We start from the raw sequence: 72,089 nt of genomic DNA, 5'->3' as shown, positions 1-72,089 counted from the left end.
TCAGACTTGCCCCAGGTAATAATAATAATAATAACTTTATTTTTGTATACCGCAAATGCCACAAGCAGTTCAGAGCGGTTTACAGAGGAAGAGACTGTACACAGACAGCGATGTCACAGAAAATATTTTCAAATTACATTGGTAAGTCAGGAGGGTTAGGTATATCCGGAAGAATAACATGGATACAACAAGTATTTCGGAGATACAACAAGGCGGGAAGGAGTCATAGAAATTTATCGAAAAGATAGGTTTTAATTGCTTTCCTAAAGGAATGGTAAGAGGGTGTATTAGAGATGAGGGTGGTTAGGCATTTATTCCATTTGCCTGCTTGGAATGACAGTGTTCTATCAAGAAATCTCTTGTAGGTACAGCCCTTCAGGAAGGGGAAGGCAAATAGGTAGGCATTGCATGTGCGAGTGGTGCTTGGAAATACAAAGTGGTGTGACATGTAGATTGAGGATAAGCCCGTTATGGTTTTGAAGCAAAGGCAGGCAAACTTGAAGATGACCCTTGCCTCCATTGGCAACCAGTGAAGTTTTCTGTAGAACGGGCTTACATGATCTGTAGAACGGGCTTACATGAGGCCATAAATGAGGCGGACGGCAGTATTATCCCAGGACAAGCAGGCATCATATTCTTAACGCATGGGTAACGTCACCGACGGAGCCCCGGTACGGACACTTTTAACTAGAAAGTTCTAGTTGGCTGCACTGCGCAAGCGCGAGTGCCTTCCCGCCCGACGGAGGAGTGCATGGTCCCCAGTTTCTTCGTTTCCGCGGAGCGAAGAAAACGCATGTGTTTTCAACGGCTGTTGAAAAATCTGATTTTTGCCTTCCCACTCGCAAAATTTTCTTCTTTTTTGTTCTTTTCCCTTCGGGTTTCTTTTCCGTTCTAAAAAAAAAAAAAAAAAAACTTCGCTTTTTCTTTTTTCTTTATTTTTCAGGCCGGCCCTGGCGGGGCCTGTTGCCACCATACAGGCCTCCGGTTTTGATTTTGCGGAGGCCGTGTTTCACTTCATGCCCCCTCAGCCGGGCTTTAAGAAGTGCCAGCGGTGTGCACGCCCGATCTCTCTCACTGACCCGCACAATTGGTGCCTACAGTGCCTGGGTCCAGAGCATCGGGCTGACACCTGCACCCGCTGTGCTACTCTTAAAAAACGTACATTAAAGAATAGACAGATCCAACAGAATATCCTTTTCGGTACCGGATCTGCCATGGAATCGGCCACGCCGTCGACAGCACCGCAAAAGTCGGCACCGACTACTTCGACGACGCCTGATCCTTCCTCGGGGTCGCTGGCACCAGGTAAGCCGGCTAAGAAGCCTTCCACTTCCCTTGAGCGCCCTCCTGCCACAGCGGCAACGCCGGTCCTCCCGGCATCACGCCGACCCCGAAAACGCTCTGCCCCGATTTCGGTGAGTGCCTCGTCATCGGCCTCCTCATTGCTGGGGCATGAAGCGGCACCTATGGTACCGAAAAAGAAAAAAGCAGTACCGGTGCCTCCTCTGGACGACCGCATTGCGGCCATACTCCAAAGCCAATTGCAGGAACAACTACAGCAACAACTCCAACACTTGTTGCCAGCAATATTGGCCCCACTCCTTCCGGTACCGGTACCCGAGCCTCGCACCATACCACCGGTGTCGACACCATCGGTACCGTTGAACACGTCCATGCCGGTGCTTGCGGCTAAACCACTCAATCCCCCCGTGCAACCACGCTCTGACACCGACCCTCCCAGATGTCAAGACCGACACCGGTCCCCCCGAGACCAGGACCGGCACCGGTCTTCCTCCCCCGGCACCGTCTCGATGCGCTCTGGCAAATCTCACAGGAGGTGCTGGTGCCGGTGCCCGAAGAACCTGCCTCTTCCCGGACTGGGCCTTGAGCATCTGCGCATGCTAAAGGCCTTCTGGCTCTTGTTCTTTCCAAGAATCTCGGAGAGAGGCGGGAGCCAGAAGGCCTTGAGTTCAAGGCCCAGTCCAGGAAGAGGCAGGATCTTTGGGCACCGGCACCTCTTGTGGGTTGGTGCTGTGTGCCGGTGCCACATTGGGGGTAAGCCTTCAATTTGGGCGGGTGGAGGATACCGGTTCATGCGGGGATGGGTGGGGGGGAGTGTTCGTGAGGGGGGCGATGCCGGTTCGTGGGGGGCAGCATTTGTGGGCGGGGGGAGCGATGCTGGTTCACAGGCGGGGGGACTCAAATCGAGTCAATGCTCGGTTTGTGAGTCACGATTTGCGAAAATGTTTTGCTCGTCTTGCAAAACACTCGCAAACCACGGTACTTGTAAACTGAGGTTTGATTGTATTTCAGTTTTGAGAATTTATATCTGCTGTTTATATTTTGCCCCATATTTGATTATTTTTCTATAGTTGTTACTCATCTGCCTTGACTTCTTTGAAAAAAAAAAAGAATATCAATGATAATTAACATTTTATCTGTGTACAGTGTGCTTTGTGTCTTTTTAATTTTGTGGTTACCTTTATTACATTACATTAGAGATTTCTATTCCACCATTACCTTGCTGTTCAAGGCAGGTTACAAAAGAGATAAAAAAAACAGAGGGTTACAATAGAAGAACATTTATCCTTTCAAAAGAGGTAAAGAGTAGGTTATGTAGTTTCTGTGTGGCGGGAAGAGGGAGGGGGGAAGTACGGTAAGTTTGAAGTTAGGGCTGTTTCAGGAATTTCTTGAAGAGTATAGTTTTTATTTCTTTTCTGAACGTCTTGTAGTCTGGTGTTGTTATCAGTAGACTGGAGATTTGGTTATCTAGTTTAGCTGCTTGAGTGGCCAGGAGGCCATCATATAGTTTTTTCCATTTTACTTCTTTGATCGAGAGGTGTGTGAATGGGGTGTGTGTTTTTCTATGTGTGATTGAGGTGGTTTGGATGAGGCGGTTGTTCAGGTAGGTTGGGCTGTCTCCGTTTAAAGCTTTAAATAACATACAGTAGAATTTAAATAGTATTCTTTCTTGGATTAGTAGCCAATGTGAGTTGATGTATGCTTCTGTAATATGGTCGTGTTTTCTCAATGAGTAGATAAGTCTCAGAGCTGTATTTTGGATTGTTTGTAGTTGTTTAGTCATTGTAGCAGGGCAGGGGAGGTAGAGGATGTTGCAGTAATCTAGTAGATTTAGGATTAGGGATTGTACTAAAAGCTGGAATTGTGTTTTTTCGAAGATTTTCCTGACTTGTCTTAGGTTTCTCATCACTGTTTATGTATTAATAAGATTATATTGTGTGTATATGAAAAATGAATGGAAGAAATTGCATTACAATTAGTACTGTTATTATGGGGTGGGGTCTGGGGTGGAATTTGGGTGGGGGTACTCGGTTGATATTTGTTAGATTTAGGAGGTACTTGGCTTGAAGTTGAGAAACACTGTTCTACAGCACTCTATCAGAGACACAGACCACAGGCTGATTTTGCAAGAATCTCTCCGCTGCATTTTGGCCGATGTTACCTTGTTGGCAGGTCACACATCTGGATTCAGAAATAATAATTATTAATAATAATAATAATAATAATTTATTTCTTATATACCGCTATACCCTAAGTTCGAAGCGGTTTACAGTGAAATCGTGTCTAGAGGGAGTACAGGGTTAACAGAAGGATACAGGATATTACAAAGTGAGCAGGTACTGGGTGGTTACAATAAGGTATGAAATATTAACACGAAAAAACAGTTACAGTATGTTTACAATGAGGTACAGGGTACTGGAGTGTTTACAGAAAGGTTAACACGAAAAACAGTTACAGTGTGTTTACAATGAGGTACTGGGGTGTTTACAGAAAGGTACAAGATATTAACAAGAGACCGGTTACAGGATGTTTACAATAAGATACAGGAAAGTATAAGGTGAGCGGGTGCTGGGGTGATTACAGTAAGGTTCAAGATATTGACAAGAGAACAGTTATAGGATGTTTACAATCAGATACAGGATGTTATACTAAGTTATAGGATGATACAATATGAACTAAGGATCAGTGCTGTTTACAGCTAGATATATATGATAAGCGTAAGAGAGGTAAAGCATAAGACGTTGGGGGAGGGGAAAAGGACTTTCGATGTGGTTTATAATTGGTAGGGGGAGGGTTTAGGTGGTGTTGAAGAGGCGGGTCTTCAGAGATTTTCTGAAGTCCACGTATGATGTGGCTTCAAGTATTGGTTTTGCTAGCCATGTGTTCAGTTGCAACTGCACAGATTTTTCCTTTTGCGTTGTAAAGCCTGTATTTCTGAGTTTCCTTGTAATCATCCTCCTCTTCCAGAGGCTGCTTTCTGACTGACCGACTGAAGGATCTGCTGTGGTTTCTAAGTGTTTGGGCAAAGCTCAGATGACATTTTCAGTCGTTGTTTTTTTTTGTCTTCTCTTAGTGCTGACATACAGCATCAGCCATCAGCAGATGGGAAATGTGCTTTCTGTGAGCCCCTAGGGGTTCGGGTGTCTGAGTGCTCTCGCTGTACAGCTGAATGCTTGGCAGTAGTTGCGTCTATTCTCTCAGAAAGCTGAAGTGAGTTATAGAAATGACTGATTCAGTGAGAAACCTTATAAGAAAGTTCAACTGCCAGAAGCATTCACTGAGGGAACAAGAGCCGGCTGTCTCGAATGACTCCTCTTTTATCTAAAACCAAAAGTACATGTAATACCAACTCTTGCAAGATGCCAGTTCCAAAGCTAAGTCTAAGGATTCAACACTTCCCATGGTGCTTCCCCTATGCTACGATTGTGTGTGTGACTTGTGGATCACATCCTCCCTGTGGTGCCCCACAATACTTACAGAAGTGTAGCCAGGTTTTGACATCAGGGGGAGCAGACATTATGCAAAACAGGAACCAGTATATGGCTAAAGGGCTGAGCTATGGTTACCATATTTGTGAAGTCAAAAAAGAGAACACAAGATCCCGCCCCACCCCTGTCTCCCACCTGTCTTGATCCTGCCCCACCCCACCCTATCCCTGGCCCTGCCTCCCACCGGTCTCACCCCTGCCCCACCCCACCCCCCATCCTTCACCCGTTTCCTTCTCTGTACCCTTCAAACCTCCCTCCCCCACAGGTGCTTCTCTCTCCCTCTCCTTCCAACTCCCCTGTGGGTGCCTCTCTCTCTCTCTGCCCTCCCTCCACCCCCCATGGGTGTTTCTCTCTCTCCCCCCCTCCCTACAACTCTCCCCCATGGGTGCTTCTCTCTCCCTCCCCTCCATGGGTGTTTCTCTCTCCCTCCCTCCAACTTCCCCTCCCCCAGCAGGATCCGTGGCATAAGCTCTCTTTCTTTCCAGCCCCACCCCACTCTCGGAGTCAGGTATGGTTCTCTTCTTTCCTCCATTACCGCCTCCACCTAAAATTTTGGGCCAGCTGACAGCGTCAGTGAGCTGAACCTGCTGCTGTCGGCCTGCCCCAGAAGCTATCTATCTGCAGTGACTTCCTGTTCCTGCATAGGCGGGACACTTCAGAAAGAAGGCTTGCCCAAGACAGTTTAGAAAGCCATCCAGACACTCTGACAATCCTCTAAAAAGAGGACATGTCCAGCTACAGTAAATCCAGACATCTGGTAATCCTAGGCTGAGCCGCATAGGCACCATTCAATTAAAAATCCATTTGGGGGAGCGGCTGCTCCCCTTGCACCTCACTTAGCTACGTCTCTGCTTACAGTCATATGTGAGTGTCCTACGCAAACCACCCCCCCCTTCCCCGAGAAGCTCCCCAGTACATTCCAGTGGTATTTCCAGCAATCTATTTTTTTATTGATGGCACCTTGAATATTCTGCTGTAAAGCATGAGAGACCTCCAGAAAATTATGTAACTGGGAAACGACTAGAGAGACTTGAAGTGCACTGTGCAGTGGAGGAAGGTGATGTCGTGTGTTATGCTCAGTGATATATTCCACAACTGGACAGAGATTGAAATCAAAGAGGAACTTGCTCACAGAGAAGCCCTAACTTCCTGTATTATGAGAGGTCAAATGGAGGGAAAAGATGACGCTACAATATCTGACCAACACAAGGATTTCTTCTAAAATTTCACTAAAGGGAAAGAAGTGGGCTTTCAAAATAAAAGGAACCCGCAGCTTGACGCTTCTTTTCTGCAATAGATATGGATTTTGCATGCAATCTCAGGGCCAACCTTAAGAGTGGGAGCATTTCTTGCATAAAGCCCCGCTCTGACCAGGAGCTACACCCCCTTTGCCGCCATTGTCCTACTAACATGTAGTATTACACATAGTTCAAACATAGGAGAAAGCACCAGTGACGACCTGCAAGAAGAAGCAGAACATAAGAATAGCCTTATTGGGTCAGACCAAAGGTCCATCTAGCCCAGTATTCTGTCTTCACGGTAGCCAATCCATGTCACAAGTACCTGGCATAAACCCAAATAATAGCCACGTTCCAGGCTACCGATCCAGGGCAAGCAGTGGCTTCCCCTATGTCTGTCTCAATAGCAGTCTATGGACTGCTCCTCCAGGAAATTGTGGGAGTGTGTGGTGCAGACAGTGGTTAGAACTACAGCCTTGGCACCCTGAGGTTGTGGGTTCAAATCCTGCGCTGCTTTTTTGTGATCCTGGGCAAGTCACTTAATCCCTATTGCCCCAGGTACATTAGATAGAGTGGGAGCTTGCCAGGACAGCTAGGGAATAATGCTTGAATACCTGAATAATTTGTAATCCCCTTAGATTTGTAGGATTTTTTTTTTTTTAATCCTTTTTTTAAAACCAGCTAGATGTTAACCACTCTTACCACATCCTCTGGCAATGCGTTCCAGAGCTTAACTATTCTCTGAATGAAAAAATATTTCCTCCTATTGTTTTTAAAAGTATTTCCCTGTAACTTCATCAAGTGTTTCCTAGTCTTTGAAATTTTAGATGGAATACAAAATCGATCCACTTGTACCCGTTCTACTCCAGTCAGGATTTTGTAGACTTCAGTCATATCTCCCTTCAGCCGTCTCTTTTCCAAGCTGAAGAGCCCTAAGCTTTTAAGTCTTTCCTCATATGAGAGGAGTTCCATTCCCTTTATCATCTTGGTCAATCTTCTTTGAACCTTTTCTAGTTCCACTATATCTTTTATGAAATAAAGAGACCAGAATTGAACGCAATACTCAAGATGAGGATGCACCATTGAGTGATACAGAGGCATTATAACTTTCTTAGTCTTGTTTACCTTCCCTTTTTTAATAATTCTTAGCATCTTTTTTTATTTTTTTGGCCACTGCTACACATTGGGTGGAAGATTTCAGCATATTATCTACATTGACACCTAAGGTGGACCCTAGCATCTAATAACTATGATTTGGATTATTCTTCCCAATGTGCATCACTTTGCATTTGTCTTCATTAAATTTCTTCTGCTCTTTGCTCTTCTTTTGCTCTTCTGCTTTCTTCCATTTTCCCTAAGGTCTTCCTTCAATTTTTCACAGTTTGTATGCATTTTAACAACTTTGAACAGTTTTTATGCATTTTAACAACTTTGAACAGTTTAGCACCTGTCCCAGTACAGATCCCTGCAGATACTCCATTATTTACCCTCCTCCATTGACAAAAATGGCCTGTTTTCTGTCCAATAACCAATTCCTAATCTACAACTGAACATTGCCTCCTATCCCATGATTCTTTAATTTTCTCAGGAGCCTCTCATGTGAAACTTTGTCAAAAGCTTTCTGAAAACCTAGATATATTACATTAGCTGTCTCACCTTTATCCACATGTTTATTCACACTTTCAAAGAAGTCAAGCAAATTAGTGAGGCAAGATCTCCTTTGGCTGAACTCATGTTGACTCTGTCTCATTAAATCATGTTTGTCTACATGTTCCACAATTTTTTTTTTTATAATTGTTTCCACTATTTTGCCCAGCCACTGAGGTCAGGCTTACCAGTCTGTAATTTCCCAGATGTCCCCTGAAAACCTTTTAAAAAATCAGCATAACATTGACCACCCTCCAATCTTCAGGTACGATAGACGATTATAGCAACAGTGTACGGATCACTAACAGCAGATCAGCAATTTCATATTTGAGTTCTTTCAGTACCCTGAGATGTATACCATCCAGTCCAGGTGATTTATCACTCTTTAACTTTGACAATTTTGCTTAACAAAGTATATGAACGGTATATCCAGTTTCACCGAGATTTCTTTCAGTTCTTCCACATCATTACCCTTGAAATCCATTTCAGACAGGTTTCATACATCTTCTGGAAAGACCGAAGCAAAAAATTCATTCAGTCTCTTCATTATGACCTTATCCTCTCTGAGTGCCCCTTTTGCTCCTTGGTCATCCAATGGTCCCATGGTTTCCCTCACAGATTTTCTGCTTCTTATGTACCTAATGTAACCTAAGGAAAAAAAAAGTTTAGAATTATCTGAGCCTGTCTCTGTAGCTTTAAGAATTCAGAGCTGCATGTGTTACCTGTGGAATTCTGGACAACACAGCTCTCTCTCTCTGGGAGGATTCTACACTGTCAGGTAGTTCAGTTAGGAGTTAGTTAAGGGACAGGTAAGGTGTTGCTGTGAGCGCTGGCACCTGTGGTGTAATGCTTGATAGAAGCAGAGTAAAGAGTAGTGGTGTACGCTGAGTTAGAAGATAGCCTGAGTGGTTTAAAGACTCTGGCAGATTAGGTTTGTGAGGGCTTAGAGTAAGAGTGTAGTGTTAAATATATACCGGTATATATATATTTTATCCCAGGACAAGCAGGCAGCATATTCTTAACGTATGGGTGACGTCACCGACGGAGCCCCGGTACGGACCTTTTTAACTAGAAAGTTCTAGTTGGCCGCACCGCGCATGCGCGAGTGCCTTCCCGCCCGACGGAGGAGTGCGTGGTCTCCAGTTTCTTCGTTTCCGCGGAGCGAAGAAGACGCATGTGGTTTCAACGGCTGTTGAACACTCCTTTTTTGCCTTCCCGCTCGCGTTATTTCTGATTTTTTCTACTTTTTCCCTTCGGTTTTCTGTTTTCTTTCTAATTGGTAAAAAAAAAAAAAAAAAAACTTTCTTTTTTCCTTTATTTTTCAACCGGCCCCGGCGGGGCCTGTTGCCATCATACAAGCCTCCGGCTTTGATTTCGCGGAGGCCGTATTTCCCTTCATGCCCCCTCAGCCGGGTTTTAAGAAGTGCCAGCGGTGTGCACGCCCGATTTCCCTTTCGGACCCACACAACTGGTGCCTACAGTGCTTGGGTCCGGAACATCGGGCTGACACCTGCACCCGCTGCGCGACTCTCCAAAAACGCACACTTAAAAATAGACAAATCCAGCAGAATCTCCTCTTCTGCTATGGATCCGACCCCGACGTCGACGGCACCGCCGAAATCGGCACCGTCAACATCGACACCACCTGATCCTTCTGCGGGGTCGATAGCGCCAGGTAAGCCGGCTAAGAAGCCTTCCACTTCCCTCGAGCGCCCTCCAGCCACGGCGGTGACACCGGTCCTTCCGACGTCCCGCAAGTCCCGTAAGCGCTCCGCTCCGATAACGGTGAGTGCCTCTTCATCGGCCTCCTCATCACCGGAGCGTAGAGCGGCACCTATGGTACCGAAGAAAAGTAAAACGGTACCGGTGCCCCCATTGGAGGACCGTATCTCGGCCATCCTCCAGACCAAATTGCAGGAACAGCTACAGCACCAGCTTCAGGAACTGCTTCCAACCCTGCTGGCACCACTCCTTCCGGTACCGGTCCGGCCCGAGCCTCGCACCACTACGCCAGTGGCCACCCCCTCGGTACCGATGAACACTTCGATGCCGGTCTTATCTGCACAGCCTACACTCCAGACCTGCGCGGCGGAGGACCCCTCCCGGCCCCAGGATCGACATCGATCGTCTCGGGACCGGGATCGGCACCACTCCTCCCGGGACAGAGATCGGCACCGGTCTTCATCTCCCGGCACCGTATCCATGAGATCTGGCAAGTCCCTTTCTAAAACCCGCCATGCTGAGCCGGCCATCAGGGACCCTGACTTATGGGAGCAATCCCCACTCGGTACCGAGGAGGATGCCTCTTCCACTGATGAGGAACCCTCCATGGCTGAATCCACCTCCAAACCCGAGCAGTCCTCATTTACGAAATTCCTTCAGGAGATGTCTGGGGCTCTCTCCATCCCACTTGAGTCCGACTCCAAGAAGTCCCAGGCCTTTCTAGAAGCCTTGGACTTCGATCAACCCCCCAAGGAGTTTCTCAAACTACCCGTCCATGATATTCTACGGGAGACGTTTTATAAAAATTTGGAGAATCCCCTTACTGTTCCAGGTGCCCCTAAGAAACTGGACAGTTTATACCGGGTCATCCCTATCCCAGGATTTGATAAACCCCAGTTGCCACATGAGAGCCTCCTGGTAGAATCCACTCTCAAAAAATCTCATGGTTCCAGTGTCTATGCCTCCACCCCTCCTGGCAGAGAGGGTAAAACAATGGACAAATTTGGAAAGCGCCTGTACCAGAATGCCATGCTGGCTAGCAGAGCCAACAATTACTCATTTCATTTTTCTTTTTACATGAAATATCTGGTACAACAACTTTCTGCTCTGCAAAAGTATATCCCTGAACGCAAGGTTCCATTATTTCAGCAACAAATTTCCACCCTCCTTCAGCTTAGGAAATTCATGGTACGCTCAATCTATGACTCTTTCGAGCTCTCCTCCCGAGCCTCTGCTCTGGCAGTGGCCATGCGACGCCTTGCCTGGCTGAGGGTATCTGACCTTGATGTGAACCACCAAGACCGCCTTGCCAACGCGCCCTGTCTTGGTGATGAACTTTTTGGGGAGTCTCTGGATACCACGACACAAAAACTTTCGGCTCATGAGACGAGATGGGACACCCTCATTAAGCCTAAGAAGAAGACTCCGCCAACACGACCATACAGACCTCAGTCCTCCTACCAACGTCGTTTTTCTGCTAGGCCACTTAATCCTCCTCAGCAGCAATCTCGTCGGCCTCGCCAACAACAACAACAACACTCTCAGGCTCGCTCGCAATCTCACCAGACGGCCAAGCCTCTCCCTCAAACTAAGCCTCCTCAGCCCTTTTGACTCCTTTCTCCAGGGCATAGCCAGTCTACAACCCTCGCTGCCTCTGCCTCAACCTATCGGGGGCCGCCTCACCATCTTTCTACGACGCTGGGAGGCCATCACCTCAGACCTGTGGGTTCTAAACATCATCCGTCACGGATACTCACTAAGGTTCCAGACTCTTCCTGCAGACCATCCTCCCGTAGAGTCTGCTTCTCACTCCTCCCAAACTCTACTCCTCCTCAGGGAGGTCCAATCCCTCCTCCTTCTCAATGCCATCGAAGAAGTTCCACCAGACCAAAGAGGTCAGGGATTTTACTCCCGCTACTTCTTGGTACCCAAGAAAACAGGGGATCTTCGTCCTATCCTCGACCTCAGGAACCTCAACAAGTGTTTGGTCAAGGAAAAGTTCAGGATGCTCTCACTTGCCACACTTTATCCTCTTCTGTCTCAACACGACTGGCTATGTTCCCTGGACCTCAAGGAGGCCTACACTCACATCCCAATCCATCAGGCTTCACGTCGCTACCTCCGATTCCAGATACTGAATCACCACTATCAGTACAAAGTGCTACCCTTTGGTCTCGCATCATCTCCCAGGGTGTTCACCAAGTGCCTGATTGTGGTAGCGGCCTGTCTCAGGTCCCACAACCTACAAGTGTTCCCCTACTTGGACGATTGGTTGGTGAAAGCAACAACCGCTCCACTTGTGCTGCAATCCACTCACCACACCATCTCTTTCCTCCATCTCTTGGGGTTCGAGATCAATTATCCCAAGTCACATCTGCTTCCCACGCAGCGCCTTCAGTTCATCGGAGCACTTCTCGATACCAACTTCATGAGAGCGTTCCTTCCTGCCGACCGGCACCGGACACTGCTTCACCTCTGTCGACAGGTGCTCCTCCAACCATCCATCCCTGCTCGCCAGATGATGATTCTTCTGGGTCACATGGCCTCGACAGTCCATGTGGTTCCTCTGGCGCGACTCCATCTGAGGATACCGCAATGGACCCTTGCCAACCAATGGTCACAGACCAGGGATCCTCTTTCTCATCCCATCTCTGTGACATCGTCTCTTCAGCGATCTCTTCAATGGTGGTTGAACTCCTCAAATCTTTCCAGGGGCCTCCTTTTTCATCCACCCCCTCATTCCATGATCATCACCACAGATGCCTCCCCCTATGCATGGGGAGCTCACATAGGGGATCTACGCACCCAGGGACTCTGGACCCCTCAGGAGCGTCAACATCACATCAATTTCCTGGAACTCAGAGCCATGTTTTATGCTCTCAAGGCCTTCCAGCACCTTCTCTATCCTCAGGTTCTTCTCCTGTGCACGGACAACCAGGTCGCCATGTACTACATCAACAAGCAAGGCGGCACCGGATCTCGTCTCCTTTGTCAGGAGGCCCTCCGAATTTGGACCTGGGCCACAGCCCACAATCTTTATCTCAAAGCGGTCTATATCCAGGGCGAACAGAACTCCCTGGCCGACCAGCTCAGCCGCATCCTTCAACCTCACGAGTGGACCCTAGATCCTCCCACTCTCCACTCCATCTTTGCTCGCTGGGGCACTCCGCAGGTGGACCTCTTTGCAGCTCCTCACAACCATCAGCTGCCCCAGTTCTGCTCCAGACTCTTCTCTCCACATCGTCTGGCCCCGGATGCATTCCTACTCGACTGGACGGATCGGTTCCTCTATGCCTTCCCTCCACTTCCTCTGATGTTGCGGACCCTGTTCAAGCTCCGCAAGGACAGGGCCACCATGATTCTCATCGCCCCTCGGTGGCCCAGACAACACTGGTTCTCCCTCCTGCTTCAACTCAGCTCCAGGGAGCCCATTCCTCTTCCTGTATTTCCTTCTCTGCTTACGCAGCAACATCAGTCTCTGCTACATCCCAATCTGTCTTCCCTCCACCTGACAGCTTGGTTTCTCTCGGGCTGACCTCTCCAGAAAACCTGTCTCAGCCTGTCCGTCGCATTTTGGATGCCTCCAGGAAACCCTCCACACTCCAATGTTACCATCAGAAATGGACCCGGTTCTCCTCTTGGTGCCTCCTGCATCATCACAATCCCACCTCATTGGCGGTGGAAACCGTACTGGACTATTTGCTCTCTCTGTCTAACGCTGGTCTCAAGTCTACCTCGATCAGAGTCCACCTCAGTGCCATCACTGCTTTTCACGAGCCTATCCTCGGAAAACCCCTCACGGCTCATCCTCTGGTTTCCCGGTTCATGAGAGGCCTCTTCAATATCAAACCACCTCTTCAGCCTCCCCCGGTCGTCTGGGACCTCAATGTGGTTTTGTAAGCCCTCATGAAACCTCCTTTTGAGCCTCTTGCTACTACCTCGCTCAAACTTCTCACATGGAAGGTGCTTTTCCTCATTGCCATCACCTCTGCCAGGAGGGTTAGTGAGCTACATGCACTGGTCGCCGATCCACCGTTCACTGTTTTTCACCATGACAAGGTGGTTCTGCGTACCCATCCTAAATTCCTTCCTAAGGTGGTTTCAGCCTTTCACCTCAACCAGTCCATCGTGCTGCCTGTCTTCTTCCCAAAACCCCATTCTCATCCTGGGGAACAGGCTCTTCACACGCTGGATTGTAAGCGTGCCCTGGCGTACTACCTTGACCGTACCAGGGCTCACCGCTCCTCTCCTCAACTCTTTCTGACCTTCGATCCTAACCGTCTGGGTCACCCTGTATCTAAACGAACGCTGTCCAATTGGCTTGCTGCCTGTATTGCGTTCTGTTATGCTCGGGCCGGCCTGTCACTGGAAGGAGCTGTCACGGCCCATAAAGTCAGGGCTATGGCTGCTTCTGTGGCTTTCCTCCGTTCCACGCCTATTGAGGAAATCTGCAAGGCGGCCACTTGGTCTTCAGTTCACACATTCACTACTTACTACTGTCTGGATGCCTTCTCCAGACGGGATGGGCACTTTGGTCAATCTGTGTTACAAAATTTATTTTCCTAATGGCCAACCATCCCTCCTCCCTCTCTGTTAGCTTAGAGGTCACCCATACGTTAAGAATATGCTGCCTGCTTGTCCTGGGATAAAGCACAGTTACTTACCGTAACAGGTGTTATCCAAGGACAGCAGGCAGATATTCTTACGACCCACCCACCTCCCCGGGTTGGCTTCTTAGCTGGCTTATCCTAACTGGAGACCACGCACTCCTCCGTCGGGCGGGAAGGCACTCGCGCATGCGCGGTGCGGCCAACTAGAACTTTCTAGTTAAAAAGATCCGTACCGGGGCTCCGTCGGTGACGTCACCCATACGTTAAGAATATCTGCCTGCTGTCCCTGGATAACACCTGTTACGGTAAGTAACTGTGCTTTATGTGTGTGTATGTGTTAGTTCCTTAAAGGGTGTTTGATTTAGCTGAACAGCAACATTGGTGAAGGCTGAAGTGAGTGCAGCTAGGAACGGTAGGGCTGAGCCAAAGGATAAGGGAGGCCTAAGGTGTTCAGGGCTGCACATAGAAAAGCCTAGAACAGGGGTGCCCACACTTTTTTGGCTTGCGAGCTACTTTTAAAATGACCAAGTCAAAATGATCTACCAACAATAAAATTTTAAAAAACACAAAGCACACTGTACGCAGAGAAAATGTTCATTATCATTTATATTCCGGGGGTTTTTCAAAGAGGTCAATGCAGATGACTTTATGCAATGTCACCTCAGTAACAACTATACGGAAATAGACAAATATACCACGATAGCGGTTTTTAGCGCAGGGAGCTACGCTGAATGCCCCGCGCTGCTCTCGACGCTCATAGGCTCCCTGCACTAAAAAACGCTATTGCGGTTTAGTAAAAGGGGCCATAGTGCAAAATATAGACAGCAAAAATAAATTCTCAAAATAGACACATTTTGATCACTAAATTGAAAATAAAATCATTTTTCCTATCTTTGTTGTCTGGTGATTTCATGAGTCTCTTGTTGCACTTTCTTCTTCTGACTGTGAATCCAATATTTCTTCCCTTCTTTCAGCCTCCTGTATGCTTCCTCTCCTCCAGACCTCATTCCCTCCTACAACCTTTTCTTCCTCTCTCCCTGCACCACTCCCCTTTCTTTTCTCCCTGCCCCTTCTTTCTTTCTGTCTCTGTCTTTCTCTCTCCATGCCCCTTTCTTTCTTTCTGTTTCCCTTCTTTCTTTCTTTCTGTTTCCCTTCTTTCTGTCTCCCTGCCTGCCCCCTTTCTTTGTCTTTCTTTCTCCCTGTCTCCCCCAAACCACCGCTGACGCCATCGGGGAACAGGCTCCCAAGCCACCTGCCGCTGAGTTGTGAGCTGTCCCTGCTTCATGACTTGGTAAACAGAAGCACTGGGCCGACCAGCCTTCTATCCGACGTCAATTCTGACATCGGAGAGGAAGTTCCGGGCCAACCAGGCAACGATTGGCTGGGCCGGAACTTCCTCTCCGATGTCAGAATTGACGTCGGGGGGGGGGGGGGGGAACTGGTCAGCCAGGCGCTTCTGTTTACCGCGTCGGGAAAGCAAATGTCCATGGAGAAGCAGGTAGAATGCGGACAACGTGAGTCTATTATGGAGCCCGGGATGAGCTCCATGATCGACTCGTGTTGCCTTCATGATCTACTGGTAGATCGCGATCGACCTTTTGGGCACTCCTGGCCTAGAGAATTCTGAGTAAATTATTTTAAACAGGCTGAACAGTGAGAGTCTGGGTCACAGAGCTAAATCTAAAAGTTGGGCCAGTAGAGTGTGTAGGATTTTTCCTTACAGCCAAAATTCTAAGAGACTGGGAAGCCTACATTCCAGAGGACCTGAATAAGGAGGAAAGAAAGTCAGCCAACGTGAGAGAGAAGAGCTGGAAGATAAGTTTTTAAATTATTTTTGTGTGCAAACACATGTTCCTATTTGATTGAGTACTCAAGTCGTTGGCAAAACTGGACTTATTAAAAGGGGAGGATACAGTTCTAAATTGGGACACTGAAAGCATCAGTCTGAGTTTACTTACCTGTGGGTGGAGTGATGTCGCCTTCAAGGAGGGGGTGTCAATGGAGCTGAAAAAGAAATAAACAAAATTTACACACAAAGAACCATTTATGTTATGAAAATATTAGAGTAAATTTGTTTGTGGGTTAATGAGTTCAGGAAACGGGATCTAGAGGGAAAAGGTAGAAAAGCACTTTAACACTTTTGGGTGTAGTATGTTTTTAAACACTGAACAATTTTACCACCACTCCCTCCCCCTTTTACAACACTGTAGCATGGTTTTTAGTGCAGCCACAACAGTAACAGCTCTGTTTTAAAGAATTTTTAATTAGAAATTTTCAATTGTATTTATTCTAGTTTGTGAACTGGATCCAGTTAGGGTCTTTTTAAAGAAAAATATAACTAACCTATTAAAACAAATCCTGTTTCTGTGTCATTTATTGTTGATAATCTAATTATAAGAAATTGTCATCCTATTCTTATCTGTCCAGCAACTGTGAAAAAAGAGAGGAAGGAAAGATGCCATACCACGGGGAAAGCAGAAAGGAGGGAAAAATGTCATTCTAGGCTGGGGGAAGGAGGGAGGGTGGAAAGATGCTGGCTACAGGATGTGGGAAGAGAGGGGGTGATAAACTGAAAATGGAGACAAACAATGACAGAGAAGAGAAGGGGCAATAGGGATACAGAGTGGAAAGGCTGAAAGGGGAGGTAGGTAGTAACACAAATGAAGCAAAGCTGAAAGGGGGGCAGATAGATGGGTTTTTAGAGGGAGGCAATGCTGAAAGAGGCTAGATAGGCACACAAAGGGGAATAATACTGAAATTAAGGGTTGATGGAGATACAAATGGGACAGTGTTGAAAAGGAGAAGAGGCAATAGGGACACAGAGGGAGAATAATGCTGAAGGGGGTAGTGCTGAGAAAGGGGAGGTGAAATAGAGATACAGAGAAGCAATGCTGAAAAAGGGGGGGGGGGGAAGATAAGGACATCGAGAAGGTAGATGGTGAACCTGAAGGGAGGATAAGGACAGGGAAACAATGAAGATTCTGGAAAAGAGGTAGATAGGGACATACGTGATATGGGTATACAGAAGGGTGTTGCTGGAAAAGAGGTGAAATATTGACATGATGGACAAAAGGGAAATGCTGGATCAAGGAGATATGGGGGCTCAGGCTGGATGGAATGGGGGAAAAGAGGGCTAAGCCATTTGGAAGGGGCACAGAAAGAGGGCAAACATTGGAAGGAATGAGAGAGTGAAGAGAAGATGAGGAAAGCAGAAATCCAGAGACAACAAAGGTAGATCAAAGTTTTTTTGTGTTGGGGTTTTCTTTTTTTTTTTTTTTTAATTTGCTTGAGGATAAGGTAGTGTTATAGCTGTGTTAAGCATTTATAATTTGAAAGTGGAAATAAGGTGGTCTTTTTATTGGACTAATTTTAATACATTTTTGACTAGCTTTATGAGACCAAAACCCCCTTCCTCAGTTCAGGAATGGATACCATAACAACAGTGTACGGTACTGACCTGAGGAAGGAGATTTTGGCCTCTGAAAGCTAATAGAACAATGTATTAGTCCAATAACATGAGATCTTATTTTCCATTTTTGTTTTATTTCTATGTGGAGATTGGTACTTGTCAGTCTTTTCAAATTTACATCTGTTGTCTTTTTATTTTGCACAGTACTAGGGGACATGTGTCACTGTTTCTGTGGTGCTGCATTGTATGCAGAATCTGGCTTCTTGTTGTCTACATATTCTGTTTTTAGTTTCTGGTTACTTATTCTATACTGAGTGACAGTGTATCTGTGTTCTTTGTGTGTGAAAAAAGACATGCTTTTCTGTTGGTATTGACTGTCCATGATCGATCTGTACTAATCTGGCTTGTTTAGTTTTACAGTGGGGTTGGAGAGGGAAAGGGGAATAGGGTAGGTAAAGAGGCTGCAAAATAAACCCGCTAACTACTTTTAAAGCTATATCACAGAAAGCAAATCGAATTGTATCGAATCGAAAAATTGATTCAATTGGCAAATTCATCTTGCATCGAAATTATTTTTCCTGAATCAGACAGCTCTGCTGCCTGCTGCATGGGATTTCTGGCATCTGCCTATTTATCAAGTAAGAGGATTTTGTTTTCCCTTTCTATTGTCTGAACATAGTTCCCCTGATAAGAGACATTGTCCTCCCCTTTACTCTTTCCCCTACTCACTATATTACATCTGAGCCTTTTGGGGCATGACAATCTTGAGGTCAGCCATGATTCTCTTTTGGCTCAGGGTTGCAAACTTATCCTATTTTATTTATTTATTTAAAACACTTATAGCCCGCATATCAAACATCTATGTTGGTAACAGCAGCACATACACAATTAAAATAAAACTAAACTAAGCCTTAGGTTTATATACCGCATCTTCTCCACTGAAGTGGAGCTCGACACGGTTTACAGAGTTTAAAATATGGGAAGAGAGAAGAGAAGGAGTTTACAAAGCATAAAAAGAGGGAATGTAATCAGGAGAAGAGATTATTATATACTAGAGAAAAGCCAGGTTTTCAGTTGTTTTCGGAATAGTTGGAGGGAGTCCAGGTTCCGCAGCGGGATAGTGAGGTCGTTCCAGAGGCCGGTGATTTTGGAGAGGAGGGATCTACCCAGTTTACCTGCGTGGAGGATGCCGTATAGAGAGGGGAAGGATAGTTTAAGTCTGTGGGCAGATCTGGTGGTAGTTGGTGTCGGGGCGAGGAAGGATAGAGGGATTAGGGGCGGAAGGATGCCGTGAATGATCTTGAAAGCCAGGCAGGAGCATTTGAAATAAATTCTGGAAAGTACTGGGAGCCAGTGAAGATTGGTAAGTAGAGGGGAGACGTGGTCATATTTGCGTTTAGCAAAAATCAGCTTAGCTGCAGTGTTCTGGATAAGCTGGAGTCTGCGAAGACTTTTTTTCATTAGGCCTAAGTAGATGGCATTACAATAATCGAGTTTGGATAGGATGATGGATTGTACAAGGACGGTGAAATGCTTTTGGTGAAAATAGGATCTAACTTTCCTCAGCATGTGGAGGCTGAAAAAACAAGATTTTGCCAGGGAATTCAGGTGATCGTTGAAGGAAAGGGAGGAGTCGATAGTAATGCCAAGGACCTTGCTTGAGAACTCATTAGCATTAGAAAACATTAGCAATACATAATTATAAAAACCAACAGGCAGCCTGTAACCCAAAACCTATGCCTAAAGCAATGAGTACCAAATAGCTACCACTTTATACATTACTGGTATTTGGAAAAGCCAGTTGGAAAAAATATGCCTTCAGGCTTTTCCAAAATTAGACAAATGAAATTTGGGATTGAATTCCATAACTTTGGTCCAGCCACTTGGAACATTCTAGATCAATTAACAACTTTAGTAACCAAGCGTAGCTGAGGAACAACCAATAGGTCCCTAAATTGTGATCTTAAAGGCCGACATGGTACATAAGCCTGCAGCAAGGAGGAAATTACCCTTGGCAACAAGTCATGAACAGATTCAATGTGGATAAGTGTAAGGTAATGCATGTTGGTATCAAAAATCTCATACATGAATACAAGATGTCCGGGGCGGTACTTGGAGAGACCCCCCAGGAAAGAGACTTGGGAGTTCTGGTCGACAAGTCGATGAAGCCGTCTGCACAATGTGCGGCGGCAGTGAAAAGGGCGAACAGAATGCTAGGAATGAATAAGAAGGGAATCACGAACATATCGGAGAAGGGTATCATGCCACTGTACCGGGCCATTGTACGCCCTCACCTGGAATACTGCGTCCAGCACTGGTCGCCGTACATGAAGAAGGACACGGTATTACTCAAAAGGGTCCAGAGAAGAGTGACTAAAATGGTTAAGGGGTTGGAAGAGTTGCCGTACAGTGAGAGATTAGAGAAGCTGGGCCTATTCTCCCTTGAAAAGAGGAGACTGAGAGGGGACATGATCGAAACATTCAAGATAATGAAGGGAATAGACTTAGTAGATAAAGACAGGTTGTTCACCCTCTCCAAGGTAGAGAGAACAAGAGGGCACTCTCTAAAGTTAAAAGGGGGTAGATTCCGTACAAACGTAAGGAAATTCTTCTTCACCCAGAGTGTGGTAGAGAACTGGAATGCTTTTCCGGAGTCTGTTATAAGGGAAAACACCCTCCAGGGATTCAAGACAAGGATGGACAAATTCCTGCTGAACCAGAACGTACGCAGGTAGAGCTGGTCTCGGTTAGGGCACAAGTCTTTGACCTGGGGGCTGCCACATGAGCGGACTGCTGGGTGCGATGGACCACTGGTCTGACCCAGCAGCGGCAATTCTTATGTTCTTATTTTAAATTGTATTCTCCATATAACTGGCAACGAATGGAGTTCCACAAGCACCAGTGTGACATGTAAATTACGAGGCAATCTGGCTATTATCCTAGCAGCAGTATTCTGTGCCACTTGTAGAGCTCTTAATGAGTTTTTCGGCAAACCACAAGGAGAGTTACAGTAGTCTAAATGTGGCAGAACATAGCTAAGGTTCTCCTGGGGCTAATCCTGTAGTGAGAAGGCAATGGGACATAAGGACCTTGTCTTACTTATTACAATATATGTGAAGGCCGTACATGTGAATTATCTCATGCATATTCATTGTGAATATTCTGAAAACCCAATTGGCTAGCATTCCCCCAGGATATTGTGACAGGGAAGCTCCTGTCCCAGCTAAAAGGACTACTAAACCCAGAAAGCACACAGCCCTGGTCCCTGGAAAACCTGGCATGGAGCCCGGACAGCCGGCAAAGCCAGGAAGGGAAGAGAAAAGGCAGGTCATAGTACAGCCCAAGAGCCAGAGGGGGAGGACACTGAAAACCAATTATTCCCCCTATCAATCCTTTCCTCTAGACCAGAAAGTCAACCCAGGAAGGGGTGGAGTCAGACCCTGGGGTGTGTCAAACAAATTGCCTCAAGTAAGAAGCAAAGAGGTCAATCAAGGAAGCTCAGGTGGCTCTCAACCAGAGAGGCCAGCAACCAGCTGTGACTGCCGCTTCCAAGGAGTTCCTATTCCCCAGCCGAGAACTTTTCCCAGAGACCAGCCCAGCAGGAGGGAGAGTGTAATTCCGGGGAGGTATAGTGCCTTGCCCAACAAGCCTTGGGAGGGAGCCCCGGGGGTTTTGGCTCAGAGAGGAAACATTGCCAGAGAACTGACAAGCAGGCAAGGAGGGGGATGGGAGGAACAACCTCAGATAAGGAAATGGGGAAATAGCCTTGAGTCCCTACCGAATGAATGGGAGATGAGTAGTATCCCTGATGAGACTGAATATGAGGAAGACATGGAACTAGGGGGAACTGATGTGTGAAGTGTCTCCTCCAGCCCAAGGAGAATCCAGTTCAGGTTATTGTGGAATTCAGGATTAAGGCTGGAGGCAGGGCCAAAGGCAGTCCTGTTGCTAAAGAAACTATTTGGTTAAAGTTTATGTTGCATTGCCATGTAAAAGCTACACACAGAGGGGACTTGGAGGGCATGATTTTGGGGGGGCCTGAAGACCTAATGACGGGAGGCTTGCCCCTTGCACGGCTTATCAGGCAAAGCTGTGCTTACCCCTGTGGTGAAGGCAGGGAAATCATTACTTTTGGAAAGACCCAAAGTTACTAATTATGTGATGCTAAGATTAATAGAAGCATGTGAGAAAAAACTCAAAAGCTCCTGTGAGACCGGCCCCACGGGGTGGGAGCCAAATAGCAGTGGCTGCGAGTGGCCAGTGACCCTGGGGGAGGGAAAATAAAGGCCAGTAGAAGAAACCGAGACTTTGGGAAAGTTTGCTACTGGATTTTGATTTTTGGTTTTTTTCTTTGGGGGACAAGAACCAGTTTGTTCATGGTCCTCATAACTGGGTGCAAGAATATTGAGCTGAGTTGCTGGACATTGCACCAAAGTGACATTGGAAACCATTGCACAGTTTAACCATCTTTTTTTGTTTTTCTTTATTTTGAATGTGATAATAAACTTGGAGGACTTGGACCAGAAATCCAGAATCCGGGTTTTCCTTTTTGCCAGCCATATAAAAGGTGCTACAATAAATCTACCTATGGTCTGAGCCAGGCTTCCCATCTACTCAGGAACCGGCCCGGCCACAATATATTTAAGAAACACTGTTTAGCCAATATTTGTATTTTCCAATTTCAGACATGTTATCAATAAAAAGGAGGGAAGGTCTCTGATTCTTTCCATTGTCTAGAGCAATGTTCTTCATCCATCAGTCCGCGGACCGGTGCCAGTCTGCAGAAATTTTCTGCCGGTCCATGCAGGGCCGGCAAAATCAAAGAAGCTGCAATGTTTTGTTTCCCAGCTCTTAATAATTGCCTGCAACAGCGCCAATAGTCCTTTGATGGGTTGCGCCGCCACTGAGGAAAGAGGAAGTTGCATCAACAGAGGCGAGTTGCGACTCAGCAAAAGCCTCAAGGCTGCCTAAGTGAATCACTGCGCTGACGCTATTGGCACTGTTGCAGGCAAGTACTGAGGAGAGCGGAGGGAAGGGGAGGAAGCCACTGTTGGATGCTGGGAAGCTACTGGATAAAGGGAGAACTGCTACTGGAGGGAGGGAGAAGGAGAGATGCTGCTGGGAAGGGAGGAGAGAAAAGAAAGGGAAGAGAATTACTACTGGACAGGTGAGGAGGAAAAAAGGAAGGAGACAGCTGGCAGGGAGATTAGAGAAGGGGAAGGGGTCAGGGTGGAATAGAGAGATCAGATGAGGGAAAGGGGAGAGACAGAGGAATGAGAAAATAGAGAGAGATTGATGCTGGGAAGAGGGTCAGTAGAGAAATAAGGAGAGAAGGACAAAGATGCTAAATCTGGTGCAGAAGAGATAAAAATGGAGAGCAGTGAAGCTGGAAAGGAGAGAGGGGGCGCAGGCTGGATGGAAAGGGGAGAGAGGCATAGAAAGAAGGCAGATACCATATGGAAGGGGGAGAGGGCAGACAGTGGATGAAAGGGGTAGATGCTGGATTGAAGAGACAGAGAGGGCAGATGCTGAAAGGAAGAGAGTGAAAAGAAGATGAAAGCAGAATTTTGTGATTAAAATATATCAGATTTGAAATATGTATCCTGCTAGAACTGTGGACTGCAAAGCCCAGGCAGTGCTTCTTTAGCTTCTAGCTGGCTTAGGGCTCTCTCTGACCAGGGGGCAATTGCCCTAGTTGCACTCCCCTAACACTATTCCTGTCATGTGTGACTGCAGTATTCTGTTAGCATGATATTTCTGTGTAGCATTCTGTAATAATTTGGCTTATTCTGTTTTCTTGATAGTAGAGGAGATATATGTGAAGGGGAGGGGAGACAGGGGTTTTGTTGATCCTTGCTCTGTATTATTTGTATTTATAGAATGACAATTGTACAGAATATTGTTTCTTTTTATACTTTAATAAAATATGTTCAATATAAAATCATAACTATTTGAGGCTTGTGCGGATGGGACCAAGCTCTTGGGGATGGGGCAGAGATGGGATTTTTATATTTCAGCCTTAGTAGTTTGCCAGTCCACAAAATAATTCTTTTATTTCCGCCGGTCCATAGGTGTAAAAAGGTTGAAGAATACTGGTCTAGAGAGCGGGAACATCTAAATGGACAATAGGTTCAATTAAGAACAAGTGATTACAGGAAATGTTCGTGATTGGTTTCAGATAATGGAACTCATACTGGAAGACTACCTGGACCATCACCTGAGATTTTCCCAACTGCTAAGCGAGGTATGTAACAATGAGGAATAGTAAGCAACCTGCAAGAGGCACACTCTCAATAAATAAAGTTACTATGCCATACCCTTCTAATGGAAAAGCATCACAATGAAAGTGAATGAGCAGCTAAAGAGGGAATACTTCAGGATGCACCAGAAGTCCATCTCATTACCTCTGGAAAGAAAAGCACCTTGTCTTGCTCAGAATGAGAGACAATCCCAGAAAGTCAGAAAAGATTTGAGAAGAACCGCTGTCGACTGTGGAAAAGATAAATACTTGTCACTCATTTGTGACAGTGAAAGGGATGAGTGATTAGTGGGCTCAAAAGAAGCAGCAGCAGCTGGAAAACTCCATAGGGATTCAGTAGTGGAACATGCTGAGTTACTTGAGGACAAAAGTTTCACTCAAGAATGCTTTTGGCCAGCATTCTACAAGTCACTGCCAGAAGGGTTGATTGGATCAGCTGTTACTATTACTGTTGACATGGAACTGGTTTCCTGTACTGCTTTTTCAGAAAATTACAGAGAAAATGTCTTGTGTCCACTGTGAGTTTCACATGAACCACTTATCCCATCTAGAAATTCATTCACTGCAAAATCTGGCTTTAGTGCATTCAGCTGTTCTAAGATACAGTAGATACCGTATATAGGGCTTACCATCCCGTTCTCCAAAGATTTAGTAGGGTCACATCAAACGTATGATAGCTTCAATTTATCCAGAATCTCCAAACTGCAATGAAATACCTTTACTGACTGAGACCAACAGGAACATCTTTAAGTCATGTATGTGTCAGAGATGAATATGATAGAGACTTACAAGATCATAAAGGGCATAGAGAGAGTAGAGAGGGACAGATTCTTCAAACTTTCAAAAAATAAAAGAACAAGAGGGCATTCGGAAAAGTTGAAAGGGGACAGATTCAGAACAAATGCTAGGAAGTTCTTCTTTACCCAACGTGTGGTGGACACCTGGAATGCGCTTCCAGAGGAAGTAATAGGGCAGAGTACGGTACTGGGGTTTAAGAAAGGATTGGACAATTTCCTGCTGGAAAAGGGGATAGAAGGATATAGATAGAGGATTACTGCACAGGTCCCTGGACCTGTTGGGCCGCCGCGTGAGCGGGCTGCTGGGCACGATGGACCTCAGGTCTGACCCAGTGGAGGCATTGCTTATGTTCTTATGAATAAAAGTAGCAGAAATGCCTACCATCAAGAAGCAGGAATTGCTTAGGGTTAGTGAAACTTGGGTTCTCAGGTGTAGAATAAGCTGTGGGATAATCTTGTAGGAATGATGCTGCACATACAAGGCTCAGAGTGGGATGAGGCGACCTAAATGGATGGTCTCTCCCCCTTTTATTGAGAATCATAGTTTCATTAATTACTTAGCTAATGCTCTACAAGGTTGTAATGTCATAATGCATTTACAGTGAGGATTAGACCAAGGCAATACATTGTTCACATATTTCATGTGATTCACAAAGTTACTATCTCACGTGACATATGAATACATAATAACAGTTACAATAAAGTGATTCTCAATGTGTACATTTCTGATATGTCTCAAATCTTACTATTGTTATCTCTATACAAGCTGAATATCTTCAAAAATCATAAACCACACAAAATGATATTCATAAATTTCCAATACCAGAAAGCAAGTGCTAATACTCTTCAATATATGACTGCTAGATTTTTGCAAACTGCATTCTGCGGTGATTTCACATTACCAGAAGATACTACTAAGATAAGTGCTCCTTCTTCTTCTTTTTTATACAAGATAATACTTTGAAAATTAAAAGAATAAGAGTGAAAAAAGTAATTGAAAATAGTGAATTGACAGCGTAGGTAGATGAGACCAAGGATGTATTTCTCTATGACAATACGCATATTGCCATAGATAGTTTCACAGGTAATTCCTGAGAAACACTGAGGTCTTTTCCGCAGTCATATATTGAAGAGTATTAGCATTTGCTTTCTGGTATTGGAAATTTATGAATATCATTTTGTGTGGTTTATGATTTTCAAATCTTACTATAGCATGTGACAATCCAAAGATTATAATGCATACTCTTTAAGCTCTTAAGTCAATGCCTGCTCAGGCAAAGTCTGATTGTTGCCCATATAAGGGATGCTTAAACAAGATAAGGAATAAGATAAGGGTAAACCTGTGTCAGGTTAATAAGTGGCAAGAGCCAGGGAGGGGGGAATGCCTTGCTTAGAATGTATATGTGACAGGAGGGAGAGGGAATGAGAAACAGGGCCTCAGATCCAAACACAGGCCTAGATCCGCACACAGGGCCTAAGTCAGTGTGCCGATCTGGCCTGTGTTCAGAACCGCCTGTGTTCTGACCCTGCCTGTGTTCTGATGCCCTGGATCAGAACTTATCAGATCTCCATCCCTACATAACCTAAAGGAAAGAGAGTGAGAGTATCAAAAGTTACTCTGGTTTCACCTCCAGGAAGTGACACTAACCTTGTTGGGAAGGTTGCATGAGATAAGTAAGATGAAACCAAGACCACAGTTAGATAGAGACAACAGGTCCAATTGACTCATGATACTGTAGGGAATATTAAGTGTCCTTCAATGCTTCAACCACAATGTTATTGTGCAAGTGAGGAATGCAACTAGTCATCCCATTCATTAGGGCCTAGTGATGGCATGAGGCATGTAGGAAGGTTAGTCACTGCTACTAGACCACCAGCAGTCCAAATGAAATTCAGCCCAGAACTCCTTAACTTTAGAGATTCTCATATAACTTCATTGGAAAGAACATTTGAAGAAATGATTTCTCTTGGGAGCAATGTCACCAAATAGTTTAGTTATGTGCCTACTATGACAGTAATGAATGTCACTCCAAAGCTGAAGTATGTGGAACATAATGGCTAAGTGAGGGAACTAAATATATTCTCTACTGGAGAGTCTGGTTGCTGTGTTAGTAGTCTAATAAAAAAGGTATCATCTAATTTTTCTTTTTTTGTTGTTTTATTTCTATTTATTAACCTTTAAAGAGGTTTAACTTTTTGGACTACCTTTTTGAAGGCCATAACTTTCTTCCTCAGGTCAGAACAGAATGAGCAAAAGACGAAAATATCACAATATATATGTGAAATATAAAAAGTATTCCAGTGAAAATCTCAGGGGGAAAGGTAGGGTAGGAGGTAAGAAACAGGGAGAGATAGATGGGTGATCAGAAGGTCACTAGAAAGTAGAATTTTATGGCTTATAATGTGATAAGTTATTTCTTGTTACATTCAAGACTTTTATCATCTTAACTTCATCTTAAAATGTCCTCTTGGGATTCTGAATATAAGGTCATTGATGCAGTGCTCTGGACCTGAAAAATGCTCCCTATAGGGATATCAATTTGGTTTGTCTTGTGGACAATTTCTCCAAATTAATTTGTTTTGCGCATACCATAACAGTAATGAACATCATCTAAGCCAGGGTCTGTGTGACGGGGTATACATCCCATCATCTGGAATAATGGAGGAAAAGAGGTCATCACTTATGGAAATCCCCTATCAAAAGACATCCTGGGTCTAAAGATGGAGAATAGGTCCCATTGGAGAAAGTTAATTTGCATACTAATTTACATATAAAGAAAGTGATTAAAAAGAAACAGACCCTGAAAGAATGGAGGAAATTGGGGAAGAGAAGGATCCCCTACAATTAACTGAGAGGAGGTCTTCACCCTATCCTAAGGGGTGACTAATAAGACTCCCTCAGTAAGCCTTTAAACCAGTGTGGCCAAATACCAAAAGCAACCTGATGTAGCCAAAGGGCCAAAATAACCCAACCTGACCTGACCAGACCAGAAATAACTGGAGGTGGCTGGAAGTGACCATAGTGACCTTTAGGAGTGAGTCCTGCTTTACCTATTGGTACCCTGTGGGCCTAAAACCTAGGCCAAGAACCATCTTTTCTGTCCTAAAGCATTCTGGATGTGTTTACAAAATCTGTATGTGTACAGCCAAGGACATTTACCATCTCTGGATGTCCGTTGCCATGTGAAAGTAGAGAAGAGCTATTTTCTCATCATGGTTATGAACTGTGCCTTATGTTGCTATCTTTTTTTGAAATAATCTGTGCCCAGGAAGTTTACAAAAATGTAATTCAAGAGAGGATCAATAACATCAATCTCTAAAGGATAATGGTCTAGTAAAGGCCACCATCTGAAAATCTTCAGATGGTGGCCTTTACTAGACCATTATCCTTTAGAGATTGATGTTATCTTTTTTTGGGCATGTCTCGCTGTCTACTGAGGACTCTTCACAAGAACACTATTCATTATTCCTCTGCGTGACCAAAAAGCCCCCATTGGTCTGGATTTGATTGGTCCTCTACGCGTCACCTGACATGCGCTATGACTCAGTATGCTATCCTGAGTTAGACAATTTTAGGTGCTGAGGAAGCTCGGACTTAAAATCGTGTAGCTCCTTCACACTGCACAGTTTTACAATAAGTACTGATAAGAAGCATTTCTCTTGGGCGGAGAGCTAAAAGAAGTAGAACTGTTCTTTTTGGGAATTACTGAACTTTCTCGTGTTTGTATCTCACAAGAAGGACTGCCAATCATTGGCTGTACCAGAGGAAAATGACCTTGTGCTGACAAAACAAAGAATCTCCAACACCAGGACTTTTGCCAGGCTTGCTCGCTGCTCACTGGTAGCCTGAACAAGATTATTCCCTTTTCTGGATCCACGGACTATGGCTACATCCAAAGGTGAGGCAGGAATTATCTTTCAGTTTTGTTGGGTTAGTTTAGACTCTTGTTTTGTATGGATCAGGTACGTTTTGGATCCCTGGTTAGTGCTTAGCTACCATAAGATTTGCTACTATACCTATGAGAAATCATTATTGAAAGGAATTATATATTGTATGATAATTAGTCATATATTTTTTAATTACTTAGGGCTCCTTTTACAAAGGTGCGTTAGGGCCTTAACGCGCGGAACAGCGCGAGCTAAATTGCCCCACGCGCTAGCCGCTACTGCCTCCTCCGGTGTGTGTGCTAAAAGGAGCCCTTAGTGATTACTTATATACTAATTGTATGAGAGAGAGAGAGATTGTGAATAATTATTACTTTGTTATTTACTGCGGGCTATACGAAAATATATATTTTTCTATTTTTATAATAAAATCTGTTTCAGATATTCTGGCCTCCTGTTTATTCTAATAAGAGTGCCGAAAAAGTGAACCTGGTTAGCAGCTGATGGTGTAATTCCCCTAGGCATGATTTACAGATATTTATTTCATTGTTTTATTACACCTAATTACCTGCTACAGACCAGAAGTGACTAAGGAGGACAAGCAGTGACCAAAGAGACCAGGAGAATCAGGGGAACCCAAGCCATCCATTAATTCAGCACAACTGAAAAGATGTTCAACATCTGCACTGGCAGAAAGTGGATGGTTCAATCTGATAAAAAGTTCCTTCAAATCAGGCCAGGTTGCAATATTATTGATGTCTTCTGACTGGGCCTGTAGTCAAGGGAATCTCTGAAACACTTGACTTCTGTATATCAAAGAATACTTTGTCATTATTTTTGTCATCATCTGCCTTATAAGTAGCAATGTCTAACTCATCACTTGCATCTTCACCTTAAGAACATAAGAATAGCCTTACAGGGTCAGACCAATGGTCTATCAAGCCCAGTAGCCCGTTCTCATGGTGGCCAATCCAGGTCACAAGTACCTGGCCAAACCCAAAGAATGGCAATATTCCATGCTACCGTTCCAGGGCAAGCAGTGATCTTCCCTATGTCTAAACCTTCGTAACTATCATTATGCCGTCTAATTACAAAGGCTTTCACAAAGCTGGAATCTTTGTTGTAGTTCTAATAATTTTTCATCTGAGGGCAAATTCTGTTTGAATATCTAAGAGAACTAATGCAAAGACATCTGTTTATCTTAATATTTTTTATGTTATTGTGCTCCTGGAAGTCTGTATAATAGCTTTTCTACTCTGATAACAAAACCCTGATTATGGGTGAATTTAATTTTTATGCTGATAAAAATGGGTAATGTGATACAGCCTCGGATTTTTTTTGCATATACTAGACTGGATTGGAAACAGTTAGTTGATACTGCAACACATAAAGATGGGCAAATTTTAGACCTAGTATTTACAGGTAAGTGTGTGGCCCTGTAACACTGGGTTTGGGTTCTGGGCTTGTACACACATACAAAAAGAAACACATGGAGTCTCAATTGTATTTCAAATGAGGTAGTCAAGAGTACTAAAAGTCTATATTAAATGGCTTGAAGAGACATAAGACTTGCCTTACTGGGACAGACCAAAGGTCCATCAAGCCCAGTATCCTGTTTCTAACAGTGGTCAAACCCGGTCCCAATTACCTAAACTAAACTAAACAAAAACTTAACTTTATATACTGGGTCTTCAGCCAGAAAGGAGCTCGACTTGGTTAACAGTAACTAAAAAAATACTGTATATACTCGAATATAAACCGGGATTTTTGGGCCAAAAAATTGGCCTAAAAATGGGGGTCCTGGTGTATATTCGGGTCATCCTCCAGTGACCACCTGAAACCCTCCCCAGACTTCCTGCAGACCTGCCTTAGGCCGGATCAGGAGGGATCCCTCCCGTCTCCTGGCGCGGCCGACACTAATAATTACTACCCTCCATCCTTCCCTCTCTCGCATGCATGTTCCCTGGTGGTCCAGCATGTATCCTTCGCTGAAATCCTCCCGAAGATTGGAAAGGTAGTAGCCAGCGGCACACCCGGACCGTAGGAGCGAGCTTTTCGTGTTGCCGGCCAGCCCTGCATCGCTCTTTGATAGGCTGCTGCAAATTCTCATGGGATTTGCGGTTCTTGCAGCAGCCTATCAAGGAGCGGTGCAGGGCCGGCAGCACGAAAAGCTCACTCCTGCGTGCTGGCCCATGTGTGCAGCTGGCTACTACCTTTAAAAAGGAGGATTTCAGCATGGGATACACGCTGGACTACCAGGGAACAGGTAAGCGAGGGAGGGAAGGAGGGAGGGTGGTAATTATTAGTGTCGGCCGGGGCAGGAGACGGGAAGGATCCCTCCTGTCCTGGCCTACCACTAGGTGGTTTAAAATAAGGGGAAGGGTTAATCTGCTGACTGGGTTAGAGGGGAGTACGGGACAATCAAGCCATTGTGACATCACTGATGAGGTTGACTATTTTTAGGGTGAAGAGGGTACAAGGAAGGAAGGTGGGACAGTGTTCAGAGCCTGGCAGGGAGGGGGGCTTGGTTCACAGCCTGGTAGGGAATGGGACTGAATGCAGGGAGGGAAGGGGGCTGGGTGCAGAACTTGGCAGGAAGGGGAGGGGCTGAGTGCAGAACCTGGCAGGGCAGGACACTTGAATATTAAGCCGCCCGACTTATATTCAAGTCAACCATTTTTCCTCCTTTTGGGGGGAAAGGGGGGGTCTCAGCTTATATTCGGATCAACTTATATTCAGATCAACTTATATTCGAGTAATAAATATATATATGAGAAGAATATATATATGAGAAATATATATATGAGAAAAATATTAATATGACTAGTTTCCAAAGTGGCAAATAAAATAGTTTTTAAAGATTTATGAAAAAGTTGAAAAGGACCAGGACCCTTAAAATAAGAGGAAGTTCGTTGCATAGTTGAGAAAATTTGAAAACCAAGGATTAACTGAAATTTTTGACTCCTTTGATTCCTTTCACTGAATGAAGGGAGAGTTTGAATTTTTGGGTGCCTCTTGCATAGCTAGATCCCAAATAGTAAAACAGATTTTATGCTGCTTATCCTAGGAATAAGCAGTGAATTTCCCATCTCGATAATGGCCTATGGACTTCTCTTTTAGGAAATTATCTAAGCCTTTTTTAAATCCCACTAAGGGAACTTGATTTCACCACATTCTCTAGCAATAAATTCCAGAGTTTAATTACACGTTGTGTGAAAAAATATTTTCTGTGATTTGTTTTAAATCTACTACTTAGTAGCTTCATGGCATATTTTGGAAAGAGTGAACAAGCGATTCACATCTATCCTTTCCATTCCACTCAGTATTATATAGACCTCTATCATATCACCCCTGAGCCGTCTCTTCTCCAAGCTGAAGAGCCCTAGCTGCATTAGCCTCTCTTCATAGGGAAGTCGTCCCATCCCTTTTATAATATTTGGCACCCTTCTCTTTACCTTTTCTATTTCCGCTATATCTTTTTTGAGATACAGCTAACAGAACTGCAAACAGTATTCACGTTATGACTATACCATAGAGAAATACAAGAGTATTACAGTATAACATTTTCATCTTTTTTTCCATTCCTTTCCTGATAATTCCTAAAATTTTATTTGCTTTCTTAACTGCCTCTACACATTGAGCTGAGGGTTTCAACGTATCCTCAACAATGACACCTAGATCCTTTTCCTAGGCAGTGACTCCTAACATAGAACCCAGGATCACGTAGCTATAGTTCAGGTTCCTCTTTCCCACATGCATCACTTTGCACTTGCTCACATTAAATATCATCTGCTATTTTGATGCCCAGTCTCACAAAGTCCTCTTGCAACTTTTCACAATCTTTTTGCGATTTAACAACAATGAACAACTTTGTATCATCAGCAAATTTAATTATCTCACTATTTACTCTTCTCCATTGAGAATATTAACCATTTAAACCTACCATACTCTCTGTTTTCTGTCTTTCAACCAATTCTTAATCCATAATAGGACATTACCTCCTATCCCATGACTTTCTAATTTCTCCAGAAGTCTTTCCTGAGGTACTTTGTCAAATGCCTTTTGAAAATCCAAATACACAATATCAACCAGTTCACCTTTATCCACATGTTCATTCACCCCTTCAAAGAAATACAATAGATTGGTGAGGCAAGATTTCCCATGACTAAATCCATGTTGGCTATCTCTCTTTAATGCATGTTTACATATAAGTTTGTAGATAGGAAAAGGATATATCCTCTACATCCCTTTCTATAGACTCACACTTGTCAACGAGTCTCAATTCTAACCAACTCTCAGAGGTATCATTTTGAGTATCACGGTGGTACCTCTGAGGGTCGGTTAGAATTGAGATACAAGTGTGAGTCTATAGAAAGGGATGTAGAGGATATATCCTTTTCCTTTCTACATATGTATAACCTTGCTTGCACAAAACTTTTCACTACAAATCTATAGTGAAGTTCTTCAATTACATATATGTTTGGTCATTTGGTTCTTTATAATAGTCTCTACCATTTTGCCTGGCCAACGTCAGGCTCATTGGTCTATAATTTCCTGGACTATCATTCAATGGCTCAAAGTCTTTATTTTCATGATGCAATGCTTTAATGGTTTCACCCAACAGAGTCCATGTTTCGGTTGCGCAGAGCCTTCTTCAGGGGGTCATATGGTCAAAAAACCTCAATAGGTTTTTTCAAATAGCTGAATTAAGAGGGTACATTACTTAATCTTGACGTATTAAAAAGCCGCTGAATACAAAACAACTGAACGCCTTCGTGCTATTTAGCTTACAACTACTTAACTTAACCTCTCAAACTCAAATATGAATACAATTCTATCATCTAATGCTAAACAAGAACTTTTTATTTTATTTAGGTCACTATGCTGAAGATAACAAAATGTTAGCCAAATATTTTAAAGGTATGTAGGGGTGTTTCCCTATTTGCACCTGAAGGTTAGGCCTCTCTGACATCACCAAGCCTGAACCATTATTTGCAAGAATTCTTTCAAGCCTGCACCTAGCAAGAAGAGAAAGAAGAAAACATCTTTGCTGTTTCTGCCTGATGCATTCTGGGTATGTACCAGAATGGTATTCTAGTCAAGGACATCCATCTATGCCTTCATGCTAAGACTGTGTGAATCTTGGGGAAGTTATACTCCTATGCTGTGCTTATCTCTCGAAAGGCGCCTGTGTCTCCCAGCCTGTATGAGACTTTATACAGAAAGGCTATTCATCTAAGTTCTGTTTCTGGATTGGCCTGAGGAAGTCATCTGACGTAATCCTAGTGAAAAGGTGCTAATTAGAATTCGTCTGTTTTTGGGTGTGGGGAAGCTCACATCTCATCACAGATGTTATGCACGCATCTCTTTCATAATAATTAAGACCTGAACAGTTACCTCGTGTGACTCTCTGCCTGAGAGAGAGTGAATCGGACTTGAAACAGATCTGAATTCCATCACCTCAAGGAAACTTTTGCTGCCGATAAATTACAGCTTTACCAGTGGTTGAAGAACACTTGTTCCTGTAACCAAAGGATTTCTATATCTGCTAAGCTGAGGAGACGTCTTCCATTTCACCTAATTTTGTGCTGAGGCCTAATTGAATGGTGAGGATATGGAATTCTATTATCTTTAAGTTGGGGTTAGATAAGTGCATCCAATTGTGATATAGGATAAGGCTTGTAAAGTTACTCTCGGTGATAATCTGTAATAAATTGCTGCTAATCAGGAATAATTATTATTTACTAGTGTTTAAGCCCCTTACATTAACGGGTGCTAGAATATATGCCTGTCTGTCTTTCTTTATTTATGTCTCTCTCCCTGCTCCTGTCTCTTTCTTCTTTTCTTTCTGTCTCTCTCCCTCCTGCTATTTTTCTCTCTCTCTCCCTGGCACCCTTTGTCTGTCTGTCTTTTTTTCTGTCTGTCTCTCTGGTCCCCTGTCTGTCTTTATTTCTGTCTGTCTCTCTCCCTGGCCTCCTTTGTCTGTCTGTATTTCTTTCTGTCTCTCTCCCCCCCCCCCCCCCACTTTCCTTCCCAGAAGCAGCAGTGATATTTCCCTTCCCCTCCAGGTCCCTGTGAAGTAGTAGCAGCATTCCCCCACCCCATTCCATTCTCTCCCCCCCCCACTTTCCTTTGCAGAAGCAGCAGTGATATTTCCCTTCCCCTCCAGGTCCCTGCTGAAGCAGTAGCAGCATTTTCCCCCACCCCCCATTCCCTTCTCTCCCCCCCACTTTCCTTTGCAGAAGCAGCAGTGATATTTCCCTTCCCCTCCAGGTCCCTGTGAAGTAGTAGCAGCATTTTCCCCACCCCCCATTCCCTTCTCTCCCCCCCACTTTCCTTTGCAGAAGCAGCAGTGATATTTCAAGTTTCAAGTTTCAAGTTTTTTATTTATTCTTGATTAATCGCTTTCTCTAATTCAAAGCGATGTACAAATCCAAATTTAGTTAAAAGAGAGCAAACAAACAGACAAACCAAACATAGGGATTTACAATTCTTACAGGGGTTAAAACTTATTAAACTACATTGGGTAAAAATAGGGTTGTGAAATACAATCGTTATATAAAAGATTAAACATAGGAAAACACATTAGGAAAAATAATAACTAAAAAGTCAGGAATTAAAAGCATCATTAAATCAGGAATCAAAAGCATCATTAAATCAGGAATTAAAAGCATCATTAAAAAGAAATGTTTTTAATAATGATTTAAATTTTACTAAATCTTGTTCGTTCCGTATAAAAATTGGAAGAGCATTCCAGGTTTGAGGGGCTGTTATGGAAAATATAAATTGTCGCCTTGTGTTGATCAATTTCAATGAAGGTATTGTTAATAAATTTTGATCAGTAGATCTTAATGTTCTAGTAGGATGGTAAGGTATTAAAAGTTTATGAATAAAAGCAGGAGTCTTATATAATAGTGTTTTAAATGTAAGTAAACAGATTTTATAAGTTATTCTATGGATGACAGGTAGCCAATGTGCTTTTTCAAGTAGGGGAGTAACAGATCCCTGTGAAGTAGTAGCAGCATTTCCCCCCCATTCCCTTCTCTCCCCCCCCCCACTTTCCTTTGCAGAAGCAGCAGTGATATTTCCCTTCCCCTCCAGGTCCCTGCTGAAGCAGTAGCAGCATTTCCCCCCCCCCCATTCCCTTCTCTCCCCCCCACTTTCCTTTGCAGAAGCAGCAATGATATTTCCCTTCCCCTCCAGATCCTGTGAAGTAGTAGCAGCATTTCCCCCCCATTCCCTTCTCTTCCCCCCCCCCCCCACTTTCCTTTTCAGAAGCAGCAGTGATATTTCCCTTCCCCTCCAGGTCCCTGTGAAGCAATTCATTCAACATCTTTATAAGAGACTTGGCAGAAGGGCTTCGAGGTAAAATAACATTATTCGCCGATGACGCCAAACTGAGTAATGTAGTGGGCAATGCCCGACAACATGATGCACGACCTACTCCTACTGGAGCGATGGTCTAGGACATGGCAACTCAACTTCAATGCCAAAAAATGCAAAGTTATGCACCTGGGCAGCCAAAATCCATGCAAGTCTTATACCCTTAATGGCGAGATCCTAGCAAAAACGGTAGCAGAACGAGACTTGGGGGTAATCGTCAGTGAGGACATGAAGTCTGCCAATCAAGTGGAGCAGACTTCGTCCAAGGCAAGACAAATCATGGGCTGCATACAAAGGGATTTCGTCAGTCATAAGGCAGAAGTCATTATGCCATTGTATAGATCCATGGTGAGGCCCCACCTGGAATACTGTGTGCAATTCTGGAGGCCGCATTATCGCAAGGGTGTGCTGAGACTGGAGTCGGTGCAAAGAATGGCCACCCGGATGGTCTCAGGACTCAAGGATCTTCCATACGAAGAACGGCTTGACAAATTACAGCTATACTCGCTCGAGGAGCGCAGAGAGAGGGGAGACATGATCGAGACGTTCAAGTATCTTACGGGCCGCATTGAGGCGGAGGAAGATATCTTCTTTTTCAAGGGTCCCACGACAACAAGAGGGCATCCGTCGAAAATCAGGGGCGGGAAACTACGAGGTGACACCAGGAAATTCTTTTTCACTGAAAGAGTGGTTGATCACTGGAATAGTCTTCCACTACAGGTGATTGAGGCCAGCAGCGTGCCTGATTTTAAGGCCAAATGGGATCGGCACATGGGATCTATTCACAGGGCAAAGGTAGGGGAGGGACATTAGGGTGGGCAGACTAGATGGGCCGTGGGCCCTTATCTGCCGTCTATTTCTATGTTTCTATGTTTCCCTTCTCTTACCTGAGCTGTCCTGCTCCGTTCGGCCCCTCCCTGCGATCTGGCCTGCTCTGTTCGGCCCCTCCCCCTTCCCTTCCCGCGGGCTGGCCTGCTGCGGCTGAAGGTTTTTATTTTAAGCTTTAAAAGTGCTGGCGGTGGCTCCTCTCACGCTGCTGATCCAAAAAGCAGCCTGCGATGGTGGCCGGCTTTAGCGAACCTCGCAGGCCGCTCTCCAGCCTCGGTAGCACGTTCCCTCTGACGCACGGAATCGCGTCAGAGGGAACGTGCTACCAAGTTGGAGAGCGGCCTGCGAGGTTCGCTAAAGCTGGCCACCATCGCAGGCTGCTCTTTACAGGAGGATCAGCAGCAGCAGCGGCGGCGGCGAGTAAGAGCCGAGTTGTGTTCCCTGCCGAGGACGCGGGCAGGGAGAGAGCTTGCCTGGCTTCCAGGGTGAGTGAGGGCGGAGGAGGGGAGTGGCCAGAATGTTCCCTGCCGCCGGACTGGCTGCCATGGATCAGAAATCATGGCGGCAGGGATCACGAAATTTCAAGAGCGTATGAGCGCTCTAGGGTTTTATTATATAGGATAAAGAATTGTTTAGTGGTTGTAAGAAGTAATTTTACTTAGTTATCTAGCAAGTGTGTTGTGATAATTATGTACTGAGTTTCATATATGTAATCGGATATTTTGTGAATAATATTTAGATATTGCTGCTGGCTTGTGAATTATATTTTTCTATTTTCATAATAAAAGTATTTCTCATTAGCCTGGGTCTTGTGTCGTATAAATAGACAAAGAAATTTGGACCTGGCAGAGATATTATGGTATTCCCTAGAAAAACTAACAGGCACTTAACTTGTTTATGTAACTGATTAGTCTACCGTAAATCTTTCTACAGGTAAAAAAAAAAGATTTAACATTTCTTCCCTATGATGATTGAGACTGAATTACAACTTATTCTGGTCATATTACATCTCGTGCCTACTACCTATAGGGAATTCAGGAAACGCCTAAAAACACATCTGTTCCTGAAATACTTAGGAAACCAACCTATACAATCTTAGTCCTCAACAAACGATCCCTAGATCTATCAATCACTAAGTCTGTATTTTGTTTATTCCATTCAATCAATAACATTTCTAATCATTCTAAACCGCTTAGAACTTCACGGTCCTACGGTATATAAATTGTTATTATTATTATTATTATCTCTGTTTGAAAAAATTAACTCTAAATTGTTTCAATTCAAATTTAACTGCTCCAATGAAGAAATTTCAAAATTTCTGGATAACATGTCATTTCCCATCCTGCTCTCTCACAAGATAAAAAAGATCTTGATTCACCCAGCTCCATAAAAGAAATTCTTATCGCCATTACCTCACTAGAAAATAATAAAGCTCCAGGACCTGATGGCTTTACACATAATTTTTTAAAGAAATTCAGTCTTCATTTACTTAATTACTTCAATTATATATATATATTCCCAGATCAGTAACATAGATTTACTGGGACCACCATCATTGTATTTACAAAAATGGGTAGAGACCCTAATGCTATCAAAAAATCAGTCGTGTTCTCCACAAACAGTATTTCATAACATGTTCATTTATAATTTTTACTTATTCATTCGTCTTCAGAAGTGCCAATATTAGCCAGTTGGTTTGAGTGGCCAAATACTATGTGGCACTAACCTCCTCATCAGACCATTATGTTTTATATAATCTCTCACCTTCTATCCTGCACATTTCTTTTGGATTTTTGCACCCTAAGGGCTCCTTTTACAAAGGTGCGCTAGCAGGGTTAACGCGTGCGACTTTTCATCACGTGCTAACCCCCACGCCGGTCTCAAACTACCGCCTGCTCAAGAGGAGGCGGTAGCGGCTAGCGCATCCGGCGGTTTAGTGTGCGCTATTGCGCACGTTAAACCACTAGCGCGCCTTTGTAAAAGGAGCCCTAAGTACATTACGCTTCTAATTTTTGTGGATTACTTCTCCTGTTGTCTACTCTTTCCAGGGGTGTCCACTGTGCTGCAAATCTTCATTTTATCTAAAAAAAGGGAAAACTTTTCCTTCTAACAAATTAAAGTAAAATTGCCAATAGAATTGGCCACAGTAGCAACCCCTGAGGCACTCCACTGTTCATCTTTCTTTCATCTGAGTGAATTCCATTTATCACCACCCTCTGTCTGTCTGTCAAGACATTTCCAAGCTGACGGTTTCAGGGTATACTGATAGATAGGACCCTGAAACCGTCTGCGCAATGTGCGGCGGTGGCAAAGAAAGCAATTAGAATGCTAGGCATGATAAAGAAGGGAATTACGAGTAGATCAGAGAAAGTTATAATACCTCTCTACAGAGCCATGGTCAGACTGCACCTGGAATACTGCATCCAGCATTGGTCTCCATACCTAAAGAAGGATATAAAACTGCTAGAGAGGGTGCAGAGATGAGCAACGAAGCTAGTGAAAGGTATGGAGAACCTGGACTATGAGGAATGACTTAGGAGACTGGGGTTGTTCTCCCTTGAGAAGAGGAGACTGCGAAGGGATCTGATCGAGACTTTCAAAATACTGAAAGGATTCGACAAAATGGAGCAGGGAAAACAGTTATTTGCAATGTCCAATGTGACATAGACTGAAGCTGAGGGGGGACAGGTCCAGGACGAGTATCAGGAAGTTCTGTTTCACGCAGCGAGTGATGGACACCTGGAATGCTCTCCCAGAGGAAGTAATTGCAGAATCCACCGTTCTAGGATTTAAGGATAGATGCACATCTCCTTAAGAGTGGCATAGAGTGATACGGGTAAGGGTAAATTAGATGCACATCTCCCTTGAGAAGCATACAGTGATATGGGGACCAAAACTATGCCAGGGTACACCTAGCGGGGCCTCCATATGTGCGGATCACCGTACTCGATGGACCCAGGGTCTGATCCGGAGATGGCAATTCTTATGTTCTTATGTAGTTCACTACTTTGGGTCCTAACTGCAGTCAACTTATCCATGAATCTCTTGTGAGGAACCGAATCAAAAGCTTTGCTGAAACCCAAGCAGAGTACATTACGAGCATGTCCTCTTCAAGTCTCCAGTCAGCCAGTCAAAAAAACCAGATTCATTTGGCACAATTTTCCTTTCTGAGGATCCCACAGTCTCCATAGTTTTCCCCATATTACATGCTATACATGAAGATCCCATGCTCTCAGCAGAGTTCCCCAATGCCACAGACCTCTTTGATATTAAATGCCACAACTTACCCGATTCAAACCACCATTAAGATTCTGAGGGTAATCATAGATCAGAATCTAACCATGAGAAATTAAGTTGATGCCTTAGTGCGGAAGGGTTTCCATACATTATGGAAGTTGCATAGTATAAGAGCATATTTTGATGTTTCATCCTTCAAATTGTTAGTACAATCTCTAGTGCTAAATCAGCTGGATTATTGTAATATTGTACATTTTGCAGGCATTCAAAAGAATATTTCTAGAGTGCGTATCATTCAAAATTTTTGATTGATTGATTTTTGGTCTGAAAAAGTATGATCATGTTGCCCCTTTTCTTCGTGAACTGCACTGGTTGCCTGCCGAGGCCCACGTTAAGTATTTGTACAAAATCTTTACTGGTCAAGCACCCAATTATTTAACAGATTTGTTTTCTTTTGCCAAGCTAATGTGTTCTCGAAGTTCCCATGCTCTTTTTACTTTTCTATCAGCTAAAGGTTGCTAGTTCAAAAAATATCACCAACGCCTTTTTCCCTTTCAAGCAGCTTCTTGTTGAGACAAGGATTTAAAGTCTGTGTTATTGAGATCTATGTCCTGCCAACATTTTAGGAAGCAACTGAAAACATATTTGTTTTCTAAATTTTAGGGTACTGAAATATTTTATTCAATTGTTTTATTTCTTAATTTTTGTAAACCACATTGAACTTACCGGCTATGCAGTATAGAAATTGATTTGTTTGCTTTTCCCTCATTAAAATTATGTCATTATAAAAGGTTCTTTGAAAGAACCTTTTCTTTCCAGGCGGCCAAACTAAATTCATGGCTCGCCCAAATTGTGCTTCATGACTCTTCTTATCTTGATTTTAGAAAGCAGTTAAAAACTCAATTATTTAACAGGCTGAGTTCTTAATATATTTTATTATTATAATATTTTATTCTTTTAAGATTGTTGTACCCTCTTTATATGGCATGTATGTATTTTTCTTATATTATATGCATATAATCTTGTTGATTTCAATGATTTGCATTGTTTGTATTTTAATTATTATTGTGAACCGCCTATAACTTTTTGGGTATGGCTTTATATAAAATAAAATTATTATTATTATTTTTATGTTATGTTATATGGAGGTTTCACACTCCCTGCACCCCCAAGGCTAGTGTTAGGGAAAGACAACCAGAGCTGTTGGGGGGAAGAAGGAGTGATGGTGCTGCATGTGGTTATCAACATGTGTCATGTCACAGACCCAGCTGAGAGATTGCCTGTAGCTTTTTCCCAGTCCCGGACCAGTGATGTGAGATGAGGCTAATGATGGAGAGAGAAAAGCTAAGAAAGGGAGGGAGAATTGCAGGGAGGGGAAGAAATGCTTAAGGAGAGGAGGCAGGTCAAGAACTTGAGATAATAGGAGGGGAAACAGCTCATTGAATAGAGTCCAGGAGAAGTGGAGGAAGCTTAATCAACCATTATTAAGATGGATTTGGGGAACTCCACTGCATATTCCTAGGATAAGCAACATAAAATTTTACTCCTTAGGATCTTGCCAGGTACCTGGGACCTGGGTTGGCCACTGTTGGAAACAGGATACTGGGCTTGATGAACCACTGGATTGTCCCAGTAGGGCAACTCTTATGTTCTTATGTAGGTTGGATGACCAGAGATCAGGGAAGAATGAGTAGACTCAACAACTTCAAGTTTTTTTAGTTTTTGGTATACCACTTATCTTCTAAGTGGCATACAATATTTTAATTAAATATAGGAGAGAGAGAGCAGAGAGTGGAGAAAGAGAAAGAAAAAGAGTAAGATGAGAGAAAAATTACAATAAAAAAGGATGGAGTTAAGGAGGAGTACTAAATCAATTTAGTCTTGTCTCTGTTACCTGGTATTGGAAAGGAATTCATGTTATTATTGAAATGGTGTTTGTTTGTTTTTTTGTTTTAATAATTTTTAAGACCTGTTGTAAACTTTAGGAATGAGGACCCCAGTCAAAGATATAATGGTAGATTATTCCAGAATGATAGTGCTATAATGTTAAAGAGGCTGTTTAGTCAAATCGTATTTGGTGAAAAGTGGGGACCACAGGGCAATGTTGGTCTAGAGAGCATAGGGTTTTCGAGATCACAGGGAGGAAAGGATTGGAGATTGAGGGGAGAGAAGGTTAAAGGACTTAGGAAGTGGTTTTGATGAGGAAAGAAGGCCATGAAGACTGGCTCATGTTGTAAAAATGCGAGTTTGATGTTTTTAGCTGATAAATAATGTCATGTATATGTTTCTATTAGATACTTGGCATGAATATCTTTGCATGTTGGCTCAAATCTCATGCAATTATTAGACTAACATTTCAGCAAAAAGGAATTCAATAAAGAACAGGAAAACATCAATTATTCACTTCATTTGCAGGTGCCGGTTGGGATGATCATGCACAAGAAGGGATTAAAATATTGCTTGTTCCGATACTGTATCTGTAATGGTTATCGATTCCGTAGAACTATAGAAGTAAGGAGAAAAAGAAAAAAGAGAATGAGAATGAGAAAAAAATAATTAGAAGAAAGCAAAAGTGGATTCTAGACTTCCCTGCAGGAAGTGGGATGAAATGTGGGAGTTTTGAGACAGAACAGCACATAATACACTGCCGATCTCACTCCAGATGTGCATGAATCAAAATGCTTCCTTAATGTTTTCCTCCCCTATCATTCTGAGGTTTGCATTTTCTGGAGTCTCAGCAAAAGGCATGCTATCTATCTCCCAGCACAGAGCCTGGCCCCAAAGATAAAATTTCTCCACCTACAACAGCCAACTCAGGGAACAAAGACACTGCACTGTAGCAATACATTCACACAGAGCTCTGCAAATGCACCTCAAACCAGCCCTGCAATACCCCTTGATAACTCCAATATTGAGACACCCCTATGCCTTACACACACAGATCTCTTAATGTACTTCACTCCTGCCCTGTGATACCTCCTGCTGTTCCATTATTGAGACCCACATAGAAACATAGAAACATAGAATATGACGGCAGAAAAGGGCTATAGCCCATCAAGTCTGCCCACTCTAATGACCCACCCCCCATGACTTTACTCCCTTAGAGATCCCACGTGAATGTCCCATTTTCTCTTAAAATCTGACACGCTGCTGGCCTCAATTACCTGCAGAGGTAGACTGTTCCAATGATCGACCACCCTCTCTGTGAAGAAGTATTTCCTGGAATCACCACAAAATTTCCCTCCCCTGATTTTCAGCGGATGCCCTCTGGTGGTCGAAGGACCTATAGGACAGAAGATATCATCTTCCACCTCGATACGGCCCGTAACATATTTGAACGTCTCAATCATGTCCCCCCTCTCTCTTCGTTCCTCTAGTGAGTACAGCTGCAATTTATTTAGCCTTTCTTCATACGTGAGATCCCTGAGCCCCGAGACCATCCTGGTGGCCATTCCCTGAACCGACTCAATTCGCCGCACATCTTTCCGGTAGTGTGGTCTCCAGAATTGAACACAATACTCCAAATGAGGTCTCACCATGGATCTGTACAGTGGCATTATCACTTCAGGTCTCCTGCTGACAAAACCCCTATGGATACAACCCATCATTTGCCTTGCCTTGGAGGAAGCCTTCTCCACTTGATTGGCAGCCTTCATGTCATCACTAATGATCACCCCTAAATCACGTTCCGCCGTGGTCCTAGCCAAGGTCTCACCATTTAGTGTGTAGGTTCTGCATGGATTTCTCTTACCCAGGTGCATTACTTTACACTTTTTGGCATTAAAGCATAGCTGCCAAGTCGATGACCACTGTTCCAGTAGTAGTAGGTCCTGCGTCATACTATCAGGCAAAATGCTTTTGCCTACTATGTTGCATAGTTTGGCGTCGTCGGCAAAGATACTTTTCTTCTAAGCCCTTCGGTCATATCATCTATGAATAAGTTGAATAGAATCGGGCCCAAGACCGAGCCCTGTGGTACTCCACTGGTCACGTCTGATGTTTTGGAGGGGGTACCGTTAACCACTACCTTTTGAAGTCTATCGTGTAGCCAGTCCCTAACCCATGCAGTTAGTGTGTCCCTTAATCCCAGCGATTTCAGCTTGTTCAATAACCTGCGGTGTGAGACGCTATCAAAAGCTTTGCTGAAGTCCAAATATATCACGTCCAGAGACTCCCCGGCATCTAGTTGTCTAGTTACCCAGTCAAAGAAGCCAATCAGATTAGATTGGCAGGACCTGCCCTTGGTAAATCCGTGTTGGTGGGGATAAGAACATAAGAACATAAGCAGTGCCTCCGCCGGGTCAGACCATAGGTCCATCCTGCCCGGCAGTCCGCTCCCGCGGCGGCCCAAACAGGTCACGACCTGTCTGAATCACCAGAAGGGGCTCCCTTGCCACCTTGGTTTCTCATTGAAGTCCTATCTTCCCATCGTAGTCCTAACCCTCCGGTCTTGCACATGCACGACCTGTTGGGTTTCTATACTTATTACCTGGTTAGCTTTCTATACTTGTGTTACATCCCAGCTCCTCCCTCAGTATCCCATGATCCCTTTATCCCTCAGGAATCCGTCCAATCCCTGTTTGAATCCCTGTACCGTACTCTGCCTGATCACTTCCTCCGGTAGCGCATTCCAAGTGTCCAAAGTGTCCTTTGGGTGAAAAAAAACTTCCTTGCATTTGTTTTGAACCTATCTCCCTTCAGTTTCTCCGAATGCCCCCTCGTACTTGTTGTCCCCTTCAGTCTGAAGAATCTGTCCCTATCCACCCTCTCTATGCCCCTCATGATCTTGAAGGTCTCTATCATATCTCCCCTGAGCCTCCTTTTTTTCAGAGAGAAGAGCCCCAGCCTATCCAACCTCTCAGCGTATGGGCAGTGTTCCAGCCCTTTTACCAGTTTCATTGCTCTCCTTTGGACTCTCTCAAGTACCGCCATGTCCTTCTTGAGGTGTGGCTACCAATACTGAACGCAGTATTCCAGATGTGGACGCACCATCGCTCGATACAATGGCATGATGACTTCCTGCGTCCTGGTTGTTATGCCCCTCTTTATGATGCCCAGCATCCTGTTGGCTTTTTTCGAGGCTGCTGCGCACTGTGCAGATGGCTTCAGTGATGCATCCACCAGCACACCCAAGTCTCTCTCAAGTCTGCTGTCTCCCAACAATGCCCCCCCCAATTTGTAGTTGAACAACGGGTTCTTTTTCCCTATATGCATGACCTTGCATTTTTCTACGTTAAAGCGCATTTGCCATTTGTTTGCCCAGTCTTCCAGCTTGTCCAGGTCCCTTTGCAGGTCCTCACACTCCTCCCTGGACCTAACTCTACCGCACAGTTTGGTATCGTCTGCAAATTTTATAACTTCGCACTTTGCCTCCTTTTCCAGGTCATTGATAAATATGTTGAAGAGTAACGGCCCCAGCACCGATCCCTGTGGCACACCGCTCGTGACTCCCCGCCAGTCAGAATATTGGCCCTTCACTCCGACCCTCTGCAGTCTACCCGACAACCAGTGCTTGATCCATCTGTGCACATCCCCTCCCACCCCGTGGTTCCACAGCTTCCTAATCAGCCTTTCATGTGGCACCTTGTCGAAAGCCTTTTGAAAATCGAGGTAAATGATGTCTATGGGTTCCCCATTGTCCACCCGACTGCTTATTCCCTCAAAGAAGTACAGAAGGTTCGTTAGGCACGACCTTCCCTTACAGAATCCGTGCTGGCTTGTTCTCAGTAGGCCATTCCTCTCGATGTACTCGCAAATGCAGTCCTTGATCATAGCTTCCACCATCTTCCCTATAATTGAAGTCAGGCTCACCGGCCTGTAGTTCCCGGGGTCACCCCTCGATCCCTTCTTGAAGATAGGTGTGACATTCGCCAATTTCCAGTCCTCTGGTACCTCACCAGTTTTCAAGGATAGGTTGCAAACATGCTGGATTGTGCCCGCTATTTCTTGTCTTAGTTCCTTCAGAACCCTTGGGATCACGTAGGTTTTCTTCGTCCAGGATTGTGTCAAGTTTCTGCTTGATCAGTGTTTCCATAAGCTTGCCCACTATGGATGTGAGACTCACTGGTCTGTAATTTGCCGTCTCTGTCCTGCATCCTTTTTTGTGAAGTGGAATAACGTTGGCTGTTTTCCAGTCCAAGGGAACTCTTCCGGTACGTAGGGAAAGATTGAAGAGTACGGCTAACGGTTCTGCCAGGACTTGGCTCAACTCTCTGAGTACCCTGGGGTGTATGTTGTCTGGTCCCATGGCTTTGTTTACTTGGAGTCTTGAAAGTTCGTAGTAGACGCTGCTGGGCGTAAACTCGAAATCTTGAAATGGGTCTTTCTGGTTGTCTCTTGTCCGTAACTGCGGACCGGCTCCCGGCGCTTCACAGGTGAATACTGAGCAGAAGTATTCGTTTAGTAGTTCTGCCTTGGCAGAATTCGATTCTGCATAGTTTCTGTCCGATTTCCTAAGGCGTTCTATCCCATCTTTGTTTCTTTTCCTGTCACTAATATACCTGAAGAAGGATTTATCCCCTTTCTTAATGTTCCGTGCTAGATCTTCTTCTGTTCGGAGTTTGGCCTCTCTGACTGCCTTTTTGACTGCTCTAGATCTGTCCAGATAATCTTCTTTTGCCCGCTTTCCGAAATGTTTGTATGCAATAAATGCTTCTTTTTTCTCTTTAATGAGATTTGAAATTTCGGAGCTGAACCACTGGGGTCTTTTGTTTCTCCGGCGCTTGCTAACTGTTTTTATGTAGCGGTTTGTAGCTTCGTGTAAGGTGACTTTCAGAGCTGACCACATAGTCTCCACATTGTCAGTTTCTGCTTGGTTATACAGCTCCCGATGGACAAAATCTCCCATGAGGTCGAAGTCTGTGCCTCTAAAGTTGAGGACCCTCGTCGCTGTGTTTGATCTAGAGAAGCCTTTCTTGAGGTTGAGCCATACCATGTTATGGTCGCTGGAGGCCAGCTTATCTCCTACTGAAACCTCCGAAACGCTGTCTCCGTTGGTGAGTACCAGGTCCAGTATTGCGTGGTCCCTGGTGGGCTCCAATACCATTTGTTTGTGTTGTGCACCCTTTATGGGGGTTAGTATTCTTCTGCTGCCACAGGTAGTCGCGGAGAGTGTGTTCCAATCTGCATCGGGCATGTTGAAGTCCCCTAGCAGAACTGTGTCCCCACGTAAAGTGATGTTCTCTATATCTTCGATCAGTTCTATATCTTTGTCTTCCTGTTGTCTTGGAGGTCTATATATCACACCAAGGTATAGGCATTTTTCATTTCCTCTGGCCAGGTTCACCCAGAGGGATTCCCCGGTGTATCTAACATCTGTGATTCTGGTAGTTTTGATGTTTTCCTTAGTATATAGTGCAACCCCTCCTCCTAACTTGCCATCTCTGTCACGACGATGTAGGTTATAGCCTGGTAAAACCATATCCCACCCATGCGAATTTGTGAACCAGGTCTCGGATATCGCTACCACGTCTAGGTCGGCGTTCATTATCTCAGTCTCCAAATCCAGAATTTTGTTGCCCAAGCTGTGTGCATTGACATATATTGCCCTCCATACCTGTGAAGAGATTTCCTTCCGAGATAGTGTGGCTCCTAAATTATTGTATGTAGTATGGGTACTTACCTTAGACTCAGAAGTGTGGGTGTGATTCACCTCCTCAGGGTGGTTCCTTACTGCTTTGGAAAGTGAGTATGTACCCTCCCCCAACTTACTTAGTTTAAAGCCCTACGAAGTAGGCGGGCTAGTCGATGTCCGAAAACGTTTTTACCTCTCCTGGTCAGGTGGAGTCCATCAGGTCCCTGTAGTCCTTGTAGTGCCTCACCATGGTCTAGGAATCCAAAGTTCATCTCTATGCACCATTCGCGAAGCCACAAACCTAGCTCTATCAATGTAACCCTCTAGATCCTCTAGATCCTCTAGATCCTCCCAAAAACTGAAACTATCTTTCCCATCTACAAAAGGTATATCCCGCGCAGGAAAACTTGGAACATCCCTCCCTTTTAGAACCACAGAACTCTGGAACAACCTCTCATCCCCGCTCAGAAATGTTAGCTCCTTCCAATCCTTCCGTAAACACCTGAAAACTTGGCTCTTTTCAAAAATCTAATCACCCCCCGTTCTCTAGTACCCTGTTCCCTCCATATCTTCTTATTCCCTCTCCTATATCCATCTTTGTAGTTCCTTTCCTCTCAACCTCTGTAAACCGTGCCGAGCTCTGCGCTTGCGGAGATGATGCGGTATACAAACCTAAGGTTTAGTTTAGTTTAGTTTAGTTTAACCCATTCTTGCCCTGCAGGACTTCCCGCTATTCCAGTTCTGAGACCTACACACAGAGCTCTGCAAATGCACCTCAATCCAGTCCTTCAACATCCCTTGCATTTCCAATATTGACACATCCTATGCTCTACACCAGTGTCTCTCAAATTGTGTGCCCCGGCACAGTGGTGTGCCCCGAAGAGATTCCAGAATTTTATTTTATTTTTAAAAATTCCCTTCATAAGTATACACTAGAATAGATGACATGTGTCATGTATGCAAGAGTCTTTCAGTGTTACGAGCATCTTTGTATAAGGATACAACCATCCAGACAAGCATCATTCCTTGACGTGATTGGTCTTTGAAAACTAATGGTAAGTCATTTTATTTTTATTTTTTATGTTGTAGTTATCCTAATGAGCAACAAAGCAATCAAGACTTTGTTACCATTTGGATCTTCTTCTCTTTGTGAACTTGGATTTTCAGCTCTGACAGAAATTAAATCGAAAGCAAAAAGAGAACGACTGCAGATGGTGGAAGATGCAATACATGTTTGTCGACTATCGAGCCCTGTTTTGAATTAATTTGCACTCAAAAACAAGTACATCCAATACATTGATTAGCAATTCTTTTTTTTTTTTATAAATCTTTATTAATTTTCAGTTCAAGAACAGTGCATTAAATATATACATACAATTAACTTACAATTGATCAATGAATACAACAAAATATGTTATCCACCCTCCCTGGATGTGGAAATCAAATATGAAATAAAGGCATAATCCAACTAATCAGAATTAACAAAATTCGTCAATGGACCCCATGTTAATTTAAATAGTTTATTATGACACAATATTTCTGAATTCATTTTTTTCATATTTATAGCATAAACATAAAGTTTCCCACCAAAAGGAAAAATTAAGTCTGTCCCAATTTTTCCAGTTCTTGGTAATCATTTGCATGGCTATCCCAGTCATAATGTTAAAGAGTCTGCTTTTATATCTTTCTAACACAGGTTTAGTTGACAACAATGTCCCACAGATTACCACCTCATAGGACAACGGAATCGAAGATTCCAGTATCAAATTAATTTGTCCCCATATTGATTTCCAAAAATTGAGTATCAAGGGACAATAGAACAACAGATGATCCAGTGTCCCTATTTCAAGATGACAGTGCCAGCATCTATTAGACTTTGAACTATCTAACTTTTGCAAATGAACAGGGGTCCAAAAAATTCTATGTAACAAAAAGAACCAGGTTTGTCTCATAAATGCTGATCTCATCCACTTTAGCTTCACAGTTGTTACAATTACTCATACATAGCTTAAAGAACGTTAAATAAATAATTCTCAAATTTAATTTTTTTGTTGGTTTGCAATTTTATAACATTTGCTCTGTTCAGTATGCCAGAGCTAAAAAATGTTTGAGAGACACTGCTCTACACACACAAATCTGTTAATGTACCTCATTCCGGCCCTGTGACTCCTTCTGCTATTCCAGTGCTGAAATCCACACAGGAAACTCTGCCAATATACATCGTTTCTTCCCTTCCGTGCCCCTTACTATCATAGTGCTGAGTGGATACTGAAGATTTATGACATAAACCAGTGTCCAGCAAACTTTCTCGAGCTGTGGCACACTAAAGGTAGTGGCCGTAGCTCGAGGCACCTGGAAGTGCGCAGATATCGCCAAGAGGACATCATGTGCATGTCCGACATCATCATGTCGATGTCCGCATGTGTGTGAAGGCCCTCCAGGCGGGCCCTGAGACGCCAGTGGGGGAGGGGGGGCAGAAGGGAAGAGGACCATAGAGAAAGATAGGTGCAGGCGCCCACTGATTGCCTACAGGATGTGCCTCTCGCCACGAGAGGTGCATCCTGTAGGCAATCAGCTGGTGCCGGCGCCTCTCCTCCTCCCTCGTGTACTGCGGCACACCTGAAATCGCAGGAGGCACACTAGTGTGCCTTGGCACACAGTTTGAGATACACTGACATAAACACTTGATCATTTTTAGATGTTCTTTTGGTGTTCGCTGTGATCTTTTGCAGTGAAACAGACAACTTCCTCCCAATTACACATCTGAACGCTGAGCTCTTTTTTTACGAAGAAATCTCTCGAAATGAAGCTGGACTGGGCCTGAGTCAGCCTATGAATCTTGTCTCTTTTGTTTGAATGACAACATGTAGCGTAAACATACCAGCACTGACTCATTAATGAGGGGAGCATGATGGAGCTAAAGGAATCCCAGTTACACAAAAAGAAAAAATGCCTTTGCAGATATTTTTTTTTAAGCGTCCAATTATCATTCCCCCAAAAGTGGCTTAAAGACATTGTAAGGGATGAGCTGAGGTCACATTGACTTTGGGGATGTTTGGAAACTATTTTGACATGAAAGCCGTGGATACCAGGAAGAAGAGAGAGCTAGTGACGAGACTAAACAGAAAGGCAGATGAAGAGGGGATGCCCTTCTATCAGGAGAGCAGACTTAAGTTGTCTTTTAATCCCTAATCCTTTTACAAATAACTGCAGGAGACTATGTTTGATGGGGGGGGGGGGGGGTGGTATGGAAAAGTAGATTATTAGAAGTAGAACACCCCTTTCTTTCCAAACCATTTTCAGAGCTGTCAAGTTACCCAGTTGCACGGGAAGATTTTAAGATGGCTCTGAATTTCTAATGATCCCATCCTGATCAACAGCATTGAATGAAATGCCTATAATTGGGGACTACAAATCCCATACTGCTTTGGGATGTCAGTTCAGATATAGAACTGGCCAAAACATCTCCCTCTTGGAAATGGGTTACTCTGCGTTTTCTAAAGCAAGGTCAAGATGTTTTTGGGCACAACAGGGTTAAGTCAGTTTTGTTTGCCTGTCTCTGGGATAGGAGGGGGCTCTGAGCTGGGATGATGTGGGAGTTTGATACAAGGCTGCATGACTCATGTCAGCTGCTGGGGCTTCATATGTTTAAAAAGAGAAGGAAGCAGGCGGAGAGCGCCAGAGAGCCAGAAAGTGCCGTCTTGTCTTTTATTCTTCATGGGTTCCAGATGAAGTGCTGGGATATCTTGTGACATTGTAGGAAGCTAGCTCTTTGTCTGCAGAGCTTTTGTTTGGATTTTTTTTTTTCCTGTGCAATTGGACCCTGAAGTCAGTTGGAAGGATGAATTGGTCACAACTGCTGCTCTTCCTGCTCCTGGCCCCAGCTGTACCTTCCACTGCTGCTCCCACCACCATACAATCAACACCCCAGCAAGAAGCTCTGGTGAGTTCCTGGTCAGTGGCCACACATTCTTTCTCCAACCCACTGGCTGCTCAGAAATCCAGCAACTAAAAGCAAGTACCAAGCCATGAGGGGCACCCCTGAGACAGTCTTGCTTTCCTATGATCCTCCTTTTCCTATGCTGGTTTACCTCAATCTTTTCTACCCTGTGAACAAGCAGAACTACAAATCCCAGAATGCTTAGAAAGGGAAGCTGTACAATCAAGACTAGATAACTGACTTTAGCGGTAAAATGGTAGGTTTTTCTGGAAAAAAAAAACATTTTTTGTATGACATGGAGTGTTTAAGACAATGGGGGCTTTTTAATGGGAACAGTCTGGATTCTAGTGGATTAAAGTAAGGTTATCAGATGACTCCAGGTCACCAGAAAATAAACAGAGAACATAAGAATTACCGCTGCTGGGTCAGACCAGTGGTCCATTGTGCCCAGCAGTCCGCTCCCTCAGTGGCCCTTAGGTCAAAGACCAGTGCCCTAACTGATCTAGCCTTACCTGCTTTTATCCCTATTGCATCTAGAAATTTGAAGTCTTGTAGTTCTTAAAGAACTTGAACTTATGAGGCCCTGGCTGCAAATTGCAATGACTTAGAAGGAGATCTTGCTCAACCTGTGTCAGATGCCATGCAGCTGTTTAGTTGCCTTATACTAGAGCACAAACATACAATTTATTAGCTGCTGGAGGTTTAATTTCTTATGAATACGTAAAGTAGCCATGTCAGAGAGCATGTGCACTGCTGTATGGCTCCTGATTGGTCACTGCTTCCAGGTTCTAGATGTCACGAACAAGCCCTGACTCGGGATACTGGTTAGACAGGCTGCCGCTACCTACTGGAAGGTTCAGATGCTACAGCCATATAGCACTATTGACAATAAAAAGTACAGAATTAAAAGGAGGTTATACGGATCTGAAGTCACTTTGTGACTCCCTGTGTTCATCTTCCCCCTCAGAGCTACCTGCTGCAGTTCGGGTACCTGCAGAAGCCGCTGGAGAAGTTGACAGATGAATTCCAGGATCACGAAGTGCAGGAGGCACTGCGGTAAGCTGTGGTGTCTACTAGCAGAAAGGGTTGGGGGGGAAGCCAGAGGTAAAGGCGCCTTATCTTATATTCATAAATGAAGAATCCCTCTCGTGTCTTTTCCTATGCTAGGGTTTTCCAGGCTGCTTCTGAACTACCTGTCACAGGAGTCCTAGATGAAGTCACCCTGGAACGTATGAGGATGCCTCGTTGTGGCATTGAGGACCCATTCAACCCAAAGACCTTGAGATACCTCCTGCTAGGTAGGGAGAAGAGATAGGTGGATGCTGACACCTCTGCTCTGAGGCCACTTTCAGTAAATAACCAGTTTCAAGAGCTGAGATGAGATCGTCTTTGAGCTGCAGAGCTGAGTTTTCATTGTTTTAAGTTTGGCGGTTGCTGGTTTTTGTCCTGACTGGGGACACATTTTCTCAACCAGGCGCCTGAATGGGGACTGCAGTCTCTCCCGACTAAATAGTCTATTATAGAGTCTGTGGGAGAGTAGTGAAATATGTCTGGAATGATCTGTGTACTATGCTTGGGGTTAAGCAGTTGTTAACCACAGCTGAATATGGAATGACTTTCAGTGGCTGGATCCAGAGACAACAGTAAAAAGCAGAACAGGCCACAAGTCTGTTCTATACTCGGAGATAAAGTGGCCTCTAATGGAGCTGGCTGCGGCTTCTAATCTCAGAGGAAATATACTTCCAGATGTCACGTGTTTTACTCCCAAAATAGAAACTCACACATGTATATGTGTGTGTGTGTATATATATATATATATATATCACACATATTATAATGTAATTAAATAATAATCTCTAATATTAAATATGTATATGTGTGAAAAGCTCAGACCCAACAACCCACCTCTAGTGATACAGTGGGGGGGGGGGTCGAGGGAAATGAGAGACAGCATTCATCAAAGCGTTTTATTATTGACCTGGAGCAGTTGTTGAGAAGTCTTAGCCGAATCACCGCAAAAGATAAGTAATCAGTGGAAGTTATAGAGTTTAAGATTCAACATTATGCGGTGGTATGAAACGAGAAGATCACTTGAGTTCATTGATTTATTTTTCAAATGAGATTGAGTTGTCTACATAGTTTCAAATTTCTTGAAATTTTGATTTGAATGCAATATCAAGTATTTTCAATGCGAATAACAATAATAATTTGGGGGGACAAATAAAACCATGTAAAGCAATAAACATACAATCATATCCATAGTGAATTGGCAATATATAAGGAAGGCAGGGATAAATTACAATTGTTAAAAAAAAAAACAAAAAAAAAACCATTGAGGGAAGAACAGCATCAGGAAGGGTATTAAAAAATGTTTTTAGATAAGATTTGATTTAAAAGTATTTGTTTAACTAGGACTTGGTCTAAAAGTGAATAGGAAGATCAATGACCTATTTACATTGATACAGATGTAGATAGATAATATATTGATACAGATGTAGATAGATAATATATTTACATGTATGTATTTTGATAGGTCGTTGGCGCAAGAAGAATTTAACATATAGGATCTACAGTTATACTACAGACATGAGAGCCAGTGAAGTGCGAACTGCCATGCAAACAGCTTTCAAATATTGGAGCGATGTATCACCGCTCACCTTTCATGAGATTTCCTATGGACGAGCTGATATCCGCATCTCTTTCCATCGGCGGAGCATTGGCTGCTCCCGACCTTTTGATGGGCCTGGTAAGGTCAAAGCACAAAATCTTACATGTATTAATAGAAACAGTCATTTTTTGAGAGTTTGAGATCTCCCAGAACTCATCACGCCCAAACATGACCACCTCTGGAAAAAGGTGACTAAAGTAGCAGATCCAAAATGTTGAGAATTACCAGTTTTTTGTGTAATGGGTCTGTTTTGTTTTTTTCACACAAAAGGATGGGGTTTGGACTGTTCCATTACAAATTGTATGCTCTACAGAATTCTAGTAACTTTAGTTACCTTTTCCCAGAGATGGCCACAAATATGGGGCAGAAGAGGAGGAATCCTGGGTATAATTTCATTTTTTAGAAAAGGAACTGAAACCCAACTGGGAATATTAATAATAAGGAGGTAGATAAGAACATAAGAGTTGCCATACTGGGACAGACCATAGGTCCATCAAGCCCTGTATCCTGTTTCCAACAGTGGCCAACCCAGTTCACAAGTACCTGGCTAGATCCCAAAGAGTAAAACATATTTTATGCTACTTATCCCAAATCCCTCTTAATCTTAATCATGGCTTATAGACTTCTCTTTTAGGAAGTTATCAAACCTTAGGAAGTTAGCCAAACCCTTTTTTTTTTAAACCCTACTATGCTAACTGTTTTCACCACACTCTCTGGCAACAAATTCCAGAGTTTAATTACACGTTGAGTGAAGAAATATTTTCTCCTGTTTGTTTTAAATCTACTACTTAGTAGTTTCAATACATGTCCCCTAGTCCTAGTATTTTTGGAAAGAGTATGCTAATGTAACCCGTTCTGGGCTCTTTTGGTAGGATGGGCTAAATAAATAAATGAATAAATAAATAAGCAAGTGATTCACTCAGTGGAAAAACTCATTACAGACGAGGGGTGGCAGGGCCATTATGAAGGCTGTGTGAGCAGTGCAGCTATACAGGGTGTAAGGAAGATAGGTGTGCAAAAATTGCTCCCCATCCATCCATTGTCTCCCCTGCAGTCACTGCAGCCCAGTGGGCAGGGTGGGATAATGAGGGCATGTTGTACAGGGCACGATTCTGGTCCAGCAAAAAAGATATATACTCTGTGCTCTCAGGCATTTTATAAACCACTCATGTATATTTCAAATCGGTCTCCTCTCTGTCCAGACTCCTCCCTCCCCTCCCCCCCCCCGGAATGCTTAATTGTAAATCACATGCAAGGAGGCATACTCTGTGTGTATCTGTTTTTTGTGTGCAATATGTGGCCACACAGTTTTTTAAATCCCTTTTCTGTAGCTAAAATAGGCCGTATGCATGGAAAAAGCTTTTAGAAATTACCGTAAACAAGAGAGATAGTAGGCTCCAATCTTCATAAAGAGCTAATGTATAGAATAGTGGTTGGATTTTTGTCGTTTGGAAATACAGTGGATTTTTTTTTTCTTATCAATGTTTACAGTGAGCCAATAAAGAGACCACTTAGACTGCATATATAAGGACTTCTTTTTGACTGAGGTCTTTTTCTCTACTGTTCATTTTTTGTCATTTAAATATCAAATTCAGGCTTCATAACGTCACTACAGTAAGCTTTTTAGTTACCCCCATTGCACTGTGAACTCCTACAGTGCAGAATTGTTGGAGATGAGTGAATGAAAGTCATGGAAAACAGTTTCTCTTCCTGTCATCCTCTCTCTCTTCCCTGTTACTTCTTTTGAAAGGTCACTTGGACACACAAAGTCAGAGGCGTGAAGAAAGTACAAGAAATTTATTACGGTATACCGGACTCTAGTGCAGTTAATAGCCTGCCTACTAGAGTGTCAGAAACAGGAAATACACGAACTTTTATGCCCTTTTCGCAAACTAATATATGCAAAAACTACAATTTTCATTTGTTACTTCTATAACTTTCTACAATTATTATTGGTCCTAAGCTCACACTAGCAGGTCACTTATCTAACTCTTACAGTTCTAAATGTTAAATGTACAGAAGGGCAGGGTACACCATGGCTCAAACTCTTATCTATTTAGCTTACAATGTGGTAAGGCAGGGACATACATTTTAGGCAGATGAAGTCAATAGATTGTAAACTTTCTTCAGCTATGTAGGCCAGAGCAATATTTTAAACAACAGTTAACCATTTCATGACCCTACACTCTCATATTGATCTTCCATTGTCTTGGTCTCCTTATCATTGCATCTTTTTCTCTATCTCTGGGCTTTGCGGCTTGCAGGCAAAGTCTTGGCACATGCAGATATCCCTGAGGAGGGGGCAGTACACTTTGATGAAGATGAGCTGTGGACAGAGGGATCCTACCGCGGGGTAAACCTACGTATCATTGCTGCACATGAGATAGGCCATGCCTTGGGGCTGGGGCACTCCCATTTTGCCAGCGCCCTAATGGCACCCTTCTACGCTGGCTATAAGCCCAACTTCCGGCTGCATTTTGACGATATTGCTGGGATTCAAAAATTGTATGGTGAGTACCTTCTACCTCAGATTTATTGCAGGATGAACTAGTCTCTTTTTCACTGATTACTCTTGCTGTAGGGTTTGAGAAATAGCTGGAAAACGTACTACCCCAAACCATGAATCAGGGAAAAAACTAGAGGCTTGGTGTGCACTGTGCAGTGGAGAGAGCTGATGTCGGACCAGTTCATTATGCTCAGTGATGTACCAGTATTCCATAATCGTAATAAATGGAAATGTACTGGTATTTCTGATTACTACCTTTAAAATGGAATAACACAGTAATCACACTGCTTATTCCATATATGATTGGAAACTGAAATTAAAGAGGAAGAGGGGATGTCTCTCCGCAATGAGATCAGACCCATGTGTGTCTTTTAACCCCTAATCAGTGCAGGAGGTTACGCCTGGTGGGGCGGGGTTAACGGAGAAAGGGAGTTATTAGAAGTAAATCATCCCTTTATTGCCAAATCATTTTCGGAGCTGCCAAGTTATCTAGTTCCAGGAAGAGATTTTAAGCTGGTCCTGGATTTCTAATAATCCCATCCTGCTGTATTATAGGATCTACAGCACCGAATTAAATGCCTAGAATCAGGAACTGCAAATCCTATACTACTTTGGGATGTCAGTTCAGATAAAGGACTGGCCACGAAGTCTCCCTTCTGGAAATGGGTAACTTTGCATTTTGTAAAACAAGGATAAGGCCTTAAGGCCTTTTTGGGCACAGCAGGGTTAAGTCTGCTCTGTTTGTCTGCCTGCAGGATAGGAAAAGACCTGACTTCCTGTATTATGAGAGGTCAAATGCAGGGCAAAGTTGATGATAAAATGTCTCTACTATTGAAAAGCCAACTAACTTGTAACCGTTATGAGTTGGTTGGGGAGAATAGGATAAATAAATAAGCAATGGAGTCTTCTGAAATTTCATCAGAGTGTGGTATCAGGTTTATGCTGCAAACCATGTTGAGAGCTGTACTGTTACTTTGAAATGGGATAATTCATCACAGCCGTTTCATTGCGGGACATTTCAGCACAGCTGTGATGAAACGGCCGCGAAGAATCATCCCATTATGGGGACGCTGGGCTTCAGGCAAGCAGCAAGCCGTAAGTCATGTGATAAGAAAACTCCGGTGGCAGCTTCTCCCCCCCCAGGGCTCAGGCTCACTGCCAGCCACTGCAGCCTGCTTCCAGGCCTCACTCTGGGGCCGACACGAGAGGGGTGTGGGAGGCATTGCCCCCCCCCCCCAAACACTGAATCAGATTTATTACGACCAGTTCACGCTGAAACAGCCACGATGAAATTATCGCATTCAGTCGTCCTAGATTCCTATTACTTTGCCTGTTGGAAAGTGGAGCTACAGTTTCCAAAATACTAACCCATTTCTGCCAAAGGTCATTTCTAACTTAGTGAAAATAGCTTACAGTAAACCTGCTTTTCACTTAAAGGGAAAAGGTTTCGCCCTATGGAAGCTGATGAGATTCCCACTGAGCCCCTGACAACCCAGCCAGTACCAGCCCGACCCACCAGCAAGGTTCCGAACCCCTGCTTGGATGACCTGGATGCTATCATATTGGGTAAGAGCTCTACTGATGGCCTTTCTACTTCATACCATATTCTGTAGGGTGTCCTAATTTATTCCTCAGTTAGAATACACATTTTTGTGGATATCTTTTGTTTCATGAGTAAATCAAGGAAAATCTTTGTTGTTTACCTGCAATTACTTCCAGAGATAAATTTTTTTTTTTTAAATTGACATCGATATGTGAACATTTCTTAAGAAAGAACTGAATATTTCATAGGATGTCCTAATTTTTTCACATGACCGTATATTAGATTTCCATTGTTGGAGCATTTTTGAGAGAGAAAAAAATAGTTGCCATGACTTATGAATTAACCCTTGGAACAAGAAGTAAAGTTATCGGACGAATGAAATTCTATAACACAATATCATGATATAAGATTCAAAAAGGGGTAGACAAAAGAATGGCAGAAAGAAATATTTCATCACAGAAAAAGAATGCATGGAGGGCCCTCCCAGCAGAGGTGACAGAGGCCAAAATTCAGATGAGCACAGAGAGTGCCCGGATATGATGGTAATGCCTGAGATCTGGCAGGTTCTATGATATTGCATCAAGAATAGACAGATATAATGGGCCTTGTGTTCCTTATCCGCCATTATTTTCTCTGTGTCTATAGCAAAAATCTGGGTAGGCTGAGTAGATGAACTTCATCAAAACTAAAAGAACAATGTTCCTGTGAGATGTGACCTCTAACCTCCAACAGGCAGGGTAGGCTGTGATTATGGAACATGGCATCTGTCATGCATGCCTTACTCAGGGTTAGTTTTGTATGCAATATATACATAGTAAACCTCACTCCTAAACCAGGGTACATGGAGAGATGATATAAATCTCTCATATTCACTGTGCTTTGATTGGTGTCTCCTCAATCCAGGTCCCTATGAAAAGACCTATGCTTTTAAAGGCGATTACGTCTGGACCATCACTGACTTTGGAATCAATCCCCTGATGAAGATCAAGACCCTATGGAAGGGGGTCCCGGGTAACCTTGATGCTGCAGTCTATTCCCCACGCACTAAGAGAACATATTTCTTCAAAGGTGAGGATGCTGCCTAGATTTAGCTCACATCTTTCTTAGTAGTTCAAGGTGCATTACCTTGGAGTCGGTCCAGAGGAAGGCTACTAAAATGGTGTGTGGTCTTTGTGATAAGGCGTATCGGGACAGACTAAGATCTCAATCTGTATACTTTGGAGGAAAGGCGGGAGAGGGGAGATATGATAGAGACGTTTAAATACCTATGTAATATAAATGTACATGAGTCGAGTCTCTTTCATTTGAAAGGAAACTCTGCAATGAGAGGGCATAGGATGAAGTTAAGAGGTGATAGGCCTAGGAGTAATCTGAGGAAATACTTTTTTACGGAAAGGGTGGTAGATGCGTGGAACAGTCTCCCGGAAGAGGTGGTGGAAACAGAGACTGTGTCTGAATTCAAGAGGGCCTGGGATAGGCACGTGGGATCTCTCAGAGAGAGAAAGAAATAATGGTTACTGTGGATGGGCAGACTAGATGGGCCATTTGGCCTTTATCTGCCGTCATGTATCTTTTTTTTCTGTTTCCATTACATTCAAATGCAGCAGGGATTTATCTTCTATTCTATCATATTTATAGGGGTCCCAGGTTTATAGTTTGGGAAGAAGGAGACATGAGTCTAATGCTTCTCCTGTATTTTTCCACAATAATATATTTGGACTGAAAGGTCATGAAACCCAGTTCAAAGAGACTTTTAACCCATACATTGAAGGAATTGGTCCTATGGCCCAAGAAAATAAATCCTAACCCCCCCCCCCAAATAGTCTTAACATATTGAGATCCATATACACTCCCATCCTTCCAAAATAGATACAAACATTCACACAATACCTCTCACCCACTCACCTCATATAATCCTACAACCCCTGCCACCCTAAAAAGATAGACATTACCAAGCCTCTTCCCACTTACTCCATCACACAGATACATAGGATATGCACTACATATTGTGTCAGATGGTAAGAACTTATTCACAGAGACAGTATAGATAGAACAGGTTGCAAGGGTGATCAGCTAGGTCCACAGTGAAATGTATCCAGGGCATGGTTGCCAATGGAGACTCATCTCCATTCTCTAAATTCCCTTTCTCAAGCAGCTGCATGTTATCCTGCCACATAAGAAACTTTATTGGCATGATAATTTGATTATATGTTACCACTACTATTTAGTGTCAAGAAGACAACAAAAGCAACACTGCTGGCAAGGGGCACTGTGGGAAGCAAAGAACAGAAGAGGGAGACCACTTCCTGCGCTGGAGGAGGAGGCATTTGGGGAAGATCCCTGATTTGTTTTTGCTCTTTCCCACCATAGGTGACAAAGTCTGGCGTTACACAGATTTCAAACTCAACTATGGCTACCCTAAGCTATTGGCTCGTGTACCTCCTAATCTCAATGCTGCCCTCTATTGGCCAGGGAACCAGAAGATTTTCCTATTTAAGGTAAGAGAGCAAGAGGTATTTACCAAGACTGCCGTCACTAACTTTCTGCGGTAAATATAAATTTGCATTGCTGAAGTAGAACCTCACTCTTAAATGGGCTAATCCAGAGGTGGGCAACCTCAGTCCTCAAGGGCTGCAACCCAGTCGTGTTTTCAGGTCTTTTCCAATAAATTTGCATGAAATCTATTTGCATACAGTGGAGGCAGTACACACAAATAGATCTCATGCATATTCATTGGGGAAATCCTGACAACCTGACTGGGTTGCGGCCCTCGACTGGGTTGCTCACCCCTGGTCTAGTCTAAGGTGAAATCCACACTCCCCCATACCAGCCCACCACAAATCAGACCCCTACCTCTTCAATTTGGTCCCCTACACTCCTTGATAGAGACCCCCCTGAACCCCTCATATCTACCAGGGCTAGGGGGCAGGAGGGATCCATAATCTTTCCTCTCTCACAGGCTGCCATTAAAATGGCAATGGATGACCCCTAGTGGTAGTGTCATGCTACTATTGCATAGGTTCAAGTTGCCAAATAAGGAACATGCATCCTTATTTGGCAGCTTGACCTTTTGCAATAGTAATGCTAGACATGAGGAATCACCCTCATAAATACAGGGCATTTGTTTCAGGGAGGTCTGGCATCTGGGCTGAATGCAGTCCATTTTAAAATGGCACAAGGAGTATCAGGCTGCATGTTATTTATTTGTTTTATTGAAAATATTTTTAGCCCGCATATCAAATATTTATGCGGGTGACAGCAGCACATACATAGTTAAAACAAACATGACAGTACGTAATAAAACAGCACATAACCTACTATCCAAAACCTGTGCTTAAAACAGTTAAGGCAGTAAACTACCAATTTAAACATTATTCATGTTTGGTAAAATCAAGCAGAAAAAAATATGCTTTCAGGCTTTTCCAAAGTTAGATGAATGGAGTCTGGAATTGAATTCCATAACATCGGTCCGGCCACTTGAAACATGCGGGATCGATTAACAACTTTAGTGACCAAGCTTGTGAAGTGCTTTGCATCTCATGAGGGGTGGTTAGAGCTGCTGCCTCAGCACCATGAGGTTGTGGGTTCAATAAGACTGCAAAATCACTTCCTTGCACACATATATCAAAATATTGTTTTTATGCCATGCCTCAGAGACCGAAGAATCAGGCAACAATTGCCGAAAACTTATATCGGTCGGAACTCTCAATCATTGGCAAAAAATGGCATACTTAAGTACTTTTTTAGTTTTTTAAGACTTTTTATAGAAAAGATTTTACACTTTTAATAAATTATTTAAATTAACTTTTAAATATAGATGTCATAACATCTTTTTTCGCCACAAATATCATGAGGGTGATAACCAAAGTGCCTCTATTTAAACTTGAACACTTATCTTTGGAAGATGTATGCACTGCTTTTAATCCCTACGGGGCCACTGTTTCACCTGGAGTGGCTTCATCAGGGGAACGTGGACAGTGCGGAAACAAAAATTCCCTCAGCATACAGACTCATGAAAATGGCACTGTCCACGTTCCCCTGATGAAGCCACTCCAGGTGAAACGGTGGCCCCGTAGGGATTAAAAGCAGTGCATACATCTTCCAAAGATAAGTGTTCAAGTTTAAATAGAGGCACTTTGGTTATCACCCTCATGATATTTGTGGCGAAAAAAGATGTTATGACATCTATATTTAAAAGTTAATTTAAATAATTTATTAAAAGTGTAAAATCTTTTCTATAAAAAGTCTTAAAAAACTAAAAAAGTACTTAAGTATGCCATTTTTTGCCAATGATTGAGAGTTCCGACCGATATAAGTTTTCGGCAATTGTTGCCTGATTCTTCGGTCTCTGAGGCATGGCATAAAAACAATATTTTGATATATGTGTGCAAGGAAGTGATTTTGCAGTCTTACTGGTTATTACACACTTCTTTAGTATTTGATTTGTGGTTGTGGGTTCAATCCCAGCCTACTTCCTGTGACCCTGGGCAATTCACTTAACACTCCATTTCCCAGGTATCACAGCTAGATTGTGAGCCTACCAGGACAAATAAGGAAAATACTTGCAAGTACCCGATTACTATTCAATGTACTGTAAACCAGTTTGGGTAGGGTTACCATATGGCTCCAGAAAAAGGAGGATGGATTGAGCAATGGAAGTAAAACCCAGATGTCTCAATCTATCCTCCTTTTTCAGGAGCCATATGGTAACCTCAATTTTGAGTGAATCTCTTCATGAAAAGGCTGTTAATAAATCCAAATCAATAAAATACATTTTGTTGCTTACATTGTAATACTGATGTCCATTAAGAGCAAATAACTATTATTTTGCTACTTAACATGCATTAAGTGGAAACCCCCCCTGTTATTTCCTTAACATATATTAATAACTACCCCCACCCTATTCCTCCTCCCCTCAAGTAGCTCCAAAAGCTTGGTAGGTGCTGAACATCCAGGAAAGAACGAGAAAGTACCCAAGCAGGTTAATGGGGCTGCGGTTCTTATGCCCTGCTCTAAGCTTGAGGACCTCCAACTGGACATGGTCTGTATCTGCAACTAGAACCCAGGTCTTGACCAGGGCTCAGGCAACACCTAGACAGTCAGGTTTTCAGGATAGCCACAGCAAATATGCATGAGAGAGATTTGCATACAATGGAAGTAGTGCATACAAATTTATCTCATGAATATTCTTTGTGGATATCCTGAAAACATCAGTTTATGGTTGTTGTGGGTATCCTAAAGACTGCAATGAGAACTTCTGGTCTAGAAGGAGTGGTCTCCTGTTCCTACCCCAATCCCATTGTGTAGTCCACACATGTTGAACACAAGGTCCGCTGGGCGAATTCGGCCCGCCTGGCTGTTTTATGTGGCCCGCGGTGACGGTGCTGCATTCAAGCTCCTAACCATGCAGCCCCAGTCTCAGCAGCGCTCCATGCGCCTCTCCACGCTGCCTTAGTCCCCATTTGCAAGCAGAAGGACCCAGTCCCAGTGTAAAAACTAGGGCGCTCCACACAAATGCCTGACCATTCTGGTTATTATTTTCAGAACATGATTAATGCTTGAGGATGGCATGTGATATGGTGTCTCAGGGTGAGGAAGGATCCATACTTCTACTAAAACTAAGTATCTTAATAAAAAATTTGCCTCGTGATTTAGCCTGTGTTTTAGATTTCGGCCCTTTATGTGATTGAGTTTGACACCCCTGGTGTAGTCAGTGGAAGTGTCTACGTGCCTCCGACAGGTAAATCCTGAAATTGAACGCTCTTTGGAAAGTGAAAGATCACATTATGGAGTGACCATGCCCACCTGTCCTGGTATATGTCTGAATGCAACTAAATAGGAAAACAGACAAAGCAGTGCATGAGGCACTAAGAACATATTTAAAATGTCAGTGTACTCTCATATGGAGCATATCTTTCCAGTTTTGTAGGGGTGTGCGTTTATCAGCACATATTCAGTTCATTAGCATACCTTTCAAAAACATTTTGTGCATGCAAAATCAATTTAACACCAATTAACAATCAACCTGCATTAATTAAAACGTTCAAATATGTGTTGTTTTCAATCAAACCAAATGGCTGAAACTGATCCAAAAAAGAGCTGAAAAGAAATTGAGAAAATTCCCAAAAATGAACCCCCAGATTTTGTGGCAATTCACATCTCTACAACTTTGCTTCAGGCAGGATTTTTGCCGAGTGCACTCCCTCTGATGTAGAAGGCGTACTTGGGCTCATTATAAAATGATCATGTTAGTCCTTTTTATGCCAGACTGCACTGGCTGCCATTTGGGGCCAGAGTGTTTTTTAAGTTTGGGTGTATTTGCTATAAGGCACTTTTAGGATTATTACCCTCTTATTTGGTATCTTACTTAAAATTGTCTTATTCAATAAAATGTACCAGAAATTCAGGTATGTTTATCTTCCCTACCCCAAGGGCCTGTCGTTACAAGACTTTTTTGGACAGGACATTGGAGTATCAGGCAGGTTAGATGAACTCCTGGATGGGCCTCGCTCAAGCCTACTCTTATTTTACATTTAGGAAATTATTAAAAACTTACTTATTTGATAAACAAGAATGCTGATTTTTTAATATTTACGATGGTGTTTTCATATTTTAATTATTTTTAACCTATGTTTTTTTAACTGATAGCAATGCATTGAAATTATATTTTAACTAATGCTGTTGTATGTAGTAGTGTACTTTTGAAATTGTATGTTCTGCTGAAATGTCTCAGTTTTCTGTTATGAACCGCCTAGAACTGTTGGTGGGGCGGTATACAAGAAAATAAATTATTATTATTATTATTTTGAGTAAAGGCCGCAGGTTACAATTTATGTGTAGGCTATATCTCAAGAATGAAGGGTGGAGAGGGTGACGGGACTAAATTGCGCGAGACAACGGCACGCCGACAACTGAGCGCAGACAACTGAGCGCAAGGTTGATGGCGCGCCGAAGAAAAGCACTATTTTAAAGGGTTCCGACGGGGGGTGTTGGTGGGGAACCCCCCTATTTTACTTAACAGACATTGCGCTGGCATTGTGGGGGGTTTGGGGGGTTGTAACCCCCCACATTATACTTAAAACTGAACTTTATCCCTAAAAAATAGGCAAAAAGTTCGGTTTCAAGTATAATGACGGGGGTTACAACCCCCCAAACCCCCCACAACGCCAGCGCGATGTCTGTTAAGTAAAATAGGGGGGTTCCCCACCAACACCCCCCGTCGGAACCCTTTAAAATAGTGCTTTTCTTCGGCGCGCCGTCAACCTTGCACTCAGTTGTCTGCGCGCCGTTGTCTCGCGCGATTTTGTCTATGAACCGTGGAGAGTGGCCTGGTGGTTAGAGCTGCTGCCTCAACGCCAAGAGGTTACAGGCTTGAGCCCAGCGCTGCTCCTTGTGACCCTGGGCAAGTCACCCTCCATTGACCCAGGTACTGTTGTTAGATTGTGAGCCCACTGGAACAGATAGGGAAAACCTTAGGCCTAGATGCACTAAATGCTCCAATCATCCACTGATAGTCGCTAAACCAGTTTGCCTGGTTTAGCGACGGACTGAATTTGCTGACCTGATGTACAAAACATCTCACCGCGTGGTTTTCCGTGCATTTGTATATTCTCCAACCACTATTCAATATTAACTGCTTAAGATCCCCGTGGGACATATAAGCAGTATAAAAATAAGTTTCAAAGTGGAAAGGCCACATTCACTTTAAAGTGCTACCCTCTAACATTGGCACCATTTTTTGTGTGGGTACTTCACAAGTGTCAAAAATGGAATTTTATGGCCCTCCCCCAATCTCTCCTAACTATAGCTAAAAGATTGTTTGATATACTGCCTTTCTGTGACACAACCAAGGCTGTTTACACAGGTAGAAAAGGAGGACTGATTGAAACATCTGGTTTTAACTTCCATTGAAAGCAATAGAAGTAAACCCGGGTGTCTCAACCCATCCTCCTTTTTCTGGATCCATATGGTAACCCTACCTGTCTGTATAAACAACTTTGAAAATTACTCTCCACACCTGCACAGTGAGGTGGAATTAATTAGGATTATTGAGACACCAACAGCATGCAGAGAAAATTTTTTGTTGTTTTTAACTTTGGGGTTATGTGTTACTTTTATCAACCTGTGATACTCAAATGATGTCTTGAGCATTGCCCTAACAGATTTTTGTCCTCAAAAAAGAGAGGCTTCCCAATAGGATTGTTCTTCCACTGGCTCCCTGCCTCGCTAACCGGGGTTGCTTTTGCTTTCAGGGCGATAACTACTGGCAATGGGATGAACTGGGCTGGACAAACTTTGGCTTGCACCCCAAGAAGATCTCCAGCCTCTTTACTGGGGTCCCCTCTAATCTGGATGCTGCCCTGACCTGGAAAAATGGCAAGACCTACTTCTTCAAGGGAGACAAGTACTGGCGGATGAGCAAGCAGTTGCGAACAGACCGGGGCTATCCACTTAGCAAGTCAGAGCGCTGGATGCAGTGCCATAACATTGACTAGAGGGGAACCTCCATGTCCCCAATTCCTCCTCTCCAGTCTGAACCTGGATTGGAAGCATCATGGATACGTTAATGTCTTTCTCACCTTGTGCCTGCAATTGGTAACACCATTTCCATTACCCTCTCCCCAAATGGTGACTGCCAACTAGAGAATGACACGGGGATGGGGTTACACAGATAACTTTAGGGATGGGGACAGAGCCCACGAGTCGGGGCTGGGATGAGGAAAGACTCCACAGGGACAGGGACAGGGACAAACTTTGTCCCCGTGTCATTCTCTAAAAGCATGAGGCTAGCTTTAAACAGGTTGTTCCAACTAGACGCAACAGCATCTATAAAATGCTAGTATCGATATGTATAAAAACTTAACACATCTTATGGTTACTGCACCAGATTCATCCATTGTTGCTAGCATCAAGGAGCATTTCCAGTACTTAAATGACACTTATTTTCCTAATCATCTACTACACAGTGTTAGTTCTCTTCTACGCCCACCTCTGAAAGACAATCCTAATTAGATAATGTAAAAATATAGGCAACCAAATCTTTGAGAAGATGGAAGGCTCAAGTCTATCAACATCAAGAACTCAGGATCCTCCACAATCCACCTTCCCAGAAAGTGTCACACCTGTGGAAGAGCTGCCTCCCCCCTCCAAAAGAATGAAAATGGATGTTAGCAGTTTTATGAGCAACTTTCATAGAACAATGCCTCCTTTGAAGACTGTCGTTAACAAATTGGACAGTTATTTATGTTTGAGTGATGCAGATAATGATGCTTTGTTTTTTGGGGGTAAAGCAAGCAAAAGTGCTAGCCAAAACTGGCAAAATTTACACGGGGGATCCTGTGCATTCCATTCTGAGAGGACATTTTTTATAGCGAGAAAGACTGTGGAAGACAGGAGAGCTAGACTGAATCCTGAGACTATTGATGACTTATTCATCCAGAAATTAAAATATCATAGCAGTGCTTCATAGGACATATTTCTCCCTCATTAGGACATACAGAACAGGTTGTATTTTGTCCCTCTGGACATTTTAACAGGGTAGATTAGGGTTCCTTGGGGTAACAGAAGAAGTCAGATATTGTGAGGGCTGGAAGGGGGGGATTTCAGTTATTCATTGTTATTATTGTTTTCTATTTGTGATTTATAAACCACAGTTGTACAGAATATTGTTCTTTTTATACTTTAATAAAAATATTTAAATATAAAATCATGTGTTCAAGGCTTGTGCAGATGGGACAGAGCTGGTGGGGACAGGGACAAATTGTCCCCATATCATTCTCTACTGCCAGCATTAGAAATATATCAGTCTGTGCAGCAGGGAAGGGATATAAACTGGAGACCTTAGCAATAATGATCTGTGTTCGAGAAGGGATAGCAAGAAGTGGAATCTCTATAAAGTCCAGCAACCCCTGGAAAATGCACTCTACAAGTTCCAGCTATTCCCTCGCACCACTTTTGTCCCATTTTGTGGCTGGTGAGAGGGAGGGCAGGGAAAAGCTTAGTATAATTAAGACTCTAAACCGATGAGTAACTACCTTCAACCCCACCAAGCATCTCTCAGGACTCTATTGATGGGAACAGGGATAACAACCATCAAGGAGCCATACTGAGAGGGTGAAGTAACTCCAGGGAACCCCAATGAGCAACATAACATAAAACTCACTTCTATACCGCAAATACCGCTAAGTTCTATGCGATTCACAAAAGATAGAGCATACAAATGAATAGAGCAACAAGATATCTAATTTCTAAAAGATTAAATAAAAAGATGCGTTTTTAAAGCATGTTAAAACTGTTGGCAAGAGTTAGAGATGTAAATAAGTGAGGGGAGATTTAACACCCCCCCCCCAAGCCTCTCATGGCACCTATTCTCATCACAGATGAGCAGCACCTGAGGAACATACCAGTCTAAAGGGGGGGAGGCAGGAAACTACATTATTTAAGAACAGAAGATGCACCATGTTACTCAGACCAAAGGGGGTCCCTAGCTTTCATCAGAATCTTAAAGGGGTCCATGACTCAAAAAAGGTTAAGAATCACAGATCTAGAACCACACTCACTGTATAAAACTCATCCAAAACTCTAGGAGTAGTCCCGGACTCTATTCTTTCCTACACTCCATAAATCTCTGGGAAAAACCCCCATCTATAACATGGAATGACTGCATTTGATCAGGCCCTTCTTTTACGAATGACACTTTGCCATATTGGTCCGAATGCTCATTCTCACCCAGCTGGTCTATTGCAACTCCTTATATGCAGGTATAAGCACCAAACAACTTTACAGACTTCAACTCATTCAAAGTACAACAGTCAGGCTAATCTTCAGGCTCAAGAAGTTTGAACAAAAGAACATAAGAATTGCCGCTGCTGGGTCAGACCAGTGGTCCATCCTGCCCGGCAGTCCACTCACACGGCGGCCCCCAGGTCAAAGACCAGTGCTTTAAATGAGTCCAGCCTCACCTGCGTACGTCCCAGTTTAGCAGGAACTTGTCCACATTAGTCTTGAAACCCTGGAGGGTATTTTCCCCTACAACAGACTCCGGAAGAGCATTCCGGCTCTCCACCACTCTCTGGGTGAAGAAGAACTTCCTTACGTTTGTACGGAATCTATCCCCTTTCAGCTTTAGAGAGTGCCCTCTCATTCTCCCTACCTTGGAGAGGGTGACCAACCTGTCTTTATCTGCTAAGTCTATTCTCTTCAGTATTTTTGAATGTTTCAATCATGTCCCCTCTCAGTCTCCTCTTTTCAAGGGAGAAGAGGCACAGTTTCTCTAATCTCTCGCTGTATGGCAACTCCTCCAGCCCCTTAACCATTTTAGTCGCTCTTCTCTGGACCCTTTCAAGTAGTACAGTGTCCTTCTTCATGTAACAGAGTATTACCACAGAATCTACTGGTTACCCATGACTTCTAAGCAGTGGCATACCAAGGTGGGGATGGGGGTGGGGCAGTCCGCCCCGGGTGCAGCCTTAGGGGGGGTGCACAGCTGGCCAGGTCCAGAAAATTCAGCGGTGAATGGGGTTGAAACAGCTCCCTTTCTCCCTCCCTGCTCCTTACCTTCGTAGCGCTTTCCCCCCCTCCCCCCAACCGACTGACCGAACGACAACAGGCCCGGTCCGACAAACCTCCCTGCACGAGTCTAAATTACCTTCTTACAGCAGCTGGAGCATTGAAGCTGCATGTGGCTGCCGTAAAGGTCATCTCTGATGCAACCGGAAGTTGCATCAGAGACGACCTTTATGGCAGCCATATGCAACCACTATGCTCCAGATGCTGTAAGAAGGTAATTTAGATTCGCGACCACAGGGCAGGAAGGTTTGTCGGACCGGGCCTGTTGTCGGGTGGGCGGGGGGGGGGGGGACACGCCACGAAGGTAAGGGGCAGGGAGGGAGAAAGGGAGGAAAGGTGGAGTGGAGAGGAAAAGACGCTTAAGGGAAATGGGTAAAACAGGGGGGGAGAAGGACGCTGAAAGCACATGGGGAAGACAGAGGGGTGGAGAAGGACACTGACAGGACATGGGAGGAGAAGGATGCTGAAAGCACATGGAGGGGGGAGAAGAACACTGAAAGAAAATGGGGAAGAGAGAGTGGGGAGAAGACGCTGAAGGGAAATGGGGAAGAGAGAGTGGGAAGAAGACGCTGGCAGGGAAGAAGACAGAGATGCCAGATTATGGGGGGAGCGGAGGGAAGAAGATGGGTGCCAGACCAATTTGGAAGGGGAGAAAGGGAAAGGCACAATAACAGAGAAAATGGAAGATGCAGAGAGAAGAGAGACAGTGAATGGAAAGAAATTGAATGAGAACATAAGGAAAGCAGAAACTAAACTAAACTAAACCTTAGGTTTTTATACCGCATCATCTCTGCATTCGCAAAGCGCGACACGGTTAACTAGAGTTAGGGTAGAGAGGAACTCCAGTGGAGGGAAAGGACAAAATGAAGAGAAAATTTAGTGGACTAGAATAACCAGAAAGGGAGGCAGTTACATTTTTGAGAATAACCAGGTTTTCAGATGTTTACGGAAGAGTTGAAGGGAGCTCAGATTCCTAAGGGGGGAGGTAAGTTTGTTCCAGAGCTCAGTGATTCTGAAAGGGAGGGAGGAGCCTAGTTTTCCTACAAGGGAGATGCCTTTTAGAGAGGGATAAGAAAGTTTGAAACCAGGAAACAAAGGGGAAAGGAAAGTTTGAAACCAGGCAATAAAGTTAGAAAAAAATTCTATTTTTTTTTTTTTTTCTTCAGGATAAAGTAGTATATTAGTTATGTTGATAAAAATTTATAAACAAAGCCCTGCCAGCTGAACATCTCTCCAGTTCAGCAGCCAGAACTTTGATTTATAAGGAAGGAATAAGCTAAATATTGCAGAACTGAGGCTTGTATGGATGCTGAGGGGATGGTGACGGGGCAGTGAAGAGGACGGTACAGTGACAGGGACAGATTTTTTTCCCTGTGTCAATCTCTGGTGCTTACGTCAAAAGCTTCCCTCTGAGTCTGACTCAGCTTCCTGTTTCCACTTTTGACTGAGCACCGCGTTGCCGATCTGAAGTTCTGTTGATGCCAGAGGTAGGTCCGTTGCCGATCTTAATTGTCATTGCGGGGGGTGGGGGGTTTGCAGATCTTGTTGCCAAAATCAGAAAGGTGAGGAAGGGAGAAAGATGGGCCTGTGGTAGATGGAGAGATTGAGAGAAGGGGGCAGATGATGGAAGTGGGGAAAAAGGGGAGAGAGAAAAGGGCAGATGATGGAAGTGGGGAAAAAGGGGAGAGAGAAAAGGGCAGATGATGGAAGTAGGGAGAAGGGGCAGATGATGGAAGTGGGGAGAGAGAAGAGGACAGATGATGGGGGAAAAGGATTGAGTTAGGGAAATACTGGAGGGGTGAGGGAAAGAGGTGGCGAGCTGGAGGTAGACAGTAAAAAAGGAAATTGATGAGAGGGTAGTAAGAACGTAATCTAGATGGATGCAGAAAATAAATTGAAAAGGAAAATGAGGGAAGAAAGGGATTGCAGAAGAGAGGTGTGGGAGAGGGAAGAAGAGGAGAGAGATGCCAGACCAAAGGGGGTGAAAGGAGAGATGGAAGGGGGAGACATACAGTTTCTGGAAGGGGCATAGGAGAGAAGATGCCATATAGGGAAGGGCAGAGAGATGGCAGACAGTGGATGGAAGGAAGACAGTAACAAGAAGATGAGGAAAGCAGAAACCAGAGAAGACAAAGGTAGAACAAAAATTTTCTATTTATTTATTGCTTTAGGAGACATGTGTCACTGTTTCTGTGGTGTTGCATTTTATGCAGAGTCCAGCTTCTTGCAGGTTCAATTTAACCTTTTTCTATGTATTTCTATTTTATCCCCCCTTTTACAAAAATGTGGAGCGTTTTTTAGCGCCAGCCGTGGTGGTAGCAGCTCTGATGCTCAGAATTCTATGAGCGTCAGCGCTGTTACCACCATGGCTAAAATCCACACTACAGTTTTGTAAAAGGGGGAGGGGTTAGTTTGTGATGACATATTCCATACTAGGCGAAGGTGTTTTGTGTGGTGTTCTGTGTGTTCGAAAGACATGGTTTTCT

General features: G+C 43.7%; 1 protein-coding gene across 1 annotated transcript; it reads left to right on the top strand.

Moving 5' to 3' along the window:
- Nucleotides 1-50,953: 50,953 nt before the first annotated feature.
- Nucleotides 50,954-67,730, top strand: MMP19 (matrix metallopeptidase 19). The gene is made up of 9 exons (XM_033935476.1): nucleotides 50,954-51,321; nucleotides 52,286-52,374; nucleotides 52,486-52,616; nucleotides 53,852-54,064; nucleotides 56,251-56,496; nucleotides 57,930-58,058; nucleotides 58,939-59,103; nucleotides 60,406-60,533; nucleotides 66,288-67,730. Exons 1-9 carry the CDS (start codon nucleotides 51,220-51,222, stop codon nucleotides 66,528-66,530), a joined length of 1,446 nt encoding a protein of 481 aa, XP_033791367.1. The 5' UTR covers nucleotides 50,954-51,219; the 3' UTR covers nucleotides 66,531-67,730.
- Nucleotides 67,731-72,089: the final 4,359 nt, after the last annotated feature.

Source organism: Geotrypetes seraphini, chromosome 3 (assembly GCF_902459505.1).
Source record: "Geotrypetes seraphini chromosome 3, aGeoSer1.1, whole genome shotgun sequence".
NCBI lineage: Eukaryota > Metazoa > Chordata > Amphibia > Gymnophiona > Dermophiidae > Geotrypetes > Geotrypetes seraphini.
The sequence above is the reverse complement of the archived record's forward strand: the minus strand, read 5'-3'. Positions and strand labels throughout refer to the sequence as shown.

Coding starts and splice junctions, on each gene's coding strand:
- MMP19 (XM_033935476.1), top strand. CDS start 51,220: ATGAATTGGTCACAACTGCTGCTCTTCCTGCTCCTGGCCCCAGCTGTA. Junction 52,617..53,851: donor CTTGAGATACCTCCTGCTAG/GTAGGGAGAAGA, acceptor GTATTTTGATAG/GTCGTTGGCGCAAGAAGAAT. Junction 54,065..56,250: donor CCGACCTTTTGATGGGCCTG/GTAAGGTCAAAG, acceptor TGCGGCTTGCAG/GCAAAGTCTTGGCACATGCA.